At 33.9% G+C, this 70,581-nt stretch overlaps 1 protein-coding gene across 1 annotated transcript; it reads right to left on the reverse strand.

Moving 5' to 3' along the window:
- Nucleotides 1-23,030: 23,030 nt before the first annotated feature.
- Nucleotides 23,031-59,806, reverse strand: LOC142340020 (neuronal acetylcholine receptor subunit alpha-2-like). Its single transcript, XM_075390417.1, has 3 exons — nt 59,700-59,806; nt 57,282-57,686; nt 23,031-23,489 (listed from the first exon to the last, which is right to left on the reverse strand). The coding sequence occupies exons 1-3, from the start codon at nt 59,803-59,805 to the stop codon at nt 23,143-23,145; spliced, it is 858 nt and encodes a 285-aa protein (XP_075246532.1). The 5' UTR covers nt 59,806; the 3' UTR covers nt 23,031-23,142.
- Between the last annotated feature and the right edge of the window lie 10,775 nt (nt 59,807-70,581).

Below are 70,581 nucleotides of genomic sequence, written 5' to 3' on the forward strand. Positions count from 1 at the left end.
CAGATGTTAATGAGACGTTAATGTCCAGATGTTTTGAAAATCGGTGAAGGAGCCGTTTTTCGACCCTGACCCTTATGACCAAAAGTGACAAGCATGTACCGCTGATTACAAATCCGTTTAAAAAAATGGGAGTTTTTTTTTCGTTAATTACTAATTAGACTAATTAGTTGCTAATTAGCTGTTAATTAATGGTTAATTATCTCATGAAAGATTGAGTTTATTTTGACGAGCGTTATGAGCTTTTTTGTAGTACAGTGTCTGATAGTGTCAACCCAATAGTCAGTTTCATCCCAACTATCTGTTGGAGCCGACTTTTTTGGGGACAAAGGTCACCATGAAAAACAAAAAACAAATTTTTTTCGTTTTTTTTTCAACTTTTTTAGAAGAAATGTGGTCAATTTTTTTATTCATATCTGTAGCCCACGAAAAACAGTTGGTGATGGCGTTCAGGTTTTGAGTTTTCGTTCCGTCGAAAAAAATTTATTAAGCAAAAAAACCGGAAAAATCTCATTTTATAAAAAAATCCCTTCTTTTTTTCCTCCTTTTTGCTGAAAAATGATGTTTTACTAGTTTAACTAACACCTGAAGGTATACCCAACAGGAGCGCTGATATTATATCAGCATACGAAGAACGATTTGCTAAATGAAGTTTTTGTTTGATAAGGAATTTATGCATTTTTTGAAGCTTTTGTTCAAACCTAATTTTACACTTCAATAGCTTTCTCAACAAATTTTCTCTCAACCAATCAGAAGCTTGTTTGCTTCCTGCTATATATTCGAACACGTTTGAACATGTCCATTTTGGGAATTTTCTCCCAATTTTGTCTAACTAAACGATACTATTTTTGTGAACATGTTTGAACATGTCCATTGTTGTAAAATTCTGATTCTAAAGTCTGCTAGCTATGTAAAAAGGTTAAAAGACGAGTCTCAATTAGCGAGCTATTCACAAAAGCTGGTAATACAACACACCAAAGTGCAAAGGAAATATAATTCAATATTAAATAAGTTGTTAGAAGTCAAAAAGTCCATTAGAGAGTCTTCCTGTCTTCGTTTTTTTGGTGCTGCGCATACTACTGGCGTTTCCGAGCATTTGGGTGTCTTGACATCGGCTGAATTTGATTGGGGTTGTGGTGTCTGAAAGTTTGAACCAGATAAAATATTGACATCAAATTGACTTGCAAAATTGTCAGAGATCTTGTTCTTCTTCTGGAAATCCTCAAAGAGTGACGGACTTGGGGTTGGAGTAAAAGTTGGGCTTGGATCCACAGCAGGAGTTGTTGGAACACTGACTGAAACACTCGGTGGCTGAATGTCCGGTGAGGATGGTGATGATTTGACACCCCACATAGCACCCAAATTTTCGTAGGCTTGATATGTACCGAGTTGATTCTCGAATAAGGGCACACAATCGCAGTCGTATCTGTACAAGATACGTCTCACTTCCTCCGGCAAAGTTTCTTCAGTCGAATGCATTTGTGGTATAGTTTTTGGTGGTAAGTGTCCTCCAGAAGTAATGATACTGGATTCAGCAGGCTCCGTCTTTTCTGGTAGGGCAGCAATAGCGTTAATAAATAGCTTCGGTATCAAACAATGCTGCTAAGTGTTCCACAAATCGTTTTTTCTTTTCTGTTGTATCAGAACGACAAAATTTTCAAACACGGTTTGGTAAACAAGAGTTCTCTCAAAAGAGATAGCAGACTCTGAATGAATTTTCACGGACATTGTTTTGAAGTTCAAGTTCGATTCAATAGTTAACTGTTAAGTAAGAGCAAAAGAAAGAAATGAACACAAGTACAAAATTCTCTCCCAACATGTGTTTCGCAGGGTTCGCCTTATCTAATACCAAACAAATGATTGGAGCATAATCACACCTAGTTGCATAATATATATTATATAACATGTGGTTAGCCGTACTGTGGTTCCTTTACAGAGGAATTTGGGGTAACATCTGTTTTGTATTGGCTTTATGTAAATTGTGTGTGGTCTCTGCACGATACTATCTAGGGTTACATCTGTTCTAAATCAACTTGTAAAATACCTGGGTCCCTACACTATTAATGGTTAACTATCTCCCACACAGGAGTGTGGATTGTGCTGATAAATTTATTGCTTTATATACAAAACACATGTACTTGTTATCTTTGTTCGCAAGTAGGTTCTGGTGGTTTATAGAGGTATGGTCTTTATTAACTATTATCTAAAAATGAACACAAGTACAAAATTCTTTCGCAACATGTGTTTCACAAGGTTCACCTTATCTAAGACCAAACAAAAGATTGGAGCATACCTTTCAGTCACGCCTACTTGTATAATACAGCTCTTTGTTTATAGCATGTGGTTAGCCGCACGGTGGTTCCTTTACAGAGGAATTTGGGGTCACATCTGTTCTAAATCAACTTGTAAAATACATGGATCCCTACACTATTAATGTTTAAATCTCTCCCACTCTGGGTTGTGTTGATAAATTTATTGCTTTATATACAAAACACATGTACTTGTTATCTCTGTTCGCAAGTAGGTTCTGTTGGTTTATAGAGGCATGGTTTTAATTAACTATTATCTATGGTCACATACGTATAAAAGTCTAAAATGAACAGTCTCAAGTACACCGTGGGGCGTACTTGAGATTGTATTTACCAATCTTTTGGAGTTAATTAAATATATGACGACACTTGTTTGATCCCAACTTGCCGCGCCTCCTAACTTCGTAGTTATTTACATTAAGAGCAAGTGATAAAACAAGTTGCCTACCATGCCTTTTACTTCCTCAAAAGACACACAGTTTGGAGATTGCTATTTCGACATTTCCCAAACTGAAAAGCGTTTGGTCAGGGCAACTTTAAAAACTTACGAAAGAACCGGAATATATGTGTTTCTAAAGTTGTTCAAGAAAGCGGCCGAGGATTACGAGTTTGAACACAGAATTTCTCTAACTCTAGAAGAGTTTGGAAATTTAGTCCAAAAATCAGAAAAATACGTGAAATTGCTGCAACGCAAGATTCAAAACAACCCCCAGCAAAGAAGCAGAAATTTGATCGGTGTAGTAGAGATGGTGGAAGCAATGTTTGAGCGCTCTCCCAACTATTTCAAACAATTTCAAAAGCAGTTCAAGTTTTTAATTGCTGATGAAAAGCCAAACTTAACAGCTTTGAATAACTATGCTGTGTCCTCATTTTGAGTCTGAATTTTGTCAGTTACCAACTAACCATTTTCACGTTCTGATTGAGAGTGCAATCGATGTTGAGACCATGAAGCCAATCAAAATTTTTGCAGTTCCCTGTCTCTTAACTACCTTCAGACACTTATTTTCAACCTCAACGAGTCTGGAATTTAAAGGAGATACATTTTCAAAATTACAGCTTGCCGTTGACTTTAATAACAAATCTGGAGAGAAAATGGATACAGCAGATTTACGCAAGCGACTTCCACCCTTGACAACAGCGGCAACCAAACTATCAAAATCTACAGCGGTCACTAGCGGAATCTCAAAAACATTGGCGAGATCTACATCAATTGTACCACAGAAAACAATTCACAATTTTGTGTGTTCTACAATTTCTTCGAAAACTCAAACTGATCAGTTTAGTAGTGAAACTTTAAAAAGAGTGGAATCAATTTTGAGTGGTCCTCATTCTGGTGCTTTTTTTCAGATTATGGATATATTTATGAGTCGTTTAGGAAAACTAAACATTGATTCTGATTTACTATTTGTTCGTCGTGTATATGAAGAAAAAATTCAGTTTTAAAAAAAGCTTATTTCACATTATTAGTTTTGTTAGAGCATCATGTGAAGAGCAAAGCGAATCAATTGAAAATCACTACAATTTACAATTTTTCTATTATCAAATATTAAATGAGCAATAAAAATACAAAAGAGTCCACACAATTCTGAGTTTTGACCTTGAATTGGTTGGTTTTCAAGTAATTGGTGAAACTGTACATTGTTTTTTGCAAGTCTTTGATAGATAATCTTATAAGAAGACAATGATCGTCCAAGGGGGTCAGCAAACAGAAAATAGTTATTCTTTTTTCATATGAGGAGCCAGTGCGTGCCAGGACTTTGAGATTTTGACGCGTTTACTATTAAAAAAGTGTTTGATTTCAGTTTTGAAGGAAAATTTTCTGCTGCAAATACACCTCGGAATTTGTGCTTTAGTTTTTGACATCTCTGAATTAAACCATTAATATCATCTTTGTCCATCATCAGTTTGTTAGAATATGATTTTTTAACACTCGTCGCGCAGTATCAACAAAAATTGTACTAGCTTTTTCTCCAATAATAAAAATTTTGGTCGGTAACGCTGCTGAAAACTTCAATTCGATAGATGTGGAACAGTTTGTTAGCTCCGGGTCTATAAAATCATGAGAAGCTTGTTGGGTGCTATTCAGATCGAATACCATTATAAAATGGTTGGGATAGTCTGACAGATTTATTCCATGCCCATTATCAATATAGATTAAATCGGATATTGTATTAAAATAAAGGCGTTTGTTATCATTTGTAGATATTGGGCTATCAGCCACTGGTAACCCGTTGCGATAAATATATATCTGTTCCAAGTCAAATTTTTGAAAGTGAAAAGGATTTTGCATATTGTTGCCCAAAAAAGCTTCGTTCGTATTGAGACAAATTGCTAGTCTTCGGATTGGCTCTCGTGCAAAAATGTCCTCTTGCTTCCAACTATGCAGACCAGTTGAAGCCAAAAACGGATTTGTCAAAGTTTTGAAAGTAGGGATAGGCAGCAGGGCTAGTAAGCAAGGTTTTTTCAATGGCAGACACGACCTCGTCATTCAATGTCATCTTGCTAACGTACAAATTAGCTTCAACAATTTTCACCTTGTAATGTTTTGCAGCATCATCCGAAATGATAACAAAATCATCAATAGATCTTCTGAATGCAATACGAAGAGTTACACCACTGAGCAGATGTTTATCACATGTGAAAAGTCTACCGCTACTTTACCATAAAAAGTGCATTCTGCTGACTCTCTGACCAAGTTTTTTCTTCGAGCAATCTCACCTGCTTTTATTGCAGATGGATCTTCTTCGTAAGAATAGCCTTGACATCCCAACCAAGTGTTTTTTGCGTCTTTGTTATGTGAGAACTCAGTTTCTATAAAACTTTTGTGTGCGTAATTTCCATTTGCGTTAGAGATTTTCAACCCTTCGGCGGACACTGTGCAGTCAGAGAAAAGTGAATGTAGCACATTATTGCAAAAGTATGGAGCATCGGTTTTAGCAGTGTCAGCAGTAGCTGCCCCGTCATATTTGAGATCAGCTCCCGAAGACTGAACAATTTTGCATATGACTTCCAAAAAAATTTTTTGTAAATCAAAAAAGTTGTTACGGTCACCAGTTACCTCGAACTCTAACATGGGTCTATCAGGACTATAAACAGGTCCCAATTTTTGACAAAACCTTACATCGAAAGTCACCAAGAGCGCCGGCTTCTCAAACAGATGCAAAGTGCTATGGGTTGCTTCGTTTGGTAACAGGTTAGCGATCATATTTAACTTGAGAAAAGAAATCAGACCGACTTCTTTTTGGAACTTTTTGTTTTGAAATGACCAACTTTTGTTTAGTTAATGTTTTTCTTGGTGATTTTTTTGAGCGACTCCTAATCGTTTTTCTTTGTTGCCGAAATCTTGTTCCCCCTGTTTGTTTTTTAACAGTGTTGCTTATTGTATTTTTGAGTGATTGTTTGGTTGATTTTTACTGCTGACAACGTCTAGCAGCTCTGGAACACTTTGCTTTAAAAGTTTTTTTCCAATACGTTTTGCAGTAGGAAGAATGAAACGTCGAGCTAGGGGCAAAGCGACCCGCCCAATTCCGGCAGCTAATGCACCAAAACCACTGCCCTTTTGCCGGTAGTGGCCAGAGAAATGTGGTAAGGATGTTGCTTGGTTAGCGTAATAAGAGTCCATGCTAATTGGAAAATTTTTTGAACTGAAGGGTTAAAATGACTTTACCGGTTCCCGAAAAGGGAACCAATTCTCCCGTTTCCGTGCGAAGCTCAATTGATATTGATTGTATGGTGTTTGATAAGAGTTTTTTGTAATCTAAATTGGAAAAAAAAAATTCGATGAGTTAGTTCAAGCTAGCAGACACTACCGTTTTTCAGACGTTGTTTTGAATCAATGACTCGAAGCAAGGGGGTTTTTGTATCACCGACGTACTGGTACTCAATAATATTCGTATATATAAAAATTAAGTGCTTTCCCGAGCAAAGGTTAACGGGAAATTCTCCATAATATGCTGCCGTTTCATCACTCTTCATTAGTCTGTTTGATGTTGCGCTTTTCATTTTGTACCCTATGTGTACTCCACTGCCATCTGGAATGCCCGAAAAACCAATAATGCTGGGAATTTCTTTACTGGTATAAGTAATTCCTTCATTTTTCCCCATCAAAATTTCAAACTTTCCAGTTTTCTTGATCTCTCTGTATGAAAAGTTTGGTAGTCCAACAGTTCGTTTGATAGTAATTAGTATGTCAACAACTGAGTTATAAGTTCCTGTCATGATAGACAATTTTTCACCGTTATACGGACGAGAGATCACATTGGCTTCGGTAGCCCTTTTTTGGCTGTCTTCGTACCCTTTTAAGCTATATACTACCTTGTCTCCATTTACAATATGCTCAATTTTTGTGGGGAAAATGATCTCACTGAGAGCTACTCTCCAGTCACCAGCGAGTTGAATTTCATCATTGAAAAAGTTTCGAAATAAACTGAGAGTGTTAGAGTCAAAAATTTTCATTGAAGCAGATAAAATAACATGCACAGTGAATTCATCGGTGAAACGATTTTCACTCATTTTTCTCTACACGAACAGGCTGTAACTCTGGTTGATAAAATTTACCTTCAATTTTTTCACCGTTTGCATCAATAAATGAATACGTTGGCGGATTGAAGGTTGCTAAGCTTTCTACTTCAAAAACTTCGTCGGTGAAAGATTGTTTATACCCTTTCCTGAAGGCTTCGTCTTTTTTGACAATTCTAACAAAATCTCCAACGTAAAATTTGGGTCTCTGAAACTTGATTGTTTGAGCGCTCAACGAGACAAGTCGTGGAACATCCTTTTTAATGACTTTATTTGGTTACTCGGTTGACTCGTGAAATAATTGTTTTCACAAATTGATCCAGTTTATCTGTGTAGGAGTATGTCCACTTTTTTTCAAGGTACTTGTAGATAATGTTTTTTAGTGACCGAATGTTCCGCTCTGCGATTGCAGACTTTTTTTCACTAAAAGTGCTGTATAAATGAATTCCTCGTTTGTTGCATAAGGTTTTGAAGGCTCCAAGAAACTCTGTACCATCATCAACCCACACTTTTTGTGGTTGATTGTTTTTATCATTTTTTTAAAGGCCGAGGCAGTTTCCGTTGCATACTTTGTTTTTAAGGGCTCCACACGAAGGTATCTGGAAAGACAGTCGACCGCAACCAATAAATATTTAACATTTCTGTTGTATTGTGCTAGTTTATCCACATAAGCCAAGTCAACGGACCAAATTTCATTTATGTCTTTTTTTATTACTTTAAGTCTGGGAAGTCGTAAACGAATTGGGCGATATTTTGTAAAAGATGACTTGGTTTCCAAGTATGTCTTAACTTTACCAAATGATAATTTGCTTTGGGTTTGTAATCGCTTTGGGTTTCCAAACGATGCAGGTCCCTTCAAATACAGTTGGTCCAAGAAGAAGCTTCTCAGAAGAAGTAAGACCAGTTTTGCTGTTTGGTCTCTCCTTCTGCCGTCTTTTTTCTTGTGCCCGTTTTTCTTTGGTTGGTAACTTGATAACCGCTTCCTGATTGTCCTCGTGGGCTTGCAAAAATTTCTTCTTCGCTTTCGAATGCTTCCAAGATCTGTTTGGCATAGGTATTCGAAACTAAATGAGGTGGAAGATCGAGAGCTAATAATGCTCGAGAATATTTTTGAATGTCAATTTTCTTTGTTGACTGCTGTGTGTTATACAAAAAAGTTGACGCTTTTAAGCCAAGTGGTTGGTTATCAATATGAATGATAACACCTGGATCTTCAATGGATATTGTCGGGGATTCTAATATCTTGTTGAGAATGATTTCTGCTCTTCCGATTTTATTTTTCTCCATCACTCCCAAATCTCTCATTATTGACTGAAACGTTATAGTTGTACTTTTATTGACAATAGGTTCAATTTCACTGTCATCTTTCATCGGCTCCTCTTTTTCCTCATGATCTGTTTCAACATTTATGCTGGGTTCTGTCTGGACTGCTCCATCCTCTTTTTCAATTTTTTCCGGATGAACATTCTTTTGGGAATTAAGATAAATTTTTCAGTATACATTATCACTTCCTCAGATGAAGGTAACACGAGAGAGCAATACCTTTCAAAAGAACCGTGTTTTTAGCAAAAATCTGCCTTTTATTTTTTAAACTTGTTTGTTCAGATAAAAGTTTTTTAAATGAATTTTCATGACCTTGTATTAATGTTTTCTTGACGGGAACGTTACCGTTGACAACATTAAGCAAACACTCGCAAAGAAAGTTAATAAAACTATTTGGTGCCGACTTGATTAGTTCTTTTGACTTTATGTCCGATGTCTCTAACATTCGCCGCAGCATACAAAGCTCTTTCTCTCTCATTACTCAAATTGGTTATAACAGCTTTAGCTGGGGGAAGGTAAAAAACGGATGGTCCTGGTAGAACAATATTGGAGCAGTAACGTAAAACGTCCGATGTTTTTGGATCCAGATCGATCAGTAAATGACCAAAGGGTTGTTTGGTTGCTAGCTCTTAGCTATCTTTCAAAAATTGCGTGTTATTAAGCTGTCGACCAATTAAAATAATCTGTTGAATGTCACGGGGTGATTTAAAAAAAATGATGTGTGTTGTATTAAGATCAATAGTTCGTGACCATTTACTTTGTTGAAATATATTGTGTTTTACGTAAATTACACTAATGTTTTTGTGACGTCCTGCTGTAGCCAATTTCGAAAACTCTTTGTCATTAAAAATCTCTTCACATGAATCGTCAAACACCAACAGACAGTTTTCGAGCTCCGATATCAAATCGAAGCTTGAAAATTTGGTAAACTGTATGTTTAATTTTGCCTCTAGTGACTTAAATTTGGGGTGTTCGTGTTGGTAGAAATAAAAAATCGAGAGGAACTTTGGAGAAAAAGTGTTTTCGAGTAACATTCTGAAAATAAGCTCTGTTTTTCCACAACATGACGGACCGCAAACGGCCATAAACAACCGGTCAGTTGTTGAAATAATTTTATTCATAGTTTTGGGTTGGGAAGAGCGTATCCAACTGTACAAGAAAGAAGAGAAAACCAAAATGTAGACTCTTCACATTCAAGCTGGAAAAACACAAGTTTTACCAGTGAAGCTATTATGAGAAAAATTATAATAAAAACTTGTGTAAAATAAACAACTTCTGATCGTGGTATCCTTGAATTACAAAACCTCCATGATCGTCTTTCATGGTGATTATCATCAAACACTAAGTCAGTTATTGCCCCGCCTGTATCTAATTGATCCTCTGCTTTACTCATTTCAAAATAAGTTTTTTTTTAAAAAAAAGAGGTATATTTGGTTATTTCATTATATAAATTTCATAAGATACAAATTGTGAGTTTTGATTATCTTTGATGAAAGTAATGGTGTAGTTCGAATTTACTCTGTCAGTTTTTTCTCTGAAAACAATTGACTGTACGTTGTTCTTTTCAATTCTTCGTCTTATTTCAGCTGGGAGGCTCTTATCGTTCAGTGACATCAGAACTGGTTCTGCACGCTTGGGCATAGAAAAAGGGGTTAGTTTCAGCTTTCGCATTTTCTCTTCCAAAGACATGGTACAATTGAAAGTACTCCAAAAGTGAAAGGTATTTCTTGAAGGCTTCTATTTCAGCTCCAGTACAGACAATTTGCTGTTTCCTCAGTACAGTTTGATCACGACTGTCAACTTTTTCCTCTTTGACAAATGTAGCTGTTAATTGATTTTCATCCGCTATACAACTGTAAACCACTAAATTTGGGGACAAGTTCACTTGAAGTAGAGACGATGCTGCTTTCTGGGACCGTCGATTCATTCGTTAGCCACAGGTAAAAAAGTGTAGCTTTTTTTCTTGCACAGTGTTGATTTCTTTGCCGCTTAGGACAGCTTTAAACATGTAAAGTACAAATTGGTGTCTCGTGAAAAAATTTCAAATTTACAATTTTTGGACATAATAAAATCTCTAAATTGATAACGTCCTTTTTGAGAAGTTTCTGAATAGTTTCCGTTTTTTCTGTTCCCTTCGCATAAAAAGTTGCCAAGGGAAATCGAAGTGCTATGCTATCAAAAATTTGTTGCAAATAACAATATGGATAATCTCCACTCTCCCAATTCAAACCATGGAGATATTTTGACACCCAACTATATGATCGTCTCTCACTCGAAGACAGTATATTGAATGATGTTGGGGGTAAAAATGACACAGTATCGCAATAATTTTCTGTCGAAACAGCTAGTTCTTTGATAATAAAGCCAGACTTTTTATGTCGAAAGCCTTCAAAATCAAGAACAACTGGTCTTGATTTCAACATTCCAGCAAACTGAATAAATTGCTTTTAAAAGTCTTTACATATAGACAGAAGGCAAGTCCTGTCACGTTACCAAGATACTCGTTTGTCACTGGACACGGTAGGACATACGAATAGCCCGGCCCTCTTTCACTATATTCAAAGACAAAACCTGAAGCGTCGTGAAGTATAGCATGCAACCTCAAAATTTTGTAAGACTTGAAATACTTGTCCAGAGATGAATTATCAATACCAATCAGTCCACCATAGGGTCTCATTTTCATCGCAATATCCAAATCAAGATCAGGATCCAAGTACTGACGTATTCTTGCCAAGAAATAAAGAAACCTTTCACCGTATTGAAAATAATCCTTTTTCAATTCTTTGTAAATTTCGTGAATAGCTTTCAAATCAACCGTCGCTAGGGTTGTCATGGCGGAAAAATGAGTTTCAAGGCCGCCTAATCCCCTTAATTCGTTTCCGTCTAGGATAACCCCCTATTATCCCATGTTTAAGTATCGTAGGATAACCCCCCCCCCTCTCTTGAGACAGTATTTACTTACTACTGATCACGTAAGCAGAAAAAATTTGGGATACCCGTATTTTATGTTGCCTCTGGTGGGCCGGTGAGCGGCGCACGTCGCGGCTTTGCCGCAATAACCGGCCCGCGCTTTCCGGATTACATCACAGAGCGGATGAGAGGCATGGCCATGGACAACGGTCCGCTGAGGCCCGTACCCACTAGGTGTCAAAAAGTTGGCCTTTTTTTCTTGCATTGGAATACATTATGCACTATAATACTATGCGCAGCGTTGACTGTAACGGTTAACAATGTATTAATTCTGATAGATTACATAACTATTACACAACTTTCGGATTGCTTTTAGGTCGGCTTACTTCTACTTTAGGCTTGCTTTGCGTTCGCTTAATCTGTCATGTCTCTTAAACTGAAATTAGTAGCTTGTTTAAGGCGGCGTTAACCATTTGATTTAAAAATCTAACGTTACAAGTAATCGCATTTGACAAAGTCAGCTTGGACCAGGTCGCTAGGAAAAAAGTGGGAGTGGCCAAGAAAATAAGCGATAATGAGATGCAGGAAAGGAAGAAAAGTGCGGAAAAGAACCGGAGAATGTCGATTGCTCTCTTTACCTACAAGGAGGATGAAGATGTCCAGGAGACATTTGTTCCCTGGAAAATATTTGCAGAGGCGCTGGATTTCTTCTGCTTCCTTGTTCACGTGGTTCTGACATTCCTCGTGTTTCTCTATTTCATTGTGCAGTTTAGATTGATGGCAACTTATCAAATCTGAAGTGTTTTGCAGAGTTGCCGACGTCATCAAAAACAGATAATCGTCATTTACATCATGCTTCAGTTTCTAAATTGTCTGAAAATTTTACTGGTTCCGATTTGTAAATATTAATAATTGAAGCTTAATAACTTTAGTCAAACTTTGTATACAAACGTGAGTTTAAGCAGAACGCTTTATTTCCCAGTTGCGCTCCTTGCCAGCCGGTTATCAGCCATTGCTCTTTCCAATGACACATTATCCAATGAGACATCATTCTGACACAATCAGGAATATTTAATTCCGTTGAAAAAAAAATTAAGTTCAAAAAGCATTCAAACACGTGTGTTTCGATTTCCAATTTTCAAGGCTCCTTATTAAAGCAACAAAAAAGTGAACATTGATTAAGAATCACAAAAATGATTACCCCTGGGTTGATGGCAGACCAATTCAGTGCAGACTCATCCTAAGGTCACTGTTTTTTTTTCTGGCTGGCCAGTAATTTTTTAACATCCCAATTTACTATGGCTAACATTGACACTAGAGTGAAATTTTAAAAATGTATAAAAAAATAATGAGTTTATCTCCCGCCAACAAGCTTTACATGCAATTCTCATTTTTGCTAGCGTTCAGGTAACTTTTAGTTTGCTTAGCAAGTTGTAACTACTAAGCTAAGCAGGCTTTGTAATAATTACCAGAAAGCGAGCTTCAAATTAATTGCTTGCATACTACTATAGAATTTACCAGTTGCAAGATATAAAGTATGACCTAATTCAGCCACATGACTGTTGTTTTCAGACTTTGGAGGATATGTTTAGTTTCAGTGTAATGGCTGCACTCAAATCAGAGACAAGAAAAACAGTACAACACCCAGTTCGTTTCAGCGGTTTCAAATCTGTCCGCATATTAAGTTTTTGCAATTAACTTTTGTGAACGGTTTTATCCGCTATACTATGGATTGCCTTGATCTTTCCTTGATATTCAATTAGTCCCAATATATAATCTTTCAGCTTTGCTGTTCAACAATTTGTTTCGGTCAGAATAAAAAATAACAAAAAATGAAACAATCCAATTTAGCGTGAATTTTAATAGCTATAATAATAATTGGAAACTGCAAAATGATAGATATCCAGCGGTAATCTATCTATAGAAAGTGGCATTGAAATTTGAGATTTGCTTGTCATGCTATCCTATCTTTACTGCTTAATTTGTACTGAAAATGATTTCTTTAGTAGTTAACCGAAGCCGCTATTTCACCAGCTCTGCTTTTTTGCAAAATTGCAAAATTATCAATTCTTGCTAGCAAAGGAGCGAGCATCACTACTGGTCTCTTGTAAACACCGTCGCTCTTTCTTACTATCGCTGATCGAATCACAAGTTCAGACCCATCGATCGTCCACCTAACTTGCGCCAGATTATGATAACATCGCTTAATGCTATCTTCGATTAACCAAACGATATGTCCTTCTTCAGGTTTTTGTTTGTCGTAAATTCCTTGCATTGGCAAACACTCTTTACGAGACCTGTCATAAATGAGATATGCATAGTCTTGAATTTGTGGAAAGAGTTTTCAATCATTGACTAACTTTTGTGTTCCATGATCAGTAGAGTAAACAAACGTTTTTGTTGACAAGCATGAAATGATTGAGTGCCAATGTTTCTAAGTCAACAACTTCTGAACTGACTGGAGCCAACGGTTTGCGTTCAATGTCTGTTCAACAATACACATCATTGTTGAAAGAACGTCCGCGTTGGCTGGTTTGTTCCCAACACTACATGAATTGCTCCCTTGCAACTTTTGACCAATACTTACCGTAGTCCTCCAAAAAGAGGTGCTGCGAGTGGGTAGAAATTCCATTTGATTCCGCGTTGAATCAGATGTTCTTCGATGGCTTCTTTGTTCCATGCCGCTAGGTATTTTGCAAACACTGTTTTAGCTCCAAAAAAGTTTGTCCCGTTGTCGCCGATAATATTACTTGGTTTGCCCTTCGTGCAATAAATCGCGTAATTGCATTGAGACAAGTATGTGTGTCGAAATTACACATTGCAAGGGCAAAGAAAGTGGATTCCAACATTGGTTAAGGCTGCTGAAACATCTAACCGCTTTTTGGGTAGATCGGTCACTACTGGTGTTATCTTTTGTGCTCTGCCTTTCGTGCATGTAGAGAACCTGTCCTCATTTTGTTCTAAAAGCTTTCTGTATGCCTAGCATCCACATCCTTGACTGAACGATTTGTCTTACATGCTCAGTGCCTTCGTCTTGACTGCTCTTGTGTTCATTTAACAAGAATAACTCAACTGCAGGATGTTTCCAATGTAGCAACATTGGATGCTTTGCCTGAAAGTCCAATTGACTTCCGCTGATTTTGCCTTTAGCTAGAAAAATTCCGTCTTCAATGAGGAAAATTGAAAATGTAGGATTTGGCAGACATTTGGAATTTGATTATAACTTCAGCTTTGATGGACTTCACCTGCTCTGCAAATTGTTATCATTGAAGTAGCTTGAAGAGGGTTGTATTGCTTTGTAACTTTTTCAACACCAAATAAAAGTGTTGCTGGTTTGTTTTTTCTCAACGCTCGCTGTACGTATGCTACAGTATTCAATAGTCTGACGTTACTCAATCCTTCCTGATGAAAAAGCTTTCTTTTCTTATCATGAAGACTGATTAGTATATACTCTCTTCATCTGAGGAAAAATTGTGGTTCACTGGCTCCGGCCATTTACTTTCAATTTGCTTCCACCAGGCCGGCGCAGTGAACCACTCACTTCTCTTGCGTTCTTCAGTTTTGATTGCTGTTTTGCCAATGTCCGCTGGGTTTTTGATACCACTTGTTTCCACTGTAAAAACACCCGTTGTATATAGTATTTCAGCTAATTGATTGGTAACTTAATTATTTGTTTTTTGCGATGGGCTTTGTGTATCCAATCCAGAACATTAGTTTAGTTTGACCAAGAAGTGCAACTTTGTGTTTTCTTTACGTGTTTTTGTTATGATTGCGCTCTGTGCATTTCCTTAAATAATTCAAATGCTCAATAACTCAGCTAGTGATACTATGCTGGGCTTCGTTAAAGCCAGTAAGTGATACTGGCTTTATGCATTGCGCAAAGTGTCTCTTACTGAGGAACTGTGTTCCACAGAAAAAAGGATAGAGAATAACAGAGCTAAACCTATTTTCGCAATTCAAAAGCAAATTAAGCTGTACAATCACTAATATGATCGTCAAAAACGAGACGCGATAACAAGCTACTTACCGCTAAGAAAATGTTTTTCAAGATGCACTGTGCGTCAGTTGAATATGGCAATAATTGTAAATTTCGACTGATTTTTGTTGGTTTTCAAACAACCTCTGTTTATACTGCTTTATTTTTGAATTCTGAACTGTTGATTGGATAGAGATAACTATGTATGATTCTCTGAAAACGTTGAGGTTGGGGTTTGGGATACCTTATTTGGTGTCCGAACCCTGTAACTGGGTACGATTATTGCAAAATTCACTGAAACTGGAATTCCAAAATTGGTATCCGGTATTCTATTTGAGCACAATTTGTTGTAATAATTGATTCAATTTCGTAATTCAAGGAAATGTGGCAATGATTATTTGCAGATATCAAGCAAGTACTACTTTGACTTTCACCTGATGTATGATAATTGCGTCCTAACAATAGTTACTAAATTTAAAGGTTGACAAAAATTAACAAATCTTTTTGGCTTCTATAGAATGAAGCATCGAAATTTTGAGTTTCACTTGTCCCGAGAAAGCTCTGTTCCTCAGAAAGCAGGATTGATAATAACAAAGATGATTCTCTTTTCTCAATTCAAAGTCAAATTAAGCTGTACAATTACTGATATGGTCTTTTGAAACGAGACGCGATAACAAGTAAATTAATGCTCCTAGAAATCTGCTTCGAAACGCGCTGTGAGTCAGGTTAATATGGTGGTAATAGTAAATTTCAATTTTTTATTATTACTACATTTTTGTCATTTTTCTCAACCAGCTCTGTTTATGCTGCTTTACTTGTAAATTCTGAACTGTTTTTTGGATAGAGATAACTTCGTTGTAAGATTCTCTGAAAACATTGAGGTCGGGGTTCGAGATACGGTTCCCAGAACCTTCTGAATTGGTATGAATATTGCAAAACTTACTAAAACTGGAATACCAAAATCGGTATCCGCTATTCTATTTGAGCTCAATTTGTTGTAATAATGAAATCGATTTGCTAATTCAAGAAAATGGGGCAATGAATACTTGTAGATATCGAGTAAGTTCTAGTTCGACTTTCACTTGATGTATGATATTTGCGTGCTAATAATAGTAACTAATTATAAGGGTTGACAAATCAATTCGGCTTCTATAGAAAGTAACATTGAAATTTGAGATTTGCTAGTCATGCTATCCTATCTTTACTGCTTAATTTGGACTGAAAATGATTTCTTTAGTGGTTAACCGCAGCCGCTATTTCACCAGCTCTGATTTTTGCAAAATTGCAAAAACGTCACTTCTTCGTAGCAAAGGAGCGAGCATCACAACTGGTCTCTTGTAATCTCCGTCGCTCATTCTAACTATCGCTGATAAAATCACAAGGTCGCACCCATCGATAGTCCATCTAACTTGCGCCAGATTGTGATATCATCGCTTAATTCTACCTTCTATTAACCAAACAAGATAGCCTTCGTTAAGTTTTTGGTTCTTCGTAAATTCTTTGGATTGGCAAGCACTCTTCACGTGACCTGTCATAAATAAGATTTGCACTGTCTTGAGTTTAATCAAAAGTGTTTTCAATTATCGACTAACTTTTGTGCACATGGTCAGTCGAGCAAACAAACCTTTCTGTTGCCCAGCATGAAATGATTGGGTGTCAATGTTTCTAAGCCAACAACTTCTGAACTGAGTGGAGCCAACGGTTTGCGATCAATGTCTGCTCAACAATACACATCATTATTGAAAGAGCGTCCGCGTTGGCAGGTCTGTTTCCAACACTACATAAAATGCTCTCTTACAACTTTCAACCAACCCTTCCCATAGTCCTCCAAAGTGAGGTGCTGCGAGTTGGTTCAACTTCCATCTGATTCGTTGTTGAATAAAATAATCTTCGATCGCTTCTTTGTTACCGGCAGCAACGTAATCCGCAAACTCTGATTTAGCTCCCACAAAATTTGTCTTGCTGTCGCTGATCACTGCACATGGTTTGCCCTTCGTGCAATCAATGGCATAGTTGCATTAAGACAACTATTTGTTTGTAACTTACACATTGGAGGGGCGAGAAACGTGGGTTTTACCATTTGCAAAGGCTGCTGAAACATCAAACCGCTTTTTGGGTAGAACGGCCAATACTGTTGTTATCGTTTGTGCTCTGCCTTTCGTGCAGTTAGAGAACCTGTTCTTCATTGTGCTTAAGGCTTTCTGTATGCCTAGCATCCACATACTCTGTTGAACAATTTGCCTTACATGCTCAGTGCCTTCGTGCTGATTGCTCTTGTGTTCATTTTGCAAGAATAACTCAACTGCTTAATGTTTCCAATGTAGCAATGTTAGATGCTTTGCTTTAAAGTCCAATTGAATTTCGCCTATTTTGTTTTTGGCTCGAAAAATTTTGCCTTCCTCGCTGATAGTTGAAGATTGTAGGACTTTGCAGATAGTTGGAATTTTATTCTCACTTCAGCTTTGATGGAATTCACCTGTCCAGCAAATTGTTATCATTGTAGTAGCTTGAAGAGGGCTGTATTGTATTGTATCATTTTCAACACCAACTAGAAGTGTTGCTGGTTTGTATATTCTCAACGCTCGCTGCACTTATTCCACTGTATTCAGTAGTCTGAAGTAACTAAATCCTTCCCAATTAAAAAAGCTTTCTTTGTCACAAAAACTGATGAGTATATATTCTATTTATTAGATACACTTGTTCATTGTCCAGTCCCACTCATTTTAGAGCATAATTTTTACAAGTTGTAGAACTATTAGCCACAAACAAAGGACAAGGATTATCGTATACTTGAACAAGTTCGCTATTTTTGGACACTATTGAAAGCTCAATCAACTTCTATTCTGTTCGAGAACTTACGCTGGTAGAAACATGGATTCGATGTCAGGGCTATTGGTTCTTCACGAAATCTTTATCTCGTTGCAATCAACTCGTGTTGCAGATCAGGTCCTGCTGGTTTAGGCTTAATTTTTTTTACTGCGATACAACATTGCAAACACGTCTTACTCAGCCAAGCTTAATCAATTTTATCACTGGATGATGTGGCAAATGCCGTTCTTTACCTAAGGTACATTTCTCTTTGACTTTGTCCAATATCTTTAAGAATCCAATTTCTAAGTATGTATCTTTTGATGATGCTATTGATACAAGTTTTTCTGGTTTGGTTTCCTTTGCAATCTTGGCTCCTATGAGTAAAGCTGACCCTAGGCTAATTTTTAACTGTTGTTCACTCCACAGCATTCCCACTTCGTACCGCTGGCCTTTAATCTTCATCATACTCTCTAGCACCTTTTGAGCATGCAGTTTTTTCTTTGGATGACTGGCGACATTGGTTTTGGAACAAAGATTTCTATGACCCACCAGGTTTGGATAATTTCAGCCATTTTCACTTCTTCTGTGAAAGCAAATTGACAAACATTTTTCTCATTCTGTCTGTTATCGGGCCACTGACTACCCATCCATCTCTGTCGGAACGGGGAGGCTTCACTTCCTTTTCTTATCTTGCTGTACATTAGAAGTTTTAGCTAATTAGCAACTGACCCAGGGATAATGCCAACTTCCAACAAACCGAAGCTTTTATTTTTTTTCTACCGATTTGATGAAATTGGCCATGCAGAAGTTGTTTTACATTGCCTTCGCTGCCATTGGATGCACGCCCTCATTTTCCAGTCCAACTCATTTGATGGCATAGTTTGCACAAGTTGTAGAACTATTAGCCACAAACAAAGGACAAGGATTATCGTATACTTGAACAAGTTCGCTATTTTTGGACACCTTTGATAAGACAATTAACTTCTATCCTGTTCGAGAACTTACGCTGGTAGAAACATTGATTCGACGTCATGGCTATTGGTCCTTCACAAATTTGGTGTCTTGTTGCAAACCCGTGTTGAAGATCATGTCCTGCTTGTAGCTTGTTGTTTACGCTTAATTTGTTTTTACTTTGATAAAGAATTGCAAACACGTTTTACTTTGCCAAGCTTGATCAGCTTTATGACCGGATTATGTGGCAAATGCCGTTCTCTACCTAAGGTATCTTTCTCTTCGCCCTTGTCCATTATCTCTTCGAATCCAATTTCTAAATATATATCTATTGTTGTGGCTGTTGATTCAAACTTTTCTAGTTTCGTTCCCTTTGGAATATTGGCTCCTATGAGTTAAGCTGACCCAAGGCTAAGTTTTAACTGTGGTTCACTCCACAGCATTCCCACGTTGTACTGCTGGCCTTTAAACTTCTTCATACTCTCTAGCACCTTTTGTGCATGCAGTTCCTTTTTTGGCCGGATGGCGACATTAGTTTTGGAATATAACTTTGTACGTCCCACCAGGTTTGGATATTTTCAGCCATTTTCACATCTTCTGTGAAGTTGAATTGACAAACACTTTTCTTATTCTGTCTGTCATGGGGCCTCTGATTACCCATCCAGCTCTGTCTGAACTGGGAAGGTTCACTTCTTTTTCTTATCTTGCTGTACAATAGAAGTTGTAGCTAATAAGCACCTGAGCCAGGGTAATGCCAACTTCCAAAAAGTCGAATCTTTTATTTATTTCATACCGATTTGATGAAATGGGTCATGCAGAAGTGTTTTTTCATTGCCTTCGCTGCGATTGGATACATGTCTTCATTGTCCAGTCCCAATCATTTGATGGCATAGTTTGCACAAGTTGTAGAACTATTAGCCACAAACAAAGGACAAGGATTATCGTGTACTTGAACGCTATTTTTGGACAACATTGGTAACACAAGCAACTTATATCCTGTTCAAGAGTTTACGCTGGGTGAAACATTGAATCCACATCAGGGCTATTGGTCCTTCAAGAAATCTGAATATCGTTGCAATCTACTCGTGTTGCAGATCAGGTCCTGGTTGTAGCTTGTTGTTAAGGCATACTTTCTTTTCTTTGATGCAGCATCGCAAACACGTCTTATTTTGCCAAGCTTGCCCATCTTTGTTACTGGATGGTGTGGCAAATACCATTTGTTACATAAAGGTGCTTTTCTCTTCGCTCTGGGTCCAATATCTTTGCGAACCTTTTTCTAAATATTTATCTATTGATGATATGTTGATACAAGTTTTTCTGGTTTGGCTCCCTTTGAAATCTTTGCTCCAAAGAGTAAGGCTGACCTTAAGTTGAGTTTTGTCTCTGGTTCACGTTGGTTTTGGAAGCAAAACATTCTCTTTCCCACAAGGTTTGAATATTATCAGCCAATTTTACATCTGTTAAGGCGAAATGACAAGCAATTTTTCTTCCTCTACCTGTCATCTGTCCACTTACTTTCCCTCCCAGCTCGTTTGAACGGGGAAAGGTTCACTTTGTGTGCATATCTTGTTGCACAATAGACTTTGTAGCTCATATGCACCTGAGCCAGTGATAATGCCAACTGCCTACAAGTTGATGTTTTATCTTTGTTTTCTACCGATTTGATGAAATTGTCCATGTAGAGGTTCTTCTACATTGCCTCCGCTGCGATTGGTTTCATTTCTTCGTTGTCCAGTCCCACTTGCTTGAGAGCATATATTGCGCAAGTTGTAGAAGTATTAGCCCCAAATAAATGACAATGATAATAGTATATTTGAACTGGTTCGCTTTTCTTTGGACCCCTTAAAAACTTCAATCAATTTCTATCTTGTTAGAGAAATTACGCTTGTAGAAACGTTTAGTAAACTTCAGGACTATTGGTCATGCACGAAAGCTGAAAATTGTTGCAAATAACTCGTGTTGCAGATCAGGTCTTGGTTGTAGCTTCTTGTTTAGGCAAAATTTTTTTTCGTTAATTCAGCATTGCAAACACGTCATACTCTGCCAAGCTTTTTCAGATCTAGCACTGGTTGATGAGGCAAATACCATTGTTTCCCGAAGGTTCCTTTTTCTTCGCCCTTGTCCAATATCTGTACGAATCCATTTTCTAAATATGTATCTATTATCTGTTGATAAAAGTTCTTCAGATTTGGTTCCTTTTGGAACCTTCGCTCCAATCAGTAAAGCTGACCCTAGGCTGATTTTTGGCCCTGGTTGACTCCGAAGCATTCCCATTTCGTACTGCTGGCCTCTAAACTTTGTCGTACCGTTTATTATCTTTTGTGCAGGCAGTTATTTCTTTGGTTGACTTAGGTTTATGAAGCAAAACGTTCTATGTTCCACTAGGTTTGGGTATTCTTAGCCAATTTCACGTCTTCTGTGAAGGCGAAATGACAAAAATTTTTACTTCTACCTGTCATTGGTCCACTGACTACCCATCCCAGCTCTATCTGAACGGGGAAGGTTCACTTCGTGTTCTTATCTTGGTGTACAATAGACGTTGTAGCTCAGAAGCACGTGAGCCAAGGATAATGCCAACTTCCATCAAGTTCAAACTTTTATTTGGTGAAGCACTTAAACAACTGAAGGTTTGCTTCAGCTTGTTGTAGTCGTAGTTAGTGCTTCCAATTGAGATTGACATTTTTACGAATGCATCGATCGAATGCTCCTGTGAATGTAGTTCTTTTATTTTGAGAGGAACCTCTTCAGTGTTTAAGTCCACTGTTCATTGTATGCCAGCTATAAAGAGACTTGTAACTTCTCTTGCATACTTTGATCGATTAATGAAACCCTTGGTCCACCATCGTGGAAAAGATATGTATTCAGCTTTTTAACACGGCTCCCTTTTGAGAGAGGAACTATCTGAAGAAATCTCGGGACTTCAATACTCTGGTTGATTGTTGCTGCACTTAACTTGACCGCGTGGTTGCTCTCGTCCATTTGGTTTTTTGAATGGAACACCCATTTATACCGCACGCATTGACTTTCCAATTTCTGATTGCATATCCGTTGCTTAGACATCCGTAACATAAGCGTTGCTTCCTCAATGCTGCTCATCAATCTTTCACACTCATTATCCTGAACAATGGAAAATTACAAATTCTACGAGTGCCATCAGCTAGCAGACAGTGATCTTTTTGCATTTGCATCCTTTGTTTCACATCTAAACTCGCATCAAAAATCGATGTCTTCGAGAATCGTTTCTGTTTTTTTATTCCACTCGAATTCCGCTCATATCTTGCATTTTTTAAAATCAAATTCAGATCTTTTCTTGCTTTTTATTCCGCTCAATTTCCGCTCATTCTGGTTAAAAAATTGTAAGGGCTTTGAGCGGATTTTGCTAAACTGTCCGCTCGAATTCCGCTCATTTTTTCAGCTCATTCCTCAACTAGGGCATCTACCCAAAAATTGCCCAGTGTTATTAGAAGTTTCAAGATCTGACGCCACTGTGCAGATGACAACAATTTAAATTTTTTTTTCAACAACAATTTTTTTTCAAAAACTCGATATTGTTCATTCAATTCAACGTTTAAGGATTTTTTTAAAAATTCGCACGTAAATGCAAGCACATTTTCTATTGAGGATTGGCAAAACAAAACTGAGTAAATAAGTCAACCTAAAATTGACACTCATTTTTCGAGTGATAGAAAAAATTGTTCTAATTTTTTCGTCAGAAAAATCAGTCGAAATCCATATAATCGGAAAATATGAGCCAGATTGTAAAAACACTAGTTTAATGATGCAAAAGACAACCGTTTTGCAGCTATGAAGGTTGAGCAATCTATTTTCTGATACAGCACTTGAAGTTGACCAACATATTTATTCTTCTCATAATTTCTATCTAATCTTTATAGCTGTAGAAGAGTGTCCATAGCAAAGATGAAGAGATGATGATGTTTCTGGGGAGAACCTTGACAACTTTTTCTGGTTCAGACTGAAATGCTGTTGAAAGATCGTACCATAAATTACATTGAATTTGCCTTTTAATGTTTACTTTACTCTGTAAAATTGGAATGGAAAAATAACCAAGATCTAAAAATTTTATAATTTGAATTTTTGAAAAAAGTAGCTGAACAGTTAAATGATATTCGAAGCAAATTATAAGTGTGTAAATTTAGGTGTCAAAGTTCAATATGATGATTAAGACAACTATTTTCGAACCCTAATTGTTCTAACATTAAAATGATTAAAATATGCAAAAACAGTGCAAAAGGATTCTATTTTTTGTTTATTGTTGAAATTGAAAAAATTTAACAAAGGGCACATTTTGCAGCTTAGATTATAGCATTTGAGTAATTGAAAGTTGAACTAATATCTGAAGTAGAAATATCCGAGCACGACTGCGGTGGCAATGAAGTGAACCAATGAGAAGAATCTGTCCAGGGTTGTAGCAAAGAGACCCCACACTCTCTGGGCGTCTAACTTCATCCCACTTTGGAAATAGTTCGAGTCTTCATCACTTTTGTCATCAAACTCAACACCACTCTTGAGAGTATCTTGTTTGCACAATGAGGCTTTTGGAGCTCTCGAGGCCTTTCGCGTTTTGAGTTGCTCAATCTTTGGTGTCAAGTGTAATTTTCTGAGATGTTTCGATGAGACTATTTTTCTGATTTTGTCCGAGACATGGTCGTCAGTGTAGTGGTGCACGTTCACAACTGAAACGTGATTAATATGTACGAGTTGACGAATCTTAACTTATTATTTAAATACGCCTTTCCCTTTAAAACAATAGGTATATATTTTTTACAGTAATGGAAGCATATAGAGAAATCAACTGTAATAAAGACAACTGTTTTGAGCGATTTGACTTTTCTTACATGACTATACCTAATACGATGACCTCTAAATGCTTCTGTATCCTACAAGCATGCGTTTATATTTGCATAATAATTGCATATAGAGAAATCAACTGTAATAAAGACCATAAAAAAGCTTATGAAGCTAAGACGTGGTTACATACAAATCATGACTTCTCAGAAAAACTTTGATCGTAGGACTGTTATTCAGAAATGATTATTTTTTCGACACACGTAACCTGAGAGATTAAACTATATGTCAACTATTCTGCCACCTTCTACGAAATCTTGTTTTTTTTTGCAACAAGTAAATTAAAATTATAACCATACGGTTAATAATAATAAATTGTCTACTGGTGTCTTTACAGAATAAATAGAGCACTTACACAGTTGATCAATACATATAAAAAAGAGCACCAGAAAGATCGCCATTAGACCATAAGGTCCGTTTTCAGGCATCTCATAGTCGGAAGAGAATTTTCATGTTATTTATTTTATAAGTTATTTAGTGGAAATCAAAATTAAAGTAATAGCGAGAAAAAAAGAAGGTTAAATATACTTGAAACAAAAAATACTTCAAATCATTCAAAGAAAATAAAGTAATGAACATCAACAAATTTCTTAAAGAATCACATTATAAAATTTTCTTCCGATTGTTTTCTTCCTAAAAATAAAATCACTTTTAAAAGCTCCTGCGTTACTATTCAAAAAAATTATTCATGTTGTGAGAGCAAGAGATCATTCAACGTTTTCCTAAAAACAATTCCATTTTTAACCAACCGAAGCCACTGTGGTAACTTATTCCATTTTTGTACGCATTAACGAACAATCTAATTCATTCCAAAGCTGGTTGTGGGATTCTGTCTAATTTTGAATTGTTTTATTCGAGTATTTTGATGAAGACTCAGATACCCGTGAAATTTTCAGAAATTTCTGGCCTAGCTATATCATAATGAAATTTGATTAGCGTCATTTTTGCTATTATTAGCTCAGCTTGTAAAGTCTTTGTCTGGATTAGTAGATCTTTCACTTCGTCATAATTTTCGCGTAGAAAGCACACCTTTATACCCCAGTTAACCTGTTGATTAAGGCGTTTCAGATTTTTTGCAGGTAAATTTTGAAAAAAGATTGCCGAAAATGATAAGTGTGAAAGCACAAGTGATTTTAGAAGAAGAATGCGCGCGTTCAGGGGAATTTGATGTTTTATTAGGTAAATTGATCTTATATCAAGGGCCATCTTTATTAAGGTTTCATTCAGCTGCTCATCGAAACTGAGATTCCTCTCAATTTGAATACCAAGATATCTGCAACTTTTTTTCTGTTGTTAGAACTTTGTTTTTATAAAAAATGGATCCGAAATCAGAACTATCCCGCGAGAAAAAGATTAATTCGGTTTTGTTTTTATTTAAACTTAGTTTGTTCATCTCTACATGTTCTTCTGTTTTTTGTAAAAATTCAATGACTTTTCCATGTAAGCTACTTTTCTGTCCACAATAGATAATACTTGTGTCATCAGCGAATTGAATTTCTTTTTCCCTTTGTTTATATTAGATGAGAAATCGTTCACATATAAAAGAGAAATGAGTGGTCATAAAGCAGTTCCCTCTGGCACACCGTGATTCACAATTTCACAATGAGAGAACATGCCATTAAGTTTTACCTTTCGTCTGCGGTTGGCATGAAGTGAAAACAGTAATACTTTCGCTTCCTGGGAAAAACCATACATCTCAATTTTTAAGAAAATATACGAAATGGAATTAAACGCTTTTGCAAGGTCTAGAAAAATGGCAACACTTTCTTTGCTCTGATCTAAATTAGAGGGTACTGTTTCCACCAGTTCTAAAACTGCATCTGTTGCTGACTTTTTTATTCTGAAATCCAGATTGCTCTTTATTTATAATTTTATGTTTATCAATGAAATCCATCATCTGAGTAAGAAAGGAGGCGCTCAAAGATTTTTGCAAACCTCGGAGTTGCAGAATTTGGTCGATAGTTTGTGCTGTCTAATATATCACCTTTTTTGAAAATTGGTGTCACATAGGCTAGTTTCATTTTAGTTGGGAAAATTTTCTCCTTAATGCACTAATTTAAGGCAAACTGTAGATGTACGCCTATAGCTAATTTGCAAGACTTTATGAGACAAATTGATATTTCACTAGGTCCTGCTGCTTTGTTATCGTCTAGAGAGCCAATGACTGAGTAAAGTGTGCTTTTCTAGACACAGTTCTGAATGTGAATTCAGACATATTAAGTTTATCAGGGTATTTAAAAGCAAAATCCGAACCTTTGAAACCACCTAGATTAGCAAATGATCCATTTAGACAATTGACGATATTTTTGTTCCCTTGAAACATCACCACTCTCTAATCTGATTTCATCAATCTTCACACTTTTTTCACTCGGCCTGATCTTCTGTTTAATGAATTTCCATTGATCTTTACTTGTTGGTATATTTTGGAAGAAATTGACTCAAAAAGTGTTGTGCGCCTCCTTTAACCTCCTCTTAACTAAGTTTCCTAAACGCTTGAATTCTTGGTACGTCTCGCTGTCAGGATTTTTTTTCCATTTATTGAACATTAAGCCGCAAAATGTGAACTTTTTTCACGTGAATTTACTCGAATTTGTCCTTTTTTTTCCACGACAGCACTTAATAACGTGTCAGTTATATAAAAGTCAAAGGGAACATAATTTATAAACAATTGCATATGATTCCCTCTTATTACTAACCGAAGATTAGGAGGAAAAATAGCAAAACAGCACTTATGGAAAAGGGTTCTACTTCTTTCACCCCGATTCGTTTAACCCCGCATGTTCACCCCGTATCTTTTAACCCCTCTATCATTTCACCCCTCTATCGATTCATCCCGCCAATTAGCAGTCGACATTTAATCCATATTTTTTCATAAATAAAAGTAGATAACTTAATCCCATATTCGGTTGTGATACTTTGATATCAAGTCCCACGAGCCGCTAAGGCATGGCCATGGCCCGCGAAGCACGGCCAAATGATTATATTGCTAATATAAGTCCTTGTTTTACAAAAGATTAAAATCAGGGTGAGACGATAGAGGGGTTAATTGATAGAGTGGTGGATAAATCGGGGTTAAATGATAGGGGGTTATTACACCGCAGAGGTATACCCCAAAATTTCCGCCTTAGTAAAATTCGCTCGGAAATTAGATACATAAAATGAACGAAATTAGGAGACATCCTTTGTATCTTACTTATCGGAAACGGGGTTCCGCCACTTTTGCGAAATAAAAGAACTTTCGAATTGAAAATTAGGTTACAAGTCTTGTAGTACGTTTCCGCTGAATTTAGGTATCTATTATTCGCATTAAAAGTATCTGTAATCCACAGTTGAGCCTAATTTAAAGCGCGCATTTTGAGCATGCTCAATTTTTACTCTGTGATAGCCACTTTATAAAAGATTTAAATAGAGCTTTTAAAGCTTAAAAGCGATTTAAACACAAGCAACTTTAAAGACAAAGTCGAAAAGTCGAGCCGCCGGTTTTTTCCGAAAAACCCTCGCTCAAAAAGGAACTTGTATACCAATGTTGGACTGGCAAACTCGGGGGCACTATAAGAAGGGACACTGATGTAGAAAACAAACGGCTTTTGTTAACCAATAAGGGAAAATCGATCAGAAAATCCGACAAAAAATATTGAGGGATTTTTCAGAAAAAAGTCAAATTTATAGTTTTTTTGTTTTTAATTCACTGAACAAAAATTTTAGTTTGCAAACTAATCCAAAAATTTATTGGATTATAATTCAGTGATCAAATTAAATGTCCTTAGATTCTGAACACCAAAGTCAGAATTACAATTTCGTCCAATATTTCTCAAATTTATTTTTTATTTAAAAAAATGATGTAACCCTATGGGTCAAAGAAGTGTAGAATGTTGCTCATACTATTTTCGTAGTATCTCCTATTTATATGGATTGTATTAAACTCAAAGTTTTTGTTTTGGGGTCAATACTTGAAAAAATGGTACATTAGAAAAGTAAAGTTCGGAAACACAAAAAGTTCGTCTGTTTTTTTTATGTAAAATGCCTTTTTTCCCGACTATTGGATCTAGGTTGTTCAAAGTTATAAGAGAAATGTGTGTCAACCTGATGTTGGCTTTGATGTAAAGAAACTTAAAATTAGTTTTATATAAAGTCAAGTTTTGCAATTTCGTCAAATGTTTCTCTAAAGTCGATTCGTATTTCAAAAATATGATGTAACCCCATGGGTCAAAGAAGTGTAGATTGTTGCTCATACTATTTTCGTAGTATCTCCTATTTATATGGATTGTATTAAACTCAAAGTTTTTGTTTTGGGGTCAATACTTGAAAAAATGGTACATTAGAAATGTAAAGTCCAGAAACGCAAAAAATTCCTAAGTTTTTTATGTAAAATGCCTTCTTATTTCGCAACTATTGGGTCTAGGTGGTTTAAAGTGATATGGGAAACGTGTGTTATGAACTGTGGCTATGATGTCAAGAAATTTAAGATTAGTGCTATGTGAAGTCAAGTTTTGCAATTTCATCCAATATTTCTCAAAATTCGTCTCTTATTTAGAAAATATGATGTGACCCTATGGGTCAAGGAGTTGTAGAATGTTGCTCATACTATTTTTGTATTATCTACTATTCATATGCATTGTATTAAACTCAAAATTTTTGCTTTGGGGTCAATACTTGGAAAATTGGTACATTAGAGAAGTAAAGTTCGGAAAGGCAAAAAATTCGTCTGTTTTTTAGGTAAAATGAAATCTTTTTTCTCGACTGTCGGTTTTAGGTGTTTCAAAGTGATTAGAAAATAGTGTTTCAGGCTATTTTTGGCCATGATGTAAAGAAATTTAAGATTAGTGTTATATAAAGTCAAGTTATTCAATTTCGTCCAATGTTTCTCAAAATTCGTCTCTTATTTAAAAAATATGATGTGACCCTATGGGTCAAACAGTTGAAGAATGTTGCTCATACTTTTTTCGCGGTATCTCCTGTTCACATGGATTGTATTAAACCAAAAAAATTTGCTTTGGGGTCAATACTTGAAAAGTTGGTACATATAAAAAGTAAAGTTCTGAAACGCAAAAAATTCGTTTTTTTTAGGTTAAATGTTTTTTATTTCTCGACTATTGGGACTAGGTGGTTCAAAGTGATAAGAGAAACTTGTGTCAGCCTAATGTTGGCTATGATGTAAAGAAACTTAAAATTAGTTGTATATAAAGTCAAGTTTTGCAATTTCGTCAAATGTTTCTCTAAAGTCGATTCGTATTTCAAAAATATGATGTAACCCCATGGGTCAAAGAAGTGTAGATTGTTGCTCATACTATTTTCGTAGTATCTCCTATATATATGGATTGTATTAAACTCAAAGTTTTTGTTTTGGGGTCAATACTTGAAAAAATGGTACATTAGAAAAGTAAAATTCGGAAACACAAAAAATTCGTCTGTTTTTTTAATGTAAAATGCCTTTTTTTCCCGACTATTGGATCTAGGTTGTTCAAAGTTATAAGAGAAACGTGTGTCAACCTGATGTTGGCTTTGATGTAAAGAAACTTAAAATTAGTTTTATATAAAGTCAAGTTTTGCAATTTCGTCAAATGTTTCTCTAAAGTCGATTCGTATTTCAAAAATATGATGTAACCCCATGGGTTAAAGAAGTGTAGATTGTTGCTCATACTATTTTCGTAGTATCTCCTATTTACATGGATTGTATTAAGACAAAAATTTTTGGTTTGGGGTCAATACTTTTAAAATTGGTACATTAGAAAAGGAAAGTTCAGAAGAGCAAAAAATTCGTCAGTTTTTTTATGTAAAACGCCGTCTTCTTTCTCAACTATTGGGTCTAGGTGGTTTAAAGTGATATCAGAAACGTGTGTCAGGTATACAATGGCTATGATGTGTAGAAATTTAAGATTAGTGCTATATGAAGTCAAGTTTTGCAATTTCATCCAATATTTTTCAAAAATCGTCTCTTATTTAGAAAATATGATGTGACCCTATGGGTCAAGGAGTTTTAGAAGGTTGGCCATACTATTTTCGTTGTATCTCCTATTCCTATTCATATCGATTGTATTAAATACAAAGTTTTTGTTTTGTCCTCAATACTTGAAAAGTTGGTACATTAGAAACGTAAAGTGCGGAAACGCAAAAAATTCGTCTGTTTTTTTTATGTAAAATGCCTTTTTTTCCCGATTATTGGATTTAGGTTGTTCAAAGTTATAACAAAAACGTGTGTCAGGCTAATTTTGGCTATGTTTTAAAGAAGTTTAAGATGAGTGTTATGTATAGTCAAGTTTTAAAATTTCGTCAAATGTTTCTCTAATGTCGTTTCGTATTTCAAAAATATGATGTAACCCCATGGGTCAAAGAAGTGTATAATGTTGCTCACACTTTTTCCGTAGTATCTCCTATTCATTTGGGTTGTAATAAACTCAAAGTTTTTGTTTTGGGCTCAATACTTGAAAAATTGGTACATTAGAAAAGGAAAGTTCGGAAACAAAAAAAATTCGTCTAGGTGGTTCAATGAGTTGAAAGAAACTTGTCTCAAGCTAACGTTGGCTGTGAAGCATTTGGCTATTCTATTTTGTGAAATATATGATGTACGTCCCAGTGCCGAAGAAACTGATTTTTTCCGGAAAATCCCTCGCTCAAAAAAGGCTTTGTCAATGTGGGACGGGTGTAGATTCAATCAACTGGCTAGGAACCCTTTGATAAGTAGTAATAATGTAGTAATAAGTACTAGTAGTAGTAATAAAGCTTTAATAATCACTTTTATGCTCAAAATTGGGCATTAAATTAGGCTTAATTGCGGATTATTGTGCGAAATCGAGCTTTGTTGCGTGCGAAAAGGTGATACATAAATGGAGCAGATGCGTGATACAAGACGCGCGAAAAATAGGTTATAAAGTTTGTATTTGTATTTCGCGGCTAAGATTAGGACACTTTTGCGAACACGGGTTGCTTATTTCCCTTCAATTTTACCGGTTTCTGCTAAAGTAGCTATTTTCCGCAATATTGTTGCATTTTCAATGTATTAACATAGGAGAAACGAACAAGAGATACACGCATCGGGCATATTTGCCCGTGACGATTTGAGTATACCTCTGCGTTGTAATAGTTAAATAAATAGGGGTGAAAAAGCTAGACACCATGGATAAGATAGCTCTTGAGAAAATATGGTTTCTAATTTTAAACTTGATTAATTGATAAAGAATAAAAGACTAAGTGAAGCATTCCTCAGTTGACCAAAAAGTCCCAACAAAGGTTTACGTTTGCAGCAAAGGTGTAATTTTTGTGGCGTTATGACATGTATTGCACCCACATTCGTGTTATTTTTCTAAGTGGATGGATTATGTAATTTGAGATTTGGTTTAATCCATGGAAACAATTTACAATAAAATTTTAAAAGGATTAAAAGGATTAAAAATTCGTGAAATGCCTTTTCTGACGGAATTCGGTAGACCGGTAGACGCTCGTAATGATAATTCAAGCAATTTCTTATTGCATTCAATTATATGTTTACGGATTGGACCCACCTAACCCCATAGTTAAAATAGTTGCCTGAATGATATGCGGTTTTCTTGGAGCATTATTCTGCTCTGTAAGTAAAAAGTGCAAGATAATGTATGTATGTCATGTATGTCATGTGCTGTGCTGCTGAATTTGCAGCTCTTGCCTGTAAAATTTGCTCCATGCAATTATTCTACGAGATCTTAGAAATTACTATGTTTTTCATGACTACGGAGAAAATTTATTGGGGTAAAAGGTTTTGAGAAAGATGAAGGTAGCGGTATATATTGAGATCAGATAAAATATTACTGATATTATCCTTGTGTCAATGACAACAATTCAAATATAAAATTTTGACAAAGAAAACCTTCAAATTGCAGCTGTCCCGGGTCGAGGTTTGGCGGTGAATCTTCGTAAGAAATGCTGTGAAAAAAAAATAATTTTCACCGCGTATTTCTTACATCTTTTTGCGGTGAATGCGGTGAATCGCGGTGAATTATTTATTTTCACCGCGTTCTCAGTATTCTTGCAAAAAAACAATCGTTCACAGACGGGTTCGAACCTCTGACCTCCTGCATGCCTTCAACTGCTTAGTCCACTGCGCCAACTTTCACTTTCATTTGAGAAACTACATGTGAATTTAAATCAGTTTGAGTAAATTTGGAAATTATATGCGGTGAATTTTTGTAAGAAATGCTGTGAAATGTGGTGAATTATTTTTTTTTCAGCGCATTCACCGCTTTCACCGCATTTCCTACATTAATTTGCCACAAAATTCGATGCAGTGAATATTTGTAAGAAATACGGTGAATTTTGCGGTGAATTTTTTTAGGAAATGCGGTGAAATATTTATTTTCACCGAATTCACCGCGATCACCGCATTTCTTGCAAAAATTCACTGCATTCACCGCATTTCTTACAAAAATTTACCCAAAAACCTCGACCCGGGTTACACGGTAAATGGCTTGTTGCTCAAGAGTTTTATCAATCACATTTTTATTATCCATTGATATGCGATATTTGCAGCAAGAAAAAAACATATTTTATAAGTTTTGCGAAAGTGGAGTTGTATCTGCGTAAAAAATTGAGACTTCTTTCACTTTTACATTTTTTCAAGAGGTTGAATGTAAAACTGCGATTAAGGCGTTTACTTCTGTGAACAAGCATAACATTTTTTACGAATATGCTGAGAGATTATAGATCATCACTGCATCTACAATTGTTTAGACAAGTGAACGTCAAACCAAAAAGCTGTTATAGATGATTCGGATGCTGAAAATTTTTGATTAGCGTTCTTGCGTAATTATAATAATGCACCAAGAATTCAAATGCTCTAATTTTCTCAAATATGGCAGAGATACAGCTGAAATACATATAGAATTTTTACAGTTTTCCGTTAACAACAGAACTTTACAGTTTCCCACGTGACTTAAATCTAACTTGATGATGAACCGTCTGAATTCACAATACAAATATTTGATTCAAATACTTGAGGCATAGCAGCCCAATTTGAGGTCCAGACCGAAATGGTCTGTGACCACACCATCCCAGACAAAAGTGACCTCTGATCAGACCGGCCCAGACTGATTCGTCCTCTGATCAGACTATAGTGCGCTCGAAGATCCGTGTGCGCTTAAAGTGCGCTCGAAAACTTCCTCTGATCAGAATATTGGGCGATCAAAATTGCCTGTGATCAGATTAATGTGCGTTCGAATTAGTCTGATCAGAGAATAGATTTCAACATGAAAAAATCTTTCAATATTATTATAAAATATTCATTTCATAACAATTGATGTTTTCAGAAAAATATACATTTAAAGGAAAAGCCTATCCTTAAAGTATTGCTAATGAAAAGAAATCCCAAGTGCCGAAAAAAAATATTGTTGAGTATGACATTAATTCGTGTTTTTGATTGAATGGATGAACTTAGACAGCTTTGCATAATAATGTCTTGATCTACAGTCATTCTAAATCTTTTCAAAAGGGGACCGGCAGTTGCTATCAGCTGGACCCTTTGTTTCTGATCAACCCATCAGGCTCTCGAAATCTCTGGTCAGAATGCTGCTGTATTGTTGACTCTTGGGAGAGACAACAACTGTGAGTAAAAAAAACAAAAAAACGAAAAAAATTCGCTGAAATCGGCCTCTGATCAGACTAGTGTGCGCTCGAATCGGTCTTTGATCAGACTAGTGTGCGCTCGAATCGGCCTCTGATCAGACTAGTGTGCGCTCAATACTGCTTCTGGTCAGACCGTACCAGACCGAAGTGACCTCTGATCAGACAAGTTCCAGATCATTGTCCAGACAAAGGTGTGCTCGAAGTCTTTTCCAGACCATGTAATTCGAGCGCACCGGGAAATTCGAGTGCACTCAAAGATGGTCTGATCGGAGGTCTTTTCGGTCTGTCAACCTCGACCTGGGAGAGTTTTTGAAACACACGTGATGCGGCCGACTGCTCCTCCAAAAAACTGGCAATCCTCTATCAAGTAAACTTTATTTGTAACTAAAATCAAGCAGAAAGGTAAATAGAACCTGCAAATGCGTGTTTACAGACTAAGACCGCAGTTTACCACGTAAAATTGTTTTTTTTTTTAATTTATTTTTATCAAAGGTTCTATAAAAACTTGAATCTTTTTAAAATATATATGAGATAATACGAGTGCAAAAAACTCTTTTATGCCTATACAAACTTCGGCTAAGCCCTCAAAGGATTCAATCTTTTCCAGCTAAGCGCTTGTCTTTGTATGTTTACTTGTCTTTGTATTATCCATAATTATCTTAAATCACCTGGTATACAAAAATTTGGTTTTTAATTTACTCCAAAATGAGGTGACTTCTTTGTTTTCATTGTAAAAACGTACCGATTGCAGCACTTAAAGCACGTACTGGTTTTGAAACTTTAATGATCCTAGTATATAGCGTAGCATTGATGCAGCCTTGGGTTTTAACTATTTTACATGTCTGGGCTACACCTATCCGTACCATCATCTTAATTTCCTAATTTGGTGTTCATGTTTCACATTTATTTTGTTTTAACTTACTCTTTGAATTCCACCTCTAGTTGATGTTTTCCGTTAAACTTCCAATTTTGGCATCTCGTAACCCAAATTTATTTTGTGAATAGTTATCTATCATCAGTTAAAATTAACTTATTTGCTTGTCTGTAAAACTTGTTTTCACTTTTGTTCAATTGAAATGTTAATTATCTAATTTCTGTTCATCCTATTTCAAATTGAATTTGATTTTTTTTCTATTCAATTTACAAAATCTGTTGATCTTTTCAAATATCTAATTTCAGCCTCGAAATACAACTTATGTGAATAGACTAATTCGAAGAGGTTTGCCTGCAAATCGAACAAATAATTTAAAACTGGTTTTCGGGACTCGAATACACTTAAAAAGTTTAGATAATTCCACGGATCTTTTCTGCTAGCGCCCCCCCCCCCAGCCTTATATAGCCGATAAATTTGCACCCCCCAAAAACCTAGTTTTCGTGAATTGTAAGAACGATATTTGCATTTCATTGAAACAAGAGTGTTTAGTTAGATTGAAGGCACTTTTAGAATAGTTTCCTAAAAGTTTTGAAAAATCAAGCTCTTATTGTAGCCGATATCACCAAAAATGATCTAATACAGACATTTTTATTGATGCTTACGTTATATGCAACAAATTTTGGTTGAATACGTAATACTTCCAAACCATAGCTGTGCTAGCTTTTAGTAAATGCATATTGCTCATATATGTTCACGTATAAGATTACTTAGCGTTAACAATATGTTTACACATTTATAAATGGGGGGTGCCTAACGAAGCGGGGGGGGGGGGGCGCTAGCAGAAAAGATCCAATTCCACTTCAATCAACAAAATTGTGCAACTAAGTGCGTTGACAATACGAATCATCCAAAATTTACGTGTATTTCCACCGCAAACACACCCAAAGAATCTAATTTCATGTGAATGACATGGCGCAGTCAGCAGCGAAAATATCGTTTTGTACACTATTCTTGCAGAGAAACCAAAATAAATCAAACTTTCACCTAAACAGCAAATAAATCTTCAAATGGCTCTTAAATGTCAAACGACCATAGAAACCAGATTGCTTTGCAGAGAACCATCTAGGGCCATTTTTGACTAAAAGTATGTCTCACTTCTATATTTGAGCATCGGAACAGAAGTATGACGGATTTTGGCGCAAAATCTTAACATGAGGACACCTACGACCTGACCTGATCACTATGATATTGTGGAAGATGTTGTGAACTCTTTCATGAGACCCAGAAATATTACAATTGATCGCTACATCTTTTCCCCCTAGAAAACAAAAACATGGTGAAACAGCTGAACATTTCTACATCCCTGTAAAGGAATTAGCAAAAAACATCTTTGAATGAAGGGAGCGAAAATAACGTAATACGAGATATCTTCTTCAAAAACATGTAGAATAAGGATCTTCAATGCGAACTACTCCGCGATAGAGAGACTTCAATGCGGTGCAAATTATAAAAACAAAAACAAATACAAAGATATGAGAACAGTCGCGGCTCTGATATCCATTGCCGTAATTGTGGACAAAATTGGATTGCAACTCATCGGTAAAAGTGACCAGCCGTGGGGATGAAATGTAACCTCTGTGGACTATGAAATTACTTCTCCATTTTTTTTGGCAAAAACTGAGTGAATGTAAAACTCCTCGAAAAACCAATAAAGTAAGTCACATAGGATCTGAAGCCGAAATCAAACGTAAACAAAGTTACGAATCAAACGAAAACAAAATTCAGATTTTAAATGAAAACCGTTAATGGAACTATAGCTCCTCTGACGGCAACTAAGTCGCAATGCTTTCTAGTAGACACAACATCAGCTCAAAATGCCAACTTAGGGTTGGGAATTCAAAATGCATATTTCTAGCAGATTCGGGCACTTCGTATTCGGTCGTAATTCTATCGTTGGTGAAAGAGATAATGTTCAACTTCCCAGATGCCATTTGGTCAGGGAAAAATTTTAACAATTTACAAAGTTTTTGGAATCGAAAACTTGAAACTCTTGGAGGTTAAAAGGCACACTTTAAAATTGATGATTAGGAAATCCACAGAGCACGATTTGTAATCGAAGCAGATGAGTAGTATAGTAGATTGCGGATACGGGACCAAACCTGAGAACGAACATAACTCACTCGCTTCGCTCACTCGTCATGTTCATCCCCAGCTCAGGTCCCCTATCTGACAACCCACTAACGCTCGCTCGCTGCTTCGCATCTCACCACTCGTGCTACGCACTCGCTCTCGCTTACTACTAGCTCATGCTTCGCATTTCGCTCTAGCTTCGCATACTATTACTATTACTATAAATTATGTGTATATATAGAGCCCGCTTACTACTACGCACACTAAAAATAGAATTATTATTGAATATATATATTCACATAATGATAAAATTATAATAAATATGTTCACATAACAATAAAGCTATATCGAACTCTTTGCATACTCAGAACAGTTTTCTGACTTCTATTCTATCACGAACAAAAACTCGAATAATATTCTGATTCTTATTCTTTTGAGAACATTTTTCGAACTTTTGTTCTTAAATGACGCCAACGTTGTACGCTTGAGTGATAAACAAAAAAAACTTCGAATGCCTCTGTATCTGCAGTTTGGCAACCGTATAATTTTTGAGTTTTGAATTAACAATATTCATATGTTCACACTCTGTCGACATTTTGAATACATCTATATATACACACTAAAAAATAGATTCATAATTGAAACTTAGTACCTTTTTCAATCAAATTTTGGCTTACCCACACGCACACAGTACTAGTTGAAATGCTGATAATTATTCACATTTTTAACAAACAATTAATTCTCAGGTTCTTCTTCTTCTACATGAAATGTTCGACCATTGATCTCACATGATACCATATTAGGACCAACTGAAGGCACCTCCAATCCATTATTCACAGCTTCTATCAAAAGTTCTCTGTCGTTTCTTAATTCATCAGATGCTAAATTTATTAGATTACCATTTTCTTTAATGCATTTCGAAACAAATTCTCTATCATCCCATTTTAATTTCTTTCCATATACCTCAAAAACTAACATAATCGCGCTTTTGTCAAAATTATTATTAAATTTTTTCATTTCTATCAATCATTCCACAATAACGTTCGAATAACTCTTTATTTGTGATTACTTTATAATTGAGATTATTTATTTGTGTTGCAATTCATTAGTGAAAAATTTATTCAAAATTTATTCATCACTAGCAAACTTTATAGCATTAGGATTTATATCAACAGCTTCCATCACAATATCTTCATCATTTCTTAATTCATAACTAGCAAACTCTAAACTTTTTGGGTTTTTATAAATAGCTTTCATCACAACCACTCTATCATTTTTTAATTCATCACTCGCCCATTCCAATACAAAACCACTTGATCTAAGAGCTTTCATCACAATCTCTCTATCATTTTTTAATTTATCACTCGCCCATTGCAACGCCCACCCTGTTGATTTAACAGCTTCCATAACAATTTCTCTATCATTTTTTAATTCATCACTAGCATGTTCCAGAGAAGATCCATTTCGATTAACAGATTTCATAACAATTTCTCTATCATTTCTCAATTCATCACTAGCGAATATTAAATTATCAGAATGATGCTTTACAGCTTCCATCACAACTTCTCTATCATTTCTCAATTCATAACTAGCATAGCCTAACAACCAAATATTAGAATTAATAACACTCATCATAAATTCTTTATCATTTTTTAAATCATCACTCACTGATTCAAAAGCATACTTAGATTCCTTAATCGCCATCTTTATAACCTCTCTATCATTTTTAATTCATCACTCGCCCATCGCAATGCAAACCCACATGATTTAACAGCACTCATAACAACTGCTTTATCATTTTTTAGATTATCACTAGCAAACTCTAAATTATTTCCAGAAAATTTAACACTCATCATTACAACTTCTTTATCATTTTTCAAATTATCATCTACAATATTCAAAACACAACCCGTATCAAATGTTGGAACACCTTTAACTGTTAAAAGATGTATAAATTGTTCTTTATCAGTTATCATTTATTAGTGAGCAAATTATTCAAATAACTTTTTTCATACTGTTTAATTCTTCAATTATATTATTAATAGAGTCATGATTTAATTTATTTTTAAAAAGAAAGTCATCTCTAAAATTCACATTATTATAATAACTTGCAGTTTCATAGATTAAGTGATTTATCAAAATTTTACCATACAGTTTTATTATAAAACTAGGGGTAGTTTTCACAGCTGCAAGAACAACTGTCTCATCTTGTTGTAGTCTACTACTAGCATAATCTATAAGCATACCACTAAATTCAACCGCTTTCAAAACAACTTCTTTATCATCTTTTAATTCATCACTTGCAAATTCGAACCATACACAATTTCTATCAATTAGCTTCAACATTAAATCTTTATGAAAAATTATATCTACTTCATCATCTTCCTCAATCATATTTGAATAATATTTAATTATTGTTTCTTCTTTTGAATATGTAAAATTACTTCGCTCGTATGAGTCTTCAATATCATCACAATATTCATTTAAACATTTTTCGGATATCTCACAAATATTAACAAAATCAATAAATTTTCGATTTATAGGTGAAGTACAATTCAAATTAATCCACTCAACTAAACATTTCTCTTCATACATATAACCATCACTACACATAACAGGATTTCTGATTCCAATATTATTGATAGGACACTTCGGTACCATTTACATATACACAATTATTTGAATTAAAAACAGTTGGGATTAAAATTATTGCAATTAAATTTAAACTCGATAACAATACTAATAGAAAAAATATTAAATATGTAGCCAATCTAAAATTATAAAATTCATTATCAGTTTGGAATATCATTTATACTGGATAAATATCTTTTTCTCAATCTTTCACTTGCACGACCAATCACTCTTTTATCCAATTTAACAACAATTTCAAAAATTTCATCATCATCCTTCAATTCTTTGCTAAGATGTTGATAATTTTTAGGATTAATTTGAACTGATAACATCGCAACTGATTTGTTTTTACGAAACTTCTTATTTAACAAATTAAAAAAACCACCATTTTCCATAAAAACCTTAGCTAAATCGATATTTGATTTCAAATTTGGAGAAGCATACTTATATGTATTAGGTTCATTTTCAACACATTCCTTGATTAATTCATAGTTATCCCTTACTTTTTCGACTCCATAAAAGACATTCCAGGGATCTTCTTTAATCGCTTTTTTAGCCTTATTTACATCAACTAATACTTTTTCTCTATTAAACCCAATCTTATTAAAACCAAATTTATCAAATCCATTTTTATCAAATTCTTCTTTGTTAAATCCAAATTTATTAAATCCATTTTTATCAAATCCTTCTTTGTCAAATCCGTATTGGTTGAAACCTGCAGAATTATATATTATTAATGATGTGTTATTTCTACTTTCTTTTTCAAATCGTACTATATTATTATCAATTCTTTCAAATGGTATATAATATGTAATTTTTTCTCTAGTTATAGGACATTTCAAATTTAATCCATCAAAACATTTCTGATCATACAAATAACCATCAGAACAGAAAATAACATCATCATTCAGATTTTCTAAACATACAGGACAGATAGCGACTTTCACTTCCATTTACATTTAAATAAATTATTCAAATATAAATGGAGCGTAAACTATATCCAAAATCTCCTGTGCGAGTGGTAATAGCAGGTCCATCGGGATGCGGAAAGACTTGTTTACTAACAAAATTAATAACTGAAATAATTAATGAATTCACTGAAATATATATTTATTCATCTTCAATTCATCAAGAAACATATCAAAAATTGATAGAATGTTTCGAACAAAAAATACCCCCGAAATCAATATATAAAATATTAAAAAACAAAAAAACTATTGAAGATTGTCTTGGTGATGAACTCTCTGACATTGAAATATTTGTTCATGAAAATATTGATGAATTAAAAGATCAAAGAGACTATCAAAACGAATCCATAGTTATTATTTTAGACGATCTCAACGACAGAGAAATGAATGATGATCGAGTTAAAGCGTTATTCAAAAGGGGACGCCATAACAATATAGCCGTTTTTATAATAAGTCAAGATTTTTACGAATTACCAAAACAAACAATAAGAGAAAACAGTAATATTTTTCACTTATTCAGACCAAATAATAGTAGAAATGTCCTAAATTTATTCCAAGATAAAGCTAGTATGGATATGTCTATCAATGAACTCAAATTATTAGTTAATACCTGTTGGCAAACTAATTTTCAACCACTAACAATTGATATGACGAAAGATAAATACCGAGGAAGATATAGATTAGGATTAGATTCTACTTTTGTTCCTAATTCTGATCCTTTTTGAAAGTATAAATGAGTGTTTATCCAAATGTAGCTGAAGAAGACTTAGCCTCACTAGAAAAATTGGCTGAACAACAGAAAAATGAAAAAGCAAGAAAAATTAAGAAGAGGATATTTAAATAAACATATGATAGAAAGTTAGCAGAAACATTCGAACCAATAACCAAAAAAATTGATGAAACAGTTAAAGTGGTTAAAGAATTAGAATCACCAAATGTTGTGAACAATTTTATACTTGAACCTCCCCCAAGTGTAACAATTACTGATGAATTATTTACAACATTAGGTTTGATGACTAAGAATAGTAACAAATTTAAAATTGTTAAAGACAACCAAGGTCGTGCTGTGTTAAATGATATCTATACCAATCCTATGGGTGGAAATGATATGAAAATTGGAGAAAATATATACGAACTAACACCAGAAATTCAAAAAGCTCTAACTAATACAAGTTAAAAATTTGATAAAATGAGTGATAGTGAAATCCTTATCTTCAGTCAAATTCTGGATGAAATAAAATATAAACCAGATGATGATAAAAAATCTAAACGACGAGACTATATAAGGGATAAACTTCCTTCGCGAGTTCAAAAGATTTTAAATCCTCCAATAGTAGCAATCGTAAGTGGGGAATCAGACGAATATGAATCTTTAGAATCAGAAGTCAGTGGAACAAAGACAATAGTAGTGCCATCAGATTCCGATGAGATATGGACTAGATTACAAGTTCTATTAGGATTGAAATTAGCAGGTCATACTGATACCCTCATAGAAGCTTCACAATTGCTTGATGCTTTATTCAAAAAAGGTGAAATTGAAACAGAACAACAATTTAGAAACGCTATTAATAAATTCAAAACTCAATAATAATTATGAATATATAAATGGAGATATCCAACAAAACACTAGAACAAATAGCTTTCAACACTAAAGCAAAAATTGAAGAGCATATGCTAATTGTAATGAACAAATCAACTCATGAGTTTATTCTAAACGAATCACTTCAAACTAATAACAAACAATTCAAAATAGCAATTACATTTCTAACTGGTTATAATGGTATTTTCAATATTACAGATGCAAACAACAAATTTTATTATGTTACATCTGAGAAATTGATTGTTGATATTGTTATTCCAAAAGGTGCTTATGAGTTGGAAGCGATAGACTTAGAAATTAAACGATTAATGGTTTTAAACGGAGATTCTGATGGTGAAACATTCCCATTTACAATTAAACCAAATTTCACAACACAAGGATCTATTATTGAAAATGAAGATGAGTGGGAAATAGATTTTACCTATAATGGAACAATTAGAAATATTCTAGGATTCGATGCAAGAGTAGTTAGTGAAAAATATAATTTATCTGATCAGCCTGTTGTTATAATATCTTTTGATAATATTTTTGTTGAATGTGATATTGCCCAAGGTATGATTATTAATGGAAAAAGAACTCGTGTAATTCACAACTTTACTATGGATGTGAATCCAGGTTTCAAATATATTGAAAAATTTAGAGGTGGAATTATGTGGTTTATGATGGAATCTAAAGATTTTATATCTGCAATCAATTTTAAATTACGAAACGAAAATGGAAATCTTGTTTCTTTTAATGGCCAATCTGTTACTTTTCGATTATCAATTAAGGAATTATAAAAATTCAATTTCATCAATATTAATTTTTGTTAAGTAAATGCCGAAAACTTTAATAACAAGACCAAACTTACATAATTCAAAAATAAAAAGTGTTAAAGAACAACCCAAAATCATAGATAACAAAAATAAATTAAAAGAATTCAGGGAAAAGTTGCTCTCTGGTTCAGGATTTCTTAAATTTACTAATCGATTTTCAGAAGTTAAATGAGCATTGAAGACTTTCAACTAATTGACGAAACAACTATTAACACATCAATAATTAAAAGAGACTACACAAAAATATATCACCAACAAGGAGCTAATCTCAATGATTCCAATCAAAATGTTGAATTCATTTGGGGTGAAAATAATAACTATCATCAAAATGGAAATGCTTATCTTCAATATGATATAACAGTTAGGAGAGCTAATAATGCCAATTTTGTAGACGCTGACGTTATTAGATTAGTTAACAATGCATTTGCATACTGTTTTCGAGAAGCTACTTTTTCACTTACAGGTGGCTCAGAGATAGAACAAAATAAATATGTAGGACCGATTTCAACAATAATGAGAGTTCTAACTAGTAAAGATGGAGATTTGATGTCATATTTTGATAAAATTAATGAATCTGCAAATGTTGCTGCAGCAGATATTGCAACTAATATTGATGATACATCGTTAAAACAAATACTAATAACTAATCATGATGGCGCTAACAAAGGTAAAATAGTTGGTCAGGTACCACTAGAACATATTTTTGGTTTCTGTAAAACATTCAAAAAAATTACAAAAGGTTTAGGATTCCTTTGAAAACAGCTAACTTACAAGACTTACTCTTTACAACTATGGACCCTAATATTGATGTAACCATAAACAGTTTATATTTCTTTGTTCCAACATTAATTCCAGATGCTGCAACTCAATCTATGTTCAATAATTCTATAAAAGACAATTTCAAAATATCATTTGATTCTTGGACGAGTGAAAGGAAAATAGTTAACACTGGTTTGGAATATCAAGTTGATATAGGTTCAGCAAAAAATATCAATAGTCCTAAATATTTAATCGTAGCACATCAAACAAATGCTAGAGCTGCAGGTGGAAAACTAGTGAACAATGCTATTTTCGATAATCTAGACGTTAGAAAATACTTTGTCGAAATTGATGGAATCAAGTATCCCAAAGATGCTGTTGATGTTGATTATGATGCTAACAAATATGTATATAAATACAGAGATATTGGATTATTTTTCAAAGAATATGTTGGTGAGCCACTACTGAGTCCTTTTATAAGCTATACAGATGTGAAATCAAAGTATCCATTTCAAGTAATCGATTTAAGATATCAAGTTGACCACATTAATCCGAAAAAGATACAGTTATTCGAGGAATAAAGAGCAGATCCTGCAAATGCGAGACTGTTTATGGTGCTAATTAGACATAGGGAAATAATGATGATTTCAGATGGAATGAAAATTGTTAGTGCTAATATTATTTAAAACAACGATTATGATATGTAAATGAAATTTCTAACACTAGAACAGTTTATGAATACCTACAATCTAAAAAATCAAACTATGACCACATCAGATCTCATAAAAAAGCTCTCTTTAGCTAATATAAAAGATGTGAATATTTATCCAAGAGACTCGATAGTGAAGTCAAAAAAAGGTATCTGTAATATTGATGATGGGTCACAAGGTGGAACTCACTGGGTTGCTTACTTCACCGAAGGCAGTAGTAGCTACTTTGATTCATTCGGAGGCTCACCAGATCAATGGTTGATAAAACAGTTACCAAAACCAATAATATATCACAACTACATCATCCAAGGGATCAATAGTAAAATGTGTGGTACATACTGTCTCTATTTTCTATACTTGCTTGAAAATAATGTAAATTATGAGGATGCTGTATTGAATATTTTCTTTAGTTAAATAATGCCTATGAATGTATTTGGTAGTACATATTCAACTAATCAAGCAAATCTAGATACCACACTATTTGTACAGAAACCTTATTTGAGAACTAATTATCTTGAATCTGATATGGAAGAAGACATTGATATGAAACAGAAATTCAAAATTAAAAATTTAGCAGATCCCACAAATGATTTTGATGCTGCTAACAAATCATACACCGATAAAATTATTAATGAAAGTACATTACTAAGAATTCCAACATATGAACCACTAACAAATGATTATGTCACCTTAAAGAATACAGATTCTAACAAAGTTACAGAATTAGCCACTACAAATTATGTCAAAGCCGATATATCAATAAAAAATTACAACAAAACAAATGATATAGTAGATTCTATAGAGTCGCTAATCATGATTTCACACCAACAGTAGTAACATTGCCATCAAAACAATATGTGGATGGAAAAATTGATGAAAGAAGTTTAATGAGAATTCCGTATTATGAAGATTTCCAAAACGAATATATTCATCTTTCAAACAACATAATTGGACAAGATGTAGCTTTTGCAACCACTACATATGTTGATTCTAAGCTAAATGAAACAAACAATAGAGCCCGGAGATCAATAAATGAACATACAGATATAATGCGTAAAGATTTGGAACATACATTTGCAAGTAGATTTGTATATAATAATTTTTATGAAATTCATCGAACTGGTAGATTCAACGCCAGTAGTGAAGTAAGTCCTGATAACAGCTTTCTTGGCATACCATATAGTATTTTTACAGTTAGTGGTTCAAATGCGAAAGTAGCACAAATTCATATGTCTGCTCTTAATATAAATATAGGTTCTAGATATACTTTACGATTTTTGATCCGATCACAAACACTAAAAAATATTACATTCGGATTTGAAGATCAAAATAGTACTGATCATACCTTAACTTATGAGTTCAAAATTATTGAATCGACTGCAACACACTCTAACATCAGCAAATTTAATGTTGTTATTGATTTGTCTTCGCTGTCAGTGGGTGAAACAGTTGAAATCGCTGCCTTATATATTGAAGCGTTGAATACTTCTGACCAAATTAATGAAAACATAGATTTAAAATTTCAACATAAAGTTATAAATAGTGACAATCCAACTAATGAATATGATCTAGTTACTAAGAATTATGTTGATGGTAATATTAATAACAACACAATTGTTAGAAATAACAAAAATAACAACTTCAATAACAAACTATTGATGAATATTAGATATCCCGAAGCTGATAATGATGCTGCAAGTAAGATGTATGTTGATATGCATAATAATATAGTATACAATAACAAAGAAAATAATATGAATGGTAACAAAATTACAAATATTGGAAACCCCATCAATGCAAATGATGCTGTCAGAAAAGAATATGTCGACAATGATACAACAATAGTTCGAAACAATCGAGTTAACAATTTCAATAATAATATAATTAGTAATATAGGTTATCCACAAAATGATAAAGATGCAGTTTGCAAATCATATATTGATGATAATGTAAAAACCGCAATCTTAACACATCCATATATTTTAAAATACCAGCTAGAGAATATCTTTGCGTCACCACATATTTTTATTAATCACTATAAATTGAAATATAATGAATTTCCCTTCGACGGTGGTCATAATGCAACAAGTTATACTGTTAATGATATTTCATTCTTAGGTGAAAAATACGAAAGATATAAATGTACTAATTATAATAGTTATACAATGCATATTCAAAAAGGTAATCTTCCAGGGATAAAACAAAATAAAACTTATAAAATGATATTTATAATGCGTGGTGTTAATAGCAGTATCGATAAACAAGTTGGACTGGGAATTTGGAAAGAAACTGGTCAATCTCAAAAATTTTCTTTATTGAAAGAATCTTGGTCGCTTGAAGAAAGTGATGAAGTTGTTAATAATGTAGTAAGTTTCAATTTCTTCTTATACTACTCAAAATTTCTACTCAATTTCTACTCAAAATATTATAATTAATGGATCAAGCGTAACAAGTTTTACCAAACCTTCAAATGAATATAAATCTATAACTATATTTCAAAATCCTATTGAATTAGCAAATTGTGATGTATTAACTTTTCATTCTAGTGATACTATCGATGTTTTTGCAATTTGGGTTGAAATCGATTTATGATTTATAAATGGATAGCTACTATGTAATTTTCAGAAATGGTAAATTGATCGATTATCAATTGAAGAGTAATCCAGTAAACGCAAGTAAAGATGATACTGTAATTGAATTTAAATTCGATCCAAATCTAACAAAATTATCACTTGATGAAAATAATAATATTATTCAGACCAATATTATATCGAACGATATGAAGATATTACAACTAGTAATGAAATATTTGCTAACCAATAATATATTCAAATATGCTGATAAAGTTAATAACGGAGAATTGGAATATGACAAATTTATAAAACATATAGAAAATAGTTTGGATTTTAAACTATTAAATGAATAATACCTATAAAGACTTAAACAAAGATATCGAAGCAGATATCATCTCTGTTAGATCTAAAAATGAAATACAGGAGTTAAAATATAATTATTTGAAACTGAATTATGAAGGTGTTGTTAAAAAACTAATCGTTGATGAAGAAAAATATAAGAAAAGATATAAATCACTCAACACAAAGAAAGGCATCTCAATTGTTGCAGGTATAATTAGTGAAATTTTAGGTGTTAGCTCTGGAATAACCCTGACTGCAACTGGTGTAGGTGCGATCGCAGGTGTCCCTATCATAGCATCGTCAGGTTTGCTAATTTCGATTGCAGTTACAGTTATTAATGAATATATTTCAAAATTGAAAGAACGCTATCTCAGATTAAGAACTTTTGTTAATAAAATAAGAGTCGACTATGAAAAAGTATTGAAGAAATCGATGGCTGACAAAGTTATTGATGAAAAAGAGGGAATTGAATTAAAAAAGATATATAATTCTTACTTGAATAATCAAAAGAAGGTTATGAAAGAAACTAAAGTTAGTGTTGAAGATATTTTTGGTAGCATGGTTGAAAATGTTATTAGTAATGAACAATTACAGAAATTGAGTAGTTTTTTAACAACAATGAAATAAACAAATCTATTAGAAAGACGTTGTTCAAAAATGAGATCAATATTCATTTTAAGCCTATATACTCAGCGAGCGCCATCTGAAACTGAATAACCATTATATGATGAAGTTGTTTGAAATTTAAGTTACTAAATAAATCGATGGAAAAACAGTGTTCAAATTGCAAGGTTATGAAATAGTATACAGATTTTTGTGGAAGAGCTAATGCTAATGACGGTGTGCAATATTACTGTCGAAAATGTGCAAGGGAGAAAAGAGCAATATGGAAAAAGAATAATTGGGAAAAATATAATGAACATCGACGAAATTACCAAAAAGACCGAAGAGCGAATGATGTAAATTATAGATTAACTCAAAAGTTACGCATAAGACTTCGCAAAGCACTATTAAAACAAGTAACGAGAAAAGACGATACTACAGAAGCATTATTGGGAATTTCATATTCAGAATTTAAAGATTAAATTGAATTCCTAATGACTTCAGATATGGAATGGAATAATATTCATCTGGACCATGTTCGCTCAATATCATCCTTCGATTTAACAAAAACTGATCAATTGAAAGAAGCAGCTCACTATACTAATATTCGACCATTATTGGCAAAAGATAACCTAACAGAAAGAGACAGATATCACGAATATGATTTATGGTTGCAATCAGAAAGACTATATGATTATGCATATTTTCTCAACTATTAAATGAATAATTTAAGTTATTGTGTAGGTGTGTAGGTTTTTCAAATACAATTAACGAGACAAAAATTGATAAAATTAACCCAAAAACTAACAAGATAATAATAATCATTAGAGGAAAATGTAGTATTTGTGGACGAAATAAGTCAAAGATGTTAACTAAATAAATGACGAGAGGTACTAATTTTCTCAAAAGTTCTAAATGTGCATGTGGCAGAATTGGCACTGCTAATAGACCTTTTGGTCATCAAACGAAAAGTGGTAGATTTTATTTAAAAGGGCGTTGTGGTTGTCAAAAAATAAAAAGCTTACCGTATACTCCTCAACAATTAGAAATGGAAGGAGACCGAATTTGTAAATTCTTCAAAAGAGTTTATAACAAAGTTTTAAAGCCAGTTGGTAAGAAAATAATTGCTAAACCTGGTAGAGCTATACAAATTGGAGCACAATTGGGCGCAGCAGCTGCTAGTAAAAATCCGAAAGCAATTATGAATGCTGGAATGCAAGCTGGTAAATTTGGTATTACTGGAAATGGAATGAAAGGTGGTAAAATTTTAACACTAACAGATAACTATGGGGGCCAAGGACTATATCTTCGCCAAAACTGAAATTTATTTGAGACAACACTGAATTTCGAAAAATTAAATGAAGGAAGACTTAGCCAAGATTTTCATTGATGAAATTTATGACAAACCAGATAACAAAGTTTACCCAACTAATAAAACTATTGTTAAAAGCATAGACGATACTTGGTCAGCTGATCTATTAGATCTTATTGATTATAATGTGAAAAATAATGGAGGTTATCGTTATATTTTAGTAGTTATAGACAATTTTTCAAAGTATGGATGGACAATTACACTGAAAAATAAATATGCAACCACAATTAAAGAAGTATTTGAACAAATAATAACAACTTCAAAAAGAAAACCAAAACTTATTGAAACTGATGAAGGAAAAAAATTCGCTAACAAAATCTTCGAATCTTAATTAAAATCTCAAAACAATAAAAGATATTCTAGATATACATCAAAAGGAGCAGTTTTTGCAGAAGGATTTAACAGAACTATAAGGAATCTTTTGAAAAAGCCAGTATTTGAAAATGGTGACGCTATCTGGATTGATATTCTTGACTCAATAATCAACAAATATAATAACACAATTCACAGTTCAACAAAAATGACACCAATTCAAGCTTCTAAAGTTACTAATCAAAAGAAAATGTTAAATAACTTACAAGATAAAAGGAAAAAAACAAAAACCAAAATTTAAATTGGGAGACTTAGTTAGAACAGCTGATATCGATAAAACTTTCTCCAAAGGTGATACTACAAATTGGAGTAATAAGCTATATATGATCACAGAAATAATTCATGAGACTATACCGAGTTATCATATTGATTTTTTACCTGAAAGATATAATCAATCGATATTGAAGAAGTCAAAATTAACACTAAGAGAAAATGATCAAGTTATGGCAAAACTAAATCTATAAAAATAATTTGAATAAAATTATCTATAATAATTGAAATATATTAACGGAAAATTTTATAAAGATCTCGAAAATGAAAAATATATAATTCATGATGGTAAAATTATGTTTGAAACAAAAATGCCAAAATCATTGAAAACTAGATATGAAGTTATGTTCGATACAAAACTTACAAAAACACAAACAGTAGTAGAGTTAGACGATGGGACACTACAGCTGATGGATTCACAGAACCAAAAAAACTTACCGAAGATGAAATAATTTTGAAATATGCTACAATGTTTGTAAGCTGCAACCGAAGATTTTTTATAGAATTTCCCTATGAATATAGATGTTTTAATTGCAATATTAAAGTTATAAAGCAAAAACGAAATCTAACGAAAATACAAAGAAAAAGACAGGCTAATTTCAGTAATCGATTTAAGCATGCAGAGTTGAAAATATCTGTGATTTGTATGGATGTTATGCAGATATATCGTGAATCAGATTTATATTTAATTGCAGCAACTTTATTATTACTGAAGAAATCGAAGTTAAATTTTAATGATACTATATTTGAAAAATATTGTAATATGCTCTATTATTCAGTTGAAGTAGCAAATGATGATGCAAAAGGTGTGTGGGCGTATGGTTATGAAGCTTTAAGACTTGTTAAATGGTTACTAATAGATAAATATTATGATAACATTAATTATTTCGATTTAATTTACACTATTATAAATAAAGACAAAAAGATAATGATAACTTTAGAAGTTTTCGAATATATAAATGGACTTGCCAAGTGATTCTGAAACAATTTATAGTGATAGTAAAATAAGCAGTGATGAATCTATACATGAATCTGATGTAGATTTTATTGATGATTCTGACCTTACCAGGAGTGATGAATCAGACAGTAGTGATGAATCTAGTGACGATTTTTACTATCAAATAAATGATTACAATCAACATTAAAAATTATAGAGAATTACCCACACATATAGCAGAAAAATATATTATTCATAATAACCAAGAATGGGTTGAAACTACTGAACCAAAATCTATCAGAGAAAGATATGAAGTTAAGAAAAATGTGAAGTTGAATAAAAATCAAAAAGTAGTACAATTTGCCAATGGATCAGTGGTTATTAAATGAAAATATTTTTGAATAAAAGATATTATAGAATAGTTAAAGATAAAAGATTTATCATTCATAACAATAAAATATATAAATTATCAAATTCAAAACCAGTTTTGGAAACAACTAAGTCGGAAGAGCCAGATGAATGTATTTATTGTGGTAGCTAAGACTTTTCAAATATGGTGATATGTTGCGGTGTGATATTTGTGATAGATTAATGTACATCAATAAGCCTGTATTAAGAAAGCGACAAACTAGATATACCCATCGAAAAAGGTATGCCGAAAAGAAATTATATGATATTGTAGATAAAATGCCCGTTACTAACAATACACAAAAATTAGTATATCATCTAACTCTGCTTAGGGGTTCTAAATTAAATTTCAATAATGAATTATCTAGAAAATTTAACAATATGCCTGAAGACTTTGAACCAATCGTGATTGATATTAAGAAAGTAATTTATCGAGCAGTTGCTAATGGATTAAGATTCGTAAATTATTTGAAAATGGACCACTATTTGAACAATATCAATTATTTTTTGGCTTTTTATATATGTTACTTTGTTATGAAGCTGGTGAAATTATTCAACCTCGAATTTGATAATATTTTTGAAAAATGATAATTTTACTTGAATAAATTATTTCCTAGTAAATGAAGACAACTGAACAAAATTCAAAAAGTCAAATCGATGTAGGTGAATTCCTACATATGAGTGAAAGACAAAATCGCTCTAGACGACTCCCTGAAGATATAGATTTTGGTGAATTCTTTAGAATAGCAGAAAATAGATCTAATAGAATAACTAAAAAGAATATGAATGAAATTAGAGAAAAAATGAAAAATAGTAAGGGTTTTGATTTAATCGGTAAAATTGATATTCAAGGTGAAACTAAAAAGACTAACACGAGATTCAGATCTATGAAAGATTTCGAAGCATATATAATGATAAGATAAATGACAATTATAAAGGAGATGAAATTATATTTACAGGTCAGAGTATTGAATATGAATATCAAACCTGTCAAAAGAAGCAATTACGGAAAAGGTACTAATTATTTAGCAGATATCGAAGAATATCATGGAACTAATTGCTACATTCCAACTGGTAATAACAGCTTTTTGAAATGCTTTAATTATCTAACTGGTAAAGATTACAAAGGAGAATATTTTGATTTTATAGCTAATAAAGACCGAAGAAAAAAAGTTATGACAAAAGCTCGTATTCAACCATTTGTTACTCAACATAAAATTGATATTGGTATTTTTGATGGAAAAGCAATTAGGCCAGATAGTGTGAAAGAACGAAGAAAATGTCTTTATCTGCATAAGAATCATATATGTGTTATATGGGGTGATTCTTTGAAGAAAGCTGTTAAAGAAGTTGAAGCAAATTTTAAATTTATTAATACTGAAGTTAGTGAATTAAATGTTCATAATTTCAAAGAATATAAATTTAATCCTAGAAAGGTAGCAAACCAAGTAACTAATGTATGTTTATATGATATCGAAACTTTCAATAGAGATCGTGCTGTTCCATATGCTGTTGGATATTTCCCTGTCTCTAAAATGGGTATTAGCAAGTAAAATAGAGATTTAACGAAAGAAGAAATTGAAAAATACTTAAATGAAGTAAGAATATTTGACGGTGAAGATTGCATCACTAAAATGTTCGAAAAGTTGCGAGATGTGAAAGGAGAACCTAAACAGATTGAGAAGAATGGAAAAGAAATATTAGTAGAATACGAATTGAAACTGATTGCTCATAATGGTTCTGGATTTGATAATTGGATAATTCTTGATAACCTACCTGAATGGTGTAGAATTACTAACATGATTAAGACTGGGAAAGAAATTATCAATATGAAAATTTATAACGGTATGAGTGATGATAAGTCTAATAGTAAGGGGAAGCCTCAATATCTAATATTTAATTGTAGTGCAAATCATATGAAATCTTCACTTAGAAAATTAGGTGAAACTTACAAATTGCAAGCTGAAGTATTGAAACAAGAAATCGATCACACTGAGATTTATGAAGACACTTGGGAAGCTCAGCGGGATATTTGGGAACCATATTTGAGAATGGATATCCTAACACTAGCTATTATATATGCGAGATATTCATTGAATATGCAATCAATTAGTGGATTTGGAATGAAAGATTGTCTATCATTGCCTTCTTTGGGATGGAAATATTTTAATTCGACGAGAGATCAACCAGATTGAATCGAACCTATTTATACTTATACTGATAAATATATGAGGCATTTTGTTAGACAATCTATCAAGGGTGGAAAAGTCGGTGCTTTTAATCAAATTTATGAATCAGAAGTTTCAGATATAATTTTTGATACTATAAAGCTCGAGTTGGGTGTTGATGGTAATAAATATGAAATAATTGAAGCCTATACTAGTTATTTGAAAGATTACAAAAAGAAATATGAAAATGAATATGATTCAAAATTTGATGATTATAGAGTTATTAATGTAAAAGCTAAGGATAAATAAGTAAATGAAAAATTATCTGAACTACCAATATCACAGAAATTACAAAGCATAAATAGGGATGATTTACTAATGGCTTTTGATGCTACTAGCTTATATCCAAGTGCGATGGTAGATGGTAAATATCCAAAGATCGAAACTGGGTATGCTTTTACAAAAGATATGAATGACTCAGTTCTGAATCAGTTCAATTCAGCCAAGACAGAATTTGCATCAGCTATACTCAAAATAAAATATTATAATCCAAAAGATCTTATAATTCAGCATTTGCCTGTTAAAGAAGAAGTTTAAAAAAATGAAGTCAACAGATTAAGAAATGGACACATCATCGATACTCTCACAAGTGTAGATATTGAATAAATTGTGAAAATTGGTGGTAAAGTTATTGAAGTATATGAGGGAGTACTTTACAGAGAGAATTTCAAAGAATCTCCATTCAAAGAATTTATCAATAATTTATTCAAATTAAGAGCAAAATATAAGTCTGAAGGTGAAGATATCCTGCAAGAGATGGTGAAACTAATTATGAATAGTTTATATGGGCAGACTATAAGAAAAGATATTGAAGAAGAGTTCTCTTGCAAAACTGAGCACTGGATGAAAACTAAATTTGATGATAGAGTTAAAGATTATTGGAAATTAGCAAACGGTAACTATATTGTAAAATTGAGTTTAGATGAAGGAATAGACAAAGAAATTGAAGACAAAAATACTATGCCTTCTCAGTTGGGCTGTTTCATACTTAGCAATAGCAAGCGAATTATGAACAATTTCGTAAGAATTATAGATGGATTCAAAAATAATAGTGTGTATTATCAAGATACTGATTCACTATATATTGAAAAGAAACACTGGAATATATTGGATAACGCAAATTTAGTTGGTGAGAAATTAAGCCAGGGTAAAAATGATTATGGTGATGGTGGTATTTTTTATGGACTATTTTTAGCACCTAAAATTAAATATTGTCTAACTATCAATGAATCTGGAATATTTAATGAGAAAAAGACATTCAAAGGCTTTGGAGATAATAATAGATTATTAGATACCAAAAAGTATTTCGATATGTATGAAGGAAAAGCTGTTGAAGGAAAGTTCCCTCTTAGTTGGAAAAAATCATTCGATTCAGGTGTTATAATTCCTTGCAAAACTAGAAATTGTAAAGAATGTGATGGTGATGAATTATGTGAAGAATGTGATTCAAGAATTAGACAGAATAAAAAGTTTCAACATAATCTAAATGAATTATAAAGACAACCTGCTGACAAAAATGGGATTATGAAACCTTATTATATTATATGATTATTGTATAGAACATTTTATATAGAAAACAACTTAGTTTTAGTGTGGATATAGTTGTATTCAAAATGTCGACAGAGTGTGAACATAAAACGTAATCGTTATTTTTATCAGTATCTGAACATATTCATTCAATTATGATTCTATTTTTATCATTATGTGAACATATTCATTCAATTACAAAAAACTATATTTCATCATTATGTGAACATTTTTAACCAATTTTTTGTTTATAGTAGTAAGCGAGCTCTATATACACATATCCTATATCAACAGCATGCGTAGCTAGAGCGAAGTGCGATGCACGAGCTAGTAGTAAGCGAGAAGGAGTGCACAGCACGAGTGGTGAGATGCGAAGCAGCGAGCGAGCGTTAGTGGGTTGTCGTATAGGGGACCTGAGCTGGGGATGAACATGGCGAGTGAGCGAAGCGAGTGAGTTATGTTCGTTCTCAGAATTGGTCCCATATCCGCAATCTACTATACTACTCAGATGGCCTTATCCAATCAGACGGAAGAAATTTGTTGGATAGTCTTAGCATTCAAATTACGCAACCACCCCTCTAAACGGAATAAATATCAAATGAGTAACAAATCAACACCTAATTTAGATAAACATCTTTCACAAATTACCTGGACCAACAAGTGCCTTTAGAGAATCAAAAAAATCAAACAGAAATGTTAAAATTTCACAAAAATTACACAACCAGACAACAAAAAGCACGTAAAGTCTCAATTCATCTTCAAATAGCTTAAATCGAAAATTGACTAGCTTATTCAAGCAAAGTCGCAGCAATTGAGCACGAATGCAGCGCAAGAAATGTCATCTTTTTCATCTATTGGTTTACAATACGCCTATAGTCAATAAAGCCTACACCCTGCTATCTCAACTGTAATATTATAAGTTGTGAAATGGCAGACACTTACCGTGCCAAATCAAAACAGAATTTTACGGTTTAACCGACATGTCAGATGAATTTCAGAAGGCAGTAAGTTGCACTCTAATTGGATTGAAAAACACCTTCTGTTTTCTTGTTGAAATACTAATTGTCAGCTGAGGAAGCTATGCAGAACATATTGATATCTTCAAGAATGCCTCCAAAACATAGTTGAAGAAAATCTGAGAATAAATGTGGAACAATGCTACTTTTAAATAACGGAAACAGAATGACTCGACCACAAATTTGCAAAGGAATAATGTCCTAAACAAATGAAACCGACTCTATACAATTGCTCAAACCTCTAACAATTTTGAAAAGGTATGGTCTTTTATGGGTTCAATTCATCACATTGAAAAACTTATTCGCAATTTGTCATAATTATGTCACCCACTTTAAAGAGCATTTTTAAAGAGATATAAAAAAGAGTGGTTTGAACTGAAGAACACGATAATCAAATAAATACATTAAAACAGAAAATTGCAGGAACATAGCAGAGATATTAGCAGTGATATTTCAATCCAGATCTGGGAGCACAACAAAACTGCGTCGCTTTACGGCAAGGTTTAGGTGAAACGCTAGAGGAATTGACCTGAAAAGGATAGCGAGCGACTATTTCATTTGTCTCGCAATTTCTGAATAGTTTTGAGGGAAGACATAGCGTAAATGAGCTTGAAATACTGGCTGAGCACGTATGGTCAATTAAACACATTAAATACTATCTATACGGGAAAAAAGTTCAAGGCATAACTGGTGACATAGGTACATCCGCTCCAAGGCCCTAAAATGCAAACCCTGCGTTAAAATAAGTGCAAATTTAAAACCTATTATACATCATTCAAATTTGGGTGTTACTTAAATTATCAAGAAAAATGAAGATACATATTTGCTTACATGTAGTTATGCAAAGTTTCCCTGCGGCTGAAGTGTTCGAAAGGGCTAATGTCAAAAATAATTATAAGTATCTGAAAAATTATATGCTTTAGCCTGGCCTTCTGCGTGCACTAAAGTTAGATAAAGCAAGAAGTCAAATTGGACACAAACTAACACCATTTTGTGAACAGAATAAATATGAGCTATTCGCAGTGCTAATATACGCCCATAAAACAGTCGGTTTATTGGAGAGTCTCATCCAAACTGTTAAAAGGCGCTTAGCAAACATTAAAGAGGCAACTAAATCATTTTTTTACTTAAAAGAATCAGAAAATTCCAGTATATATCAACTTCGAGTATGCCGACAAAGAACAATCAAAATGTCAACATTTAAAGCCCTTTTGAACATAAACGTAATACTTTATTAGTAATGGAAGTACTGTTCCTGATACGAACAAAATCAATGTAGTATCAATATTTGATCATTATTTTATTTAACTTGATCGAATTTGACTTCTGTTTGATGTTTCCTGTTATACTTCCAATTTTGGTGTCCCGTAACCCTAGTTTATTTCCGTTGCCAGCAGTTGCGTCTGATCATCAGTTACATTTAATTTAATAACTCGTCTGTAAAATTGTTTACAGTTCTGTTCAAACAATTTTGTGAAATGTTAACTATCGAATTTCTGTTTATCTTCCTATTTTAAACTGAAGTTGATTCTTTTCAACTAAATTTACAAATTCGGAGATCTACAAATTTGGAGATCTCTTCTAATCTCTATTTTGAGCCGCAAAATACAATTTAAGCTTAATTTGAAGCGATTTGACAAATACTTTCAAACTGGTTTTCACGGCGCGAAGACACATAGAAAGTTGCAACTAAGTAATTTCAATTCCATTAACAAAACTGCGCAAGTAATGGCGTTGCCAATACGCATCACCCTAAATAAACGTGTAATTGCACCGCACACACACTCAAAATAGAGAATCCAAATTAACGTGAATGACAATGACTATAAAAAATAATTTTGGTAATACTTCGTAGGTATGTGTTTATGTAAAGATGAATCACTCTTCTACCAACCTGTTACCGTTGCAACGCACAGCATGCTAAGATGAACAGTTATAGCTGATATCAGGTAAGCCAACACTGGGAAGCCCAATGAGCTGGCTGGAAAGATGTCGTTCAAAGTGCCCACCGTAACGATTTCAGCCAAAAGAATCGTCATAATGAAACCAACTTTTTCACCCGAATCCACTGGCAAAAAGAAGACAAGACTGGACAACAGGTAGATAAGAATGTTAGGACATATGAGCACAATGAGATAGTAGAGAGATCGTCTTTTGATTCTCACTTCTGCCACAAATTCTTGGGTCCCCTCTCCACTTAGCCACGTCAACTCGTTCACGTATGTCTTAAGTGGTCGGATTAACTCCCACTGGTCATGATCAATGTAGAATTCAAGCTGAGCGTGGTCTTCTCGACTCTCTAAAAGTGCAGAAAACTGTCACGCGTCTTAAAAGTAGTTAAAAACAGAATTTTGTTGCATTACATGAAACAATATCTGCCCTAAAGTTTACGATTTAAACTGCGTTGGATATGAATATCTCTCCACTGAGAGTGAGACGATAAACAGAGATGCCCTTTGCAGGCAAGAATAAGCAGCTAACAGAGACAAAAAAACGAACTTTTTCAAATAAATTCGCAACCGGCGCGCTTGTTAATAATAAGTTAATCAGTTGATGTTAATCATAGTTGATGTTAATCAGTTGATGTTAATCGGTTGATGTTAATCAGTTGATGTTAATTAGCTGATGTTAATCAGTTGATCACTGTTTGAGCTGAGCTCGCTAAGCTTGCGTAGGCGGGAAAATAGAAACAAAACACTTTCTGTTGTCCTAGTCATTTAATAGTTATATTTATAGTTCTGGTTCTAGTTACAGTTTGTCACGTGATAAAAAAAAAGAAAAAGGGGGAAAAACAAAAAGCAACACACAGAACTCAATGTAGCAGCCGCAGAAAACGGCTGAAAGTATAACTCAGCAAAATATTGCAAAACAAATTGTCTTGAGCAGTAAATAACGTGTTACTGTGTCTTGAAATAGAAATATTCCTGAGCAGTAAATTGTTACTGTGTCTTGTATTCAAAATATTATTCTTGAGCAGTAAATTCTGTTACTGTGTCTTGCATCAACGAATTATTGGAGCTGAAATTCAACTGTTACAAATCCAACTTCTGGTATTCTCAAATTGTGAGTACAAACAGCAAAAGCCAACTTAAGTTTAAATTTAAATTTTTTTGCACAAACATGCCTTAGACATATATCTTTGCCTTCGATTTGTTTTTCTATCGGATTGAACTGGTATACATAAAAAGATCCCGTATTGTGTGATCTGTAGCGATCTAGTTCAAATTGATAGTTGAAAAAACTAAGATCAGCGAATAGTTACGAACTAAAATAGTTCATGCAACGGTAAGTACAGCAGAACGGATGTAAAGTTACAAAAGCAAACTGCATAAACGAAGATCCGGACAGATTTTGTAACCACTCAGAGCGAACTGGGTGGTGTAAAACTTTCTTTGTGAAACACAAGTAGAGCAGCCGTTACAATCACAATCAGTTAATGTTGATCTGTTGATGTTAATCAGTTGATAATCAGTTTATTTTATTAGGTGATGTTAATCAGTTGATTACAAAAACTTCAAATATCATGAACAATTAAGTGTTTTCTTTCTCTCATTTTGCATTTCGTTGAGCTTACTTACAGCGCGCATTCTTATGATATCCGTCATAGTTTTCAACGACTTTTCGACGGAGAAATTTGCAGAATTACGACATGCTATGCAGACTGTAGTCTTAGACACTCGTTTTACCTAGCAAGTATGAACTTCTTGGCGGGCACTTTAGCACATGCTTGAGCTTTTTTTCAGCCATGGCCATGCGTATCAATTGTTGTACTTATAATCAGCATCAAATCTCGAAACTGGGAGTTATTTGATTGCCTTTTTGCAGAACAGTTTTCTAGACCCTTCACACATAGAGCTGGATTGCTTTCGTTATAAGTAATGATAAGTGACTCTGCTTGAAGTCACTAAGAACTTTTACACTTGAAGTCACTGAGAACTTGAAGTCACTGAGAGCGTTTATCGAGAACCGCGAAGCGGTTCGAGATATTAAGTAAGAATTTCAAAGTGACTTCCGCAGAGTCACTTAACCATGCTTAAAACACGAAACGCGCACGTTTTAAAATGTCGAAAGTCAACGAAATTCAACTTCTGGCTAAGTAGCAACTTCTGGCATTTTGACTTCTGGTACTGCAGACTTTCGTCATTTTAAAATGTGCACGTGAGTGTTTTAAAATTGGTTCCATAAAAATGTACCAGTCATTTGAAGTTTCGATGAAATTCGAAAAATTAGAAAACATGACTGCCAATTAATATGCCCATGAACAATCTTAAGAGAGGTGGCTGACTTTGTAGTAATATGCAGAGAGACTCACGTATTTTGTAGACGCTTTTGGGGAGGAAGAGAGGTCCCATGCGGAAGTAACACGTGTGTTGATCCACTGGGAATCTGGTGACGTCAAAGCTACACGACAGTTTCATTGTCACTGAGAGGGAAAGAGGAAAAACAAACAGTATAACGAGGAATGCATATGGAAATATAATGATCGTATTGATCGGAACACTTTTACTGAACCCTAGTCCAGACTTCGACTTATGATGAAAAGACCCAAATAGTCTAGTGGGGGGGGGGGGGGGGGGTGGTTAATATTGACCAAAATTGCACAGTCGAGGTTTTTAGTTTAAGTCCACTAAAAGTCTTTTCTCGAGTAGAGCAATAGCCTTTTCATAAGTCTGTCGTTTTTTGCAAATTTGGAAAAAAAGAAATTTTGTTTGCTGCTGCACATAGCAAAGCAGCAACGGATCAAGACTATACGGCATTGCACCACAGCAGTTCAGCTTAAAACACAGTTGGAAAACTGCCAAAAGTCTTAAGAAAATTTGCTATTCTTAAGACAAAGCAGTTGCACTATATTGCCACATTACTTGCGGGAATGACACAAGGTAGTTTAATTGTAATGAGCAGTAGTGAGCAAAAAAGTGAGCGTAAAATTTTTGAGGCAGAAAGTCAGACTCATGAAAAGATTTTTGGTCGACTCATGTTTTGAGAAAAGATTTGACCTGGTCGAAAAAGACCAATGAAAAGACATTTTCGTGACTCATGATTTGACTTTTACTCGAGGCAATTTTTACTCTGCAACAATTTTGGTCGAGTAAAAGTCCTGTGCCCTTGTATGCTCAAGCAAAACTCCTGCTTAAGTTTTTGGGTCGAGCAAATGTGCAGAGTCACAAAATTTGGGACGAGAGTGATTAAAAAAGTAGCAAAATTCTTTTCATAGCACTTTTCCGTGAAGCAGAGACTAATCATGCCATTTTTTTTTCGAGCACGTCCTTTTCGTATGTCGGGGTCTAGACTAGGGAAACAAAACATCTCTTAAAAGTGAGCCAAAAGTGATGCTTGCGTCTAAATTCATATAAGTCATTGAGTTGGTCGCTAAAAAGCGAAAAGAATATGAAATCTTGTAAATAGTAATAAAAGGCCAGGAGCAATGATTTGAATTATTTTTTTCTTGCATTTCTTAAAAAGTCTACCATGGTATCTTTTCAAAGAAAAGCAGAATCAGTAATGAAAATGTTGAAAGAAGAAAGTGTCTTTTTGTTCAGAAGATTTCTCTCACAACCTTTATATTTTTAGTTATGTTTATGTCACATTTCCTGAGAGAATTATAGAGCTTAGTTCTGGCCTTTGTCAATTTTTTTATGGTAGGTATTGTTTTTACCCAGCTCTCATTATTAAGCGGTCTCTCTATTTATCTATCTGTTAGGAAGGTGTTTATTTTTTTTGCTTGAGTGTTCTTTTCTTGCACTAAAAGTTAATAGTTTAAGAAGCTCAAAATTATGTAATTCAAAAATGGGAGGAATTGATTTTCTGAACTCAAAATCTTTATTCTTTTCGTTTTGGAAACCCAAAACTTATCCTCAATAGGAAATATTGCTGATGCAATAATTTATGAAGGTCGGTCTTATTTGCTTTTCGTTAATTTAGAAGTCTCTATCTGTATTGTGGTCACACTTTTTGTATAGCCTTGAAAGCAGCGTTCTACAGAGGTGTTTTCCAGTTAGAAGGAGTTCAGAAATAAAGGACTGCACTTTGCCTAACGTAATTTAAGTGATCACCAAAAAAGTGGTTTATGAGTTTTAACACCTATGCAATTCACACTAATTTTTTCTCCAACACTTGCTGACTCTAATTTACTTTCTTGTTTGGCAGATAGCATGAACCCAGTAAAAGAAACTGAGTTTTTTGACTGTTTGACTTCAATTTATTACCTGTGTGCCATTTTGATCTAGCATTAAACTCATACATATATTCTGGTTCTTCGAAGTTCCCAAGCATTTTTGTAACGTGTTAAAGCAGAATGATATTTTCCTTGGTACAAGAACGAGGCCACTTACATGAATGATAAAAAGTAGAAGTCCCAGTACTAATACTTGAGGAACTCCGCAAACTGATTTTTCTTATCGGCAAGGAATTCTTTGAATGTGAGCAAACAAACTATTTTCTGTTTCAGAGGTATGGTTCTACAAGATCTATCGTTTTGACTCTGAAACTGTATCTGGATCATTTCTCTTTGATTGTCTCGTTATCAAATCTGAACGAGCAATGGGATATTACTTTTTCTCTCGATTATTTTGCTGATTTTATAGCGTATCGATGATGAAATCTACTTATGATCTTAAGGTAAGGAAACAGAATTATTTGTTAGTGAAAGCTTTTTCTTTTAAAGTCAAATACTGCTCTAGAATGTCAGATCATCTCAAAAGTTTTGCCCTCTACAGGAATTAGTGAGATGGCTCTATAGATAGGGATTGTTTGTCTCCGTCCTTCAAAATTGGCGCTGCTTTGGAGTTTTTCAAAGTTCTGGGAAATTATGTCTGGTCTACAATCTTATTAAAAAAGAGTTGCTGGGTACTCACTAATAACAGCAATAATCCCTTGAATATTTTATCAGTAAAACCCATAGAACTCTCAATTGATTTATCAAAAAAGCGCTGAATCTCCAAACAGATGGTTTCTGATTGTTTTTATCGGATTTTTTTTCTACAAAAATGTTAAAAAAGATGCCATAAAGTTTTGGGTTATTTTCATAAGAAAACAATATTTTGTAGTAAATCGTTTCTTACTATTCCCTCTAAATTGGTAGTTGTTTTTTGTCGGTTATATCGTTTTCTACTTTCTGCTGTTTTCACGTCAAAGAATTTTTTCTGTGATCATTTTTTATAACAGAGCCAGTTTCTAATTTGTCGCAGATTCAGATTTTTTTTCTTTATAATGTTTTCTTAGGAACGATATCATCAGGGACTCGTCCAATTAGACCTATTGATGTAAGGTGTATTTGAGAGAATTCTGATTTTGCTTAGGAATTTGGATATATAGGTGGTAAATTATCACAAGTAGGGCAGCGAAGTTGCCCAAAGTATTCCAATTTCGTTTTTGTTCTGTTCGTCATTTCTTGTGTAAAAACTCAAAGTTCTTTTTTGTTGAATATCTATAAGAAATCCACAAAAATCATTCAGCTTAAAAATCATCTAAAGTTGCCTTTGTTTTTAAATGTAACTTTTTTGTATTCAGAACGTTTAGATATATAGTTGGTTTCTAGTGAAACAAATTTCGAAAGATACTGTTTTGTATGGCTAGATGTGACAGCCCGCAGTTTTGCAGTCGATGGAGGAGCGGACAGCAAAACTCGCTCAAAGTCCTCACAAATTTCTGACCGCATTGAGCGGAATAAAAATGAAACAATTAGCATAATTTGGGCTGATCAAAAATGCAAGGAATGAGCGAAGTTTGAGCGGAATCAAAAGGAAAGAAAAGAATGGAAGGGTCGAAAGGACCGGACTTTTTGTTGTTATCTGGCTACTTTGAACTAAAGTTTTAGGGCAGAAGGTTAAGTGGTCGATAATGTGTCGGAAAAAAGTCCCAAGTCTAGTTAACAAAATATCGTCTTCGAGATTTTTCAAATATTTTCTGAACTTCGATTATACCTAACATCGATCGAGCACGTTCTCCTGAAAAAACGAAAAAAATTGCTATAGAATGGATGTGTTTTTAACTGCAAGTTAACTATTACAACGAACGTAATTAGAGTAGAAGTAAACAGTAAAATGAGCAAAGCGCTTTTTCCAAAATATATCTCAGAATTGGCGCATTGCTCATTTTGCTGTTTGCTCGTTAACATCCTCCGGCCCAGAAAAAGATGTCGGGGGATCGGTATAAGCTTAACGAGCGGGCGGACGAACGATTCAGACGACGATTGCGGAGGTTGCGACGCTTTCGGAACCGTACCGGAGCTCCTCAAACTGAGTAGTGGGATCATATGTCAAAGGTCTTCCGTGTCAAAGGTCTTGAAGTCGATCCAGTGTAATGTGATTCCACTGGTTTGTCTCATTGAAGGGCACGCCTGCTGTGATTTGGTCAGGTAAAGCTACCGACTTTATCGGAGCAGAAAAAGAGCTTCGTAAATGCATTGAAAATGCGGCATCTGGGAGAGGCTGGTCCTCAGTGTTAAAAGAGTACTTTTTACCAGCCTGGGTACACGCCATCTCACAGATGAGGTTTTGATTTTGAACGCCACATTCTGTCTAGTCAAATACGTACTGAACACTTGTCCTTTAACGCCCGTAAGCGCCAACCCGTACGACATAGCCTCAATTACACCCAATAATTTTCTATTTTGTAATCAAGCAACCTGAATTCCATAAATCGTTGACGCTGACGAGTTCGATCATCTTAAGCGGTACGACCGTGCGCAGTCCTGCGCAAATCCAATTTAGGCGCGTTGGCTTAGGAAGTATGTGCTGCTCTGGACCGTAGATCTAAGTGGCAGACGCCTGCCGAGCAGCAACTCAAGGTCGGTGATTTAGTTTGGATAGTGGAGGAAAGCAACCCCAGGGGTTATTCCGCTGCTCCGAATAAAGTGCTCCGGTAGGGTTCCGACAGCGTCGACCACTCCGCAACCGTATGCACATCATCCGGGTCGCTCGTCAGCCCGCTCGTTAAGCTTGTACCGATCCTCTCAACATCTTCCTTTGGACTGGAGGATGTTAACGAGTAAATAGCAAAATGATCAATGCACTATTTCTGAGATATATCCAGCGAGAAACTAAATGTGCAAGAAATAAAGCTGTGAACAATTCATGTGAACAATCTGTGTGAATATCGAGAAAAGTCTAACTGCACATAAAATCTTCTGTTATACGTAGAAAGCTCAGAAAAAATTCATAAAACATAGTTTTCGTTGAATCGATTAATATACTAAATCGATTGCGCTCGTTTTGTGCTTAATTTTTTTTAGGTTTCAAAAACGTATCTTTGACTGATCTTAAACTAAGACCTGTCAAAAATGATGCTGATGCAGTTTGCTTTTTGCCTTTAACCACATGGAGTTAAGGCGCTTTCTTTTCTTTATAATTGAATAAAACGTTCGAAAGTCTGTTTTATCAGCTTTAGTGGACAATAGTGTAGTTACAGTGTATTTTTTAAGAGTTCACTCTCAAAAATAAGAATGAAATTGGCATTATACCCTGAAAACTACACCTCAACCGGGAGTTTCACAAGAGTTTTTGGGTAATGTTCTTCGCGCTTCAATGATCTGAGTTTTTATCTGATCATAGTCGCACAATTTCGAATAATTCGCGTTATGATCGCAAAATCTTTTGTACTTTAGTACCTCATATTCGAAACATAAACACGCTTTCTTTTATTATTTCGCAATAACTGGCTTTTTTGTATTGATTTTATAATCATGGCCATTTTTTTCTGCACTAGATGGCTCATTATTCTACCACTTCATCTCGGGTGTCTTTGAGACTGTTAATGAATTTTTTTCAATTACACTTCATTGGTTGAGTCAAAGAGTATAAATATTGGTTAGATGTCCCCTCACATGAGGTGACAAATAATTGGTGCTCAAATAATTCACCTATCATCATGCAATATTGTTGCACAAATTATTCAATTTTGAAACGCAATTGAAGATATTGTTTTCATTTGAAACGCAAGTGAAGATATTGTCTTACAATTAGATCAAAGAAAAATGTTAGAACTATTTATCATGAAATAAGAAACTATATGCATCCCTATAGAATTAACGTAGTAGACGTATCCATAGAAATTTATGTAGGCATTTTCATTTTCCACATGTCTGACGTCAGCAGCATCCTTAGCAACTGAAACAGACTTCAATAAAGTTGTTATATTTTGAATAACTTTAATTTTTTGGTCCTCTTTTTAATAATCATGTCAAAGGTATAGACGGTTTTGGCTTAAAGTTATTGAACACCTGAATTGATTCACTTCATGAAAAAGTAATAGAGCTAAAGCAACAGACGATCATATAAAGAAACGACACAAACGACAAGTAAATGTTAGAAGAGAAATGTAGACAAAAATCTAGAAATGAGCCAGCCATAGGAAATGATAAGACCAAAAAACTACCGAGTAAAAACAAACCGACTAACAGCGGATAAACTGCTCGCGAACGAGGCAACGAAGCGAGGCAATTAATCCAAAGGGCAGTAGCGTAGATAAATTTTTATTTGGGTCCCAAAATACCAAACGCGGATAGGATTCGAAACCGGAATCTCCAGATTATTCGACAGAGGAAAGTAGTTACATAATTCTACTTCTACGCCACCCTAACCAGACGGAAGCATGCTGAAAAGGACGTGTTGTTAAAATAACAATAACTTACACATAATAACAAAATAATCCGCACTAAATAAACCCACCGACTAGACAACCTGGTGCAATGGTTCCACGCCTGCCTCTTAATCACAAGCTCTTGTTTTCAATTCCCGCAAAAACATGTTTTTAGTTAAACTAATAAATCATGCTTAACAATGCATTTATATGCGAATTAAAACTAAGAATTCCTGTTTCACGTGGCAAAATTTACGAACACAATTTAAGCTGCATTGGCAGACGAAGGGTTTGGGGTTCCTTCCTTTCAACATCCCCGTCCTAGAGTAGCTAGTGAGACTGTGCTGAAGGGCACGTAAAAATCTTAAAAAAAGGGTCTCTAAAAACATAAAACCCCACTTTTTTCGAAATTTCACTTTTAATATACAATCAAAAAAGAGTTGAATATAAATGAACATTGAAAAACAAATATAAACTTAAAAGATGAAATATACCTCAAAAAGTGATTTCAATTCTCAGAACATCAGAACATAACTTTTTATCGTATATAAATATGGTTTATATTGATTTCGTTTAAAGTTCAAATAAACCTACTAATGATCTGACAGATAATATTAAAGATTTTTCTTAAACTAAATTTAACGAAATTTGCAGTGAAAAAAGTAATAATCCAGAGAATTATGTAATAAAATAGTTATATTAAGAACCATATTAAATATATATTTTAAAATGATTGGTATAATCTCACTATATAGGAAAGAAAACATACGTTAGAGAAGACAAAAAGAAACAGATTTTCATAAGTTTCAAAAATTCATCTAGAATTTGATACTAATAGTGGTTTAATTTTTCATGATTACTATTGTAAAAAATAAAACGCGGGCGTAATCTTAGTTTAATGATGTTAATAATCGTAAATTGAATTCATATTTAGTTAATGGTAAAAAAAATACTAAACATATCAAGAATGTAATGCTAAGATCATTTTATGCAATCTTACATTTTGATGAAATACAACATTTGACAAATTATATGAGGAAAGAAAATGTAAAAGAATTGAAAAGCCAGAGTTTATTGAAAATGAAATCAGACATAAATGGTGTTAAAGATATACTGATATTAACAACATGAATTGAGAGACATTATTGGAAATACAAGCTGAAATTAATAATGATTATCAAGCAGTTATAGATGGTTTTCTTACTGCTCTTGAACTTATTGGAAAACAATCTGAAGAAATAGAATTACTTAATTAAGAAAAACACTTCACTAAAAACGTTTGTTTCAAAAAAAGATGGAAACATAATTGATAATTGAGAAATCGAAAACTTAAAGACTATTAATTAGTAAAACCAAAAAACAAGAGGATAACATATGCTACTTAATAAAATAAATCAGCAGAATACTTAGTTAAATAAAAACGATTACGTTATAGTGAATAAGTAAAAAAACATGCTAAGTAATTATTTTATTGTTATGTCATAAACTTTTTTGTATTCGTTAAGAAAAAATCAATTGAATGATTATTGTTTAAGAAAATAGGAATATGGAGACATTGTATTCTAATTTTGTATTCAAGTAAGTATATCAGCAACACAAAAGTCCATAAACCAATTAAAACTGTCCATTTTTATTGTTGTTTAACTTTTGAATTTACAACCTGTTGTGATTTCAATGATTTGAATATTTTCTGCTCTAATTGTATATTCTTTTGCATTTTAAGGAATAGTAAAAATTTTATTTCATAAAAGCGAGACAGTGCTTGCGTTTGATGACATTCAATCTAACAAAATTAATGAAAGCTTTTTAGTTAATTAAACTGAACTAGTGAATTAAAACATTAGAAGCAATCAATAAATTTGACAAAGAAAACAGAGAAATGAGATTAGAAGATAAGCTTACACAACAACCTTACTATGGAAAAATTGAAGACAATTTTTGAACACTTGAGCAAAAATTTAAATGAACGAAGAGATCACATCATTTTTAATCAAATTAAAGCTCTACAAGCAATAGCCGAAACAGGATTTGATAATGATATGACGAATATTCTTGTACAGATGAGAAAACAGGAAATAGACGATCGGAATTGAAACTAATAGACTCAATTCAAATAGCTTTATAATAGTTGGTGTGAGAATGAGATGCTTGATACTAAGAATCAGAACCTATAAAATGTAGTTGCAGTCTATCTATGACAACATTTCTTAGGAAAATAACATAATAAGCTTCATACATCAATAAATTAAATAACTCCTAACAAAAGTAAATCCTAAGTAAGTTGGTTTGTCACCTGTCCTTGCTTTAATGTAGAAACTTCGAAAATTTTATTTGATTTGCTTCCATCAAAGTTTATTTTTTCTTTGCAATTGGACTTGTCTGTCATCTTCATTTTGGGGAACTTTGCTTTTGATCTATTCCTAACGTTTTCCATAGTCGTTGCATAGAAAGCATTATTTAGAAGCGTTTAGAAATATTAGCTGAACACATGTTTGCTTTTGCTCTTCTGACAGTTTTTTCTTCCAGATATTTGTTCAACCAGGCTTTTGTTTAAATCTGATAATCGTAAGAAGCGTTTCAACAATCGCTCCCTGTCTAACTAAAAATTTCAACATTCTATAAAGATCTATATAATTTTTCTGCTCAGTCCAATTACAAATCAGTATTATTTTGCGGTATATAACAGTTAAGTTTATTATTTTCGATGAAATAGGAAAGATCCTTCGATTCCACGTTTTTGATCTGAGGACAGAAAAGATTTTTTTTTGTTTTTGAGTTTTAATTGATGGGCTTTATACAAATCAACTTCTATAAAATAGCCAGTTTCTTTATTATCCATAACGCCGCAGAGGTAAACCCGAATTGCCACCAGCACATCTGCCCGTTCTGTGTATCTCTTGTTTGTTTTTCCTATGATAATAAATTGAAAAGGCAACAATTTTGCGAAAAATAGTTACTTATGGAGAAACCAGCAAAAGTGAAGGGAATTGCGCAACCCTTGTTCGCAAAAGTGTTCAATCTTCATCCGGGAAATTGAGATACAAGCTGTGTATCCCATTTTTTGGGCGCTATGTAACAAGAATTTGTTCGATTTATGCGTCTCTTTTTCGTACGCAACGTAACTCTATTACGCACTAACTGTATCGAATATTTGCACTGAATGTATGTACAATCCGCAATTAAGCCTAATAAAAAGCATGTTCTTGAGCCTACAAGATTGGTTTAGAACTTTAATAGTTGATAGCAAGTAAGTGATTAAAGAAATTACAGTTTAAAAACATACCAGATCATACCGACTTCATTTTTTGCAGTCTTCTTTTTCCATTCAAGCATCATCGGTTTGAGATAAATTCATGAAAACTTGACAAAAAATTATCTGAAAAATCCCTAAGTTTCAATTTAAAGTAATGGAAATAGTAAAAAACCATCAACTGATGCTCTTGATTGGCGCTTCGCTTTTTCTTTATGGTTTTTCAGGCTTTGATTAGAATTCAATCATCATTTTTTTGACATAAACTTATGAAATTTGACAAAAAATTAATCTGAAATATCCCCCCGTTTTAGTTTAAGATTACCGAAAATGCAATTACAATCAAGCGACATTTTTGATCGTCACCTCGCCACATTTGTACATTTTTCCATCTATAAAAGGAATGTTATGCCTGCAGCAAGTTTATACATAATTATATGTGAATTGATTACTGTTTTTCTTGCTAATTTTGATTTAGCGAATGATCCCCAATTGCATTCATCAAAAAATTTGTTAGATTGAGTTTATTCAATTTTTTTCCCGTCTATTTGCAGGTTTACATGTGTCTAACAAAATTTTCTAGAAAATTCTTCAATTCTGCGTCTTTTCTGGATGTCCATTTGTTTTTGTTTGAAGAATCCCTCAATTCTGCGACTACTTTTGCGTCTTTTTACAGGTTAATATGTGTCTATTAAATTTTGATCCACTATTTGTTGCGTCTATTTACAGGTTTATGGGTGTTTATTTATTTTTGCATCTATTTACATGTTTACAAATGTCTATTAATTGTTTCGGATCTAATCTGTTTTAGCCCTCTAGTGATTTTACGCCCCCGCTACAAATTGAATATTGTTACATAGCAAGTTATAATGTAAGAAAACAGCACCTGCGCCTGCGCGCGTAAAGATATAATGCCAGAAAACAGGAGCGGTAATAACAGATTAGTTCAATTTTTTTCTGAGAAATCCCTGCATTCTGCTCTCTCTTTAAATAAACCTCATTATTATTAAATTCAGAAGCAGATATTTTCAGATGCCTAAAGATATTTACAACAACAACTACAATTCAAAACAACTATATTTCGTCGTATCAATAGTTCTACTTTTAAATCACTTCGAAATCTTTGAATAACTTATGCTTACTAAAAAAAGTTTCAAATCACTTTTTCATGCTCAATTAATAAGGCTTTAAGTCATGTTTGCATGCTCAGAAAAGCGCGTTTAATTAAGCGAAATCGCGGATTAGAGATACTTTTAATGCAGAAAATAGATACCTAAAATAAGCGCAAAGGTGCTACAAGACTTGTCTTTTCAAGTATTTTACAATTTTTAAGTATCCCGATTTCGCAAAATGGGCCTAACCCCTT

Source organism: Convolutriloba macropyga, chromosome 5 (assembly GCF_964194025.1).
Source record: "Convolutriloba macropyga chromosome 5, txConMacr16.3, whole genome shotgun sequence".
Classification (NCBI taxonomy): Eukaryota; Metazoa; Xenacoelomorpha; order Acoela; family Convolutidae; genus Convolutriloba; species Convolutriloba macropyga.

What these genes read in the sequence shown, in the direction of transcription:
- LOC142340020 (XM_075390417.1), bottom strand. Translation starts at nt 59,805, where the DNA reads ATGAAACTGTCGTGTAGCTTTGACGTCACCAGATTCCCAGTGGATCAA. An exon ending in CAAAAGCGTCTACAAAATAC is followed by an intron (nt 57,687 to 59,699) that starts GTGAGTCTCTCT and finishes CTGCACTTTTAG; the next exon opens with AGAGTCGAGAAGACCACGCT. An exon ending in GTGCGTTGCAACGGTAACAG is followed by an intron (nt 23,490 to 57,281) that starts GTTGGTAGAAGA and finishes ATCACGTTTCAG; the next exon opens with TTGTGAACGTGCACCACTAC.